The sequence below is a fragment of the Podarcis muralis genome, chromosome 4 (assembly GCF_964188315.1).
Source record: "Podarcis muralis chromosome 4, rPodMur119.hap1.1, whole genome shotgun sequence".
In the NCBI taxonomy this organism is placed as follows: Eukaryota; Metazoa; Chordata; class Lepidosauria; order Squamata; family Lacertidae; genus Podarcis; species Podarcis muralis.
The window spans coordinates 69,660,015-69,732,103 of NC_135658.1; the positions used below are offsets into that span (position 1 = coordinate 69,660,015).

A 72,089-nucleotide genomic window follows, 5' to 3' on the forward strand; every position below is an offset into this window, starting at 1 on the left:
TTTGATATTTCAAATGCTTAACTGCAGTTAAGGGCTCACATGATGGTTGAAACCAGGAACGGGGAGCCTAGCCCGTCCCAATGATCCATGGTGCCATCTTGTTTATGTAAACTATGCCCACCTGTCACCCAGAAGACATCACATAATGCCACCTGTCAATAACCACGGAGACCCCCTGTGGAACTTGATGTTCTGCAACTTACTGCAGAACTTACCAGGCTACTTCACCCCTAGTTTAAACACTTGTCTCTGTCATTTAGCATTCTATGTGGAGAATGAATGAATATATATATATATATATATATCTGCATGCAGTGCTTTTTTCGGGGGGGACGACGACGCAGGGATCTGCATACCCCTAAACATTTTGTGAATCAAAGTTTGGCCTCATTAAGGGGCAGTATTTCAATATGAGTAGGAAAATCAGAGTACCCCTAAACATTTTTTTTATAGAAAAAAGCACTGTATATACGCATTCTGTCATGTGAGGCCCTACCACCAACTTTTACACCTGCCAATAACTGTTATATGTGAGGAATTAGAAGCAGTGGAAAGCTTCAATTGCTGGGTCCCCCCCCCCCATGTTAAAACTGTGTTGAAAACACAGGAGCAAGTGAGGCCTTTTTTGTTTTCTGTTTTCTGGCCACCTGCAGCCAGACATAGCTTTCCTGCTTCATCCGTGATACCAAGCCTCCAGTATTACTTGTTCTTGTGCTGCACCATTCCTCTCAAAGGTTCCCAGGGTGGCTAACTATCGAAACAAAAGTACAGTCTTAAAAAGTAACTGTTAAAAACCCGGATCTACGATAAAATACAACTGGACAGCCAGAAGCAAAGTAGCACCACTCTCCCTAGGTCCCAAACATCTGTGAAAACAGATAAGTGGATGTAACCGCTTGGTTGGCTGCATAGGATCATGTCAAGCGGTGAGGAGAATTTGACCACACAGTTGGACACAAAGTGAGGGAAGAAAGTGATAAGGTTCTCTCCACACTGGTCTTCAGCCAGTACTTGGCGGTCTTTGTTATTAAGTCAATGCTTTCTTCACAGCCCTGATTTTAAAACATGAACCACAACGTCATTTGTGATGGAACAATAATTAGGAATGGAATAACAAAACAATGGGGGGGGAATCAATCGACCTTGGCTTTGTTTTTGTGGCGATCAGAGCCATTTCCCTCTCTCAAAGAGTTCCATGTCCCTTAAGAGCTCTTTTGTTCACGTATGTTGTACGTACACTGGTTCATTTAAACGCTTTTGCTTTATTGAAAATGTAGGCTTTAATTAGAAATTAAAACTGTACTCAGCCCTAATACTGATCATTCTTGTTGTCTCAGGGCACAGTGTTCACCCTGTGCCACCACTGGGATCCTGGCACATAAATATATTCCTTTCTGCCTCAGGACATCCAGACTTCAGCTGTGAGGGTCTTTCTGTATCTTTCTGTTTCTATCTTCCTTCCCTCCTTGTTGCCTGTAGGCTCTAGCATACCAAATCAGCATTTAAAAACACTTACATCTAATCAGAATCTGAGAGGAGATAGGAGCTTTCCCCAGGGTTTTAATTTGTCTGTTAAATAACAACATGCTTGGCAGCAGAAATGTACCCTTTTAATCTAAGTTTCCCTTGGTACCATGGGAAGTGTTAAAATTAGATTTTTTACATTTACAAAGCCAACAGGCCTTGACTTCAAACTTGCGAATAAGTGGTAATTAGCATGACGCCTAGCTGAATTCCTGGGAGGATGCTATTATTTTAATTCACTGTTCTAATTTTAAAGTTATTATTTGAACTCCCATATCAAGTCGCTGTAAACAATTAATTTGGAAACTTGCCTTTCAACTACAATGGTACCTTGGTTTACGAACTTAATCCATTCTGGAAGTCCATTCTTAAAGCACAGCATTCTTAAACCAAAGCGTACTTTCCTATAGCAGCTGGGGACTCAATTTACAAATGGAACACACTCAACATGTTCTGCTTCCAAGGCAAAGTTGACAAATGAAAACATCAACTTCTGGGTTTGCAGCATTCTTAATCCAAGTTGTTCATAAACTAAGCTGTTCTTAAACCAAGGTACCACTGTACTTGACTGGTGCTCATGTGCAGACTGTATCTGTATTTCATAGAATCATCGAATTGTAGAGTTGGAAGGTATGTGTGGGTCATCTAGTCCAACCCCCTGCAATGCAGGAATCCTGGCCATAGTCGTCCCTGGCTGGGCTCGAACCACCAACCTCCTGGTTAACAGCCAGACACACTCCCAGCCCTATCTGGTATGAGCTGGCCTTCTTCAGGCAGAAGTTTCTGGGCATCATTAAAGTGCAATAAATTGTCAATTGCTGTCAATGATTGAGTAAGTTATTATAGAGTATCTTAACCCACCATGGAGGTGAAATTTGATTTTTTTCTCTCCAGGCCCCAAAGTATTTTGGGCTGTCATACTAAAAGTATTTGATTTCATGAAACGTAATTACATAACATTGTGCTAAAAGTTTAATACAGCAGGCAACTCCCCCAAGACGTGCTTGTGGGATGCAGAAACATTTGCATCTGTTTTTTCTTCACCTCTCCAGGCTCATGCAGACCCCCAAAATCTGCTCCACAGGGTCTTCTCCCAACACTCAGGTTTTAGGTTTAAGTTGCACACTTGCACTACGTTGGACGGCACAAGGAGAGTGTAAGAAACTTCCTGGAAAGATGTTTGGAAATAACGCCAGTAAATATTGAACTACAAGAGAGAATATATTTCAGGTAAAAGGCAATGTCATAAACTTTGGCAGGTAAACTGTAAGAGCAAACAGCGGCTGGATGCTCAGAGATGACAAAGAAAACAGTAAAAGCACTTCCAAAAATGATGGGGAAGTAAGATAAATTTAACCTGTGTCAAGAGAACCAGCCATCATGGGGAAAAGAATAGAGTTGTAAATGTGCTGCATGAATGCTGAGGAACACATGAGTATAATGTTGTTCTAATCCTATGGCTCTGCTAACCTGGCAGGTGCTATGCCACAGGTACATCAGAGTTTTGTAGTCACACAAACCCAGCAAAGTTTTTTTTTTTTTTAAAAAAAAAATGGGATAGGAATATAGTAGTTGAAACAAGAGCTAATGTAACAGCATCATGCTAACTGTGCCACCGCCTGCCAATTACATAATTGTGCATAATTATTAATAAATAAATAAATTAAATTTGTATACCACCCTCCATCCAAAGATCCTAGGGCAGTTCACAACAGAAAAAATGCAACATGAGAATACAAAACACATAATAAAATAAAAAAACGAAAACAAACCAATAAACCCCCTCCCACAAGCACATTTTAAAAGCCATAGAGTGTTAATCAGCCTGGTTGAAGAGAAACGTTTTTACCTGGTGCCTAAAGATATGTAACAGAAGCACCAGGCGAGCCTCCCTAGGGAGAGCATTCCACAAATGGGGAGCCACCACAGAAAAGGCCCGTTCTTGTGTAGCTCCTCCAGGCCTCTCGTGGAGGAGGCAGATGAAGAAGGGCCTCAGCTGATGAGTGCAGGGTCTGGGTCAGTTCATTTGGAGAGAGGTGGTCCTTGAGGTATTGCAGTCCTGAGATCAAAACCAGCAGTTTGAATTGGGCCTGGAAACTACCCACCCCTCAGACAGCCGCTCCAGACGGATAATGGTGGATGGTATTGAAAGCCACTGAGAGGTCAAGGAGAATTAGCAGGGAAATCTCCTGGGTGCTGCCCATTTGACCTCCTAGGCAATTGACCAGGTCTAGGTTCAATCAGCTTCCACTCATAATAGGTTAAGGTAGGATGTGTCATTCAGGAATGCCTGAAATGGCATGGCCACCACCTTTCAAGGAAAGGAAGAATATAGGTCTAAAGTTGTCATCTTTACCATGATCTGAAGTTGCAAACAAGGCTTTTTCCATATTCTCTTTGGGCTCATCCAGGCTCGCCCTTCTCTTACTGCTTTCCCCCTCAAAACCCAATCTTTACTGCTGAATCAGTGCAAATGTCAATTGGATTTTCTCTAGATTGACATTTGCTCAGATTTATCACCAAAGAGTGGGTTTTGAGAGAGAAAGCAGTGAGACAAGGGCAAAACTGCTTGGACCCCATGTCTAGAAAGTGTGGGACAACTGCCTGAACTCCTGCTTTCTAGCCACAGGACAAGCACAAATCTGGATGAGCCTGTCCATGCAGAAGAATGATTGGCGCAAATAATTAGAGAATACCCAGTGCAGTTTTTCTAGAAAAAGAGGTGCTGGAACTCACCCTGAGCATGTCCCTCGTTCTCTTATAATGGCAATGGCCACCCCCGAGAAGTGCTGGGTTCCTGTGAGTTCCACCTGAAAAAACGCCCAGGAAATATCAATACACAAAGCCGTCTCTAATTTGCAGAGGATAGTATGGGCTTCATTTGTGTAGAGCTCTAAATTGAGAGTAGAGCCCCTGTATCCAGCGCCTGACTCACTGTAACTGTCTTGCCCAAGCAAAAAGAACCTAGTTAACTACATTTTTAAAGAAAAATATTCTTTCAGATATTGTAAGCTGGAAGAAAATGCCTTGTTACCATCTAGAGCCAGGTGGATTAAGTGGTCTGAAAAACAATCCATCATCTTTTGCCATAAGCTTATTGTTATACTATCTCATTACCTGCCATCCTGATACTGAAACAGTGGAATAATACTGAGATGGTTTTGCTGCTTAGTTGCTTGTGAAACCTCAAAGGTGAAACCTGATCTAAAAATACTTCTCTCCCTGTAAACACACATTAAAATGTCAAAGGCCTTCCAGTATAATCTGCCATTTTATAGCAGTTTTTAAGTGCGGGAAACGATGCTCGGCTACTTTTGGCAGACATTTGCATTAAGTTCATGGGACCTAAATAAGCTTAGTGCTGTAATATTTGGCCGCCAAAAGCAATGCCAAGCAGATTTTTTTATTCCAACTTAATTCCCAAGCTCTCATTCCTGCCAGGAAGTGTTAACTATAGAAACTAGGAGTGAAATAATGGCACTGTAAAATATACCATATGTGCAGACACTAAGCTCTACTGTTTGAATTATGAAAATATTTCTGTGCTGACAAGTATGGAAGGCATAAAATGAGTAGCAGTAAAATCCCATAAATAAATAAAAGCAATCAAATCCTTATTTTACAATGGCTTACCTCTCCAAAAGGGTATGGGAGAATGTGATGCTAATGGCCAATACAGTGGTGCCCCGCAAGACGAACGCCTCGCAAGACGAAAAACCCGCTAGACGAAAGGGTTTTCCGTTTTTGAGTTGCTTCGCAAGACGATTTTCCCTATGGGCTTGCTTCGCAAGACGAAAACATCTTGCGAGTCTTGCGATTTCCCCCCGCTTCCCCCCCCTTTTTCTAAGCCGCTAATAGCCTTTTAGCCGCTAAGCCGCTAAACCACTAATAGCGCTAATCTGCTAAGCCGCTGATAGGGTTGCTTCGCAAGACGAAAAAACTGCTAGACGAAGAGACTCACGGAACGGATTATTTTCGTCTTGCGAGGCACCACTGTACCAAGGTAAAGGTTTGAAAGGCTTGCGTGTTGAGCACTCTGGTTTATGGAAGTGAATCATGAACAACTTATACCTGCCAGGAGTGACACCTCCATGTCTTCCACATGCATAGCATCAGGAAGATTTGAGGCATCACATGGCAGGACAGAGTCTCAAACAAAGATGTGCTCTCCCAAGCCCACATCTCCAGCATGTTCACAATCCTGTCTCAGCGATGTTTACACTGGCTTGGTCATGTTCGCAGAATGGGAGATGGCAGGATACCCAAGGATGCGCTGGACAGGGAGCTGGCTTCAAGCACCAGGCCCTTTGGCCACCTTTTTATTTTAAAGTTGCTGAACTAGTAATGGGAGAAATTCTTTCATTTCAGAACATAGGCTGGAGGCCACACGTAGAAAGCGTGACGAACCATAGCAGCAGATTCAGAGGAAACCTGAAATTCAGACCCAACTACCTTCCAACCTTCCCTGTCACAAAGCAGATTAAAACATTGGTTTCGCATTTCGGAGACCGAGAAGGCAGCGTATTGCCAAGTGGGAACTGTGCTTTGACAGATCTACCATGTGCTAGATCAATGTGATGGTGATGATGATTTAAATTCAGTTACTTGGCCAGGATCATTAGATTTGTTAGAATTGTACAAAGGTGCCCGGTGGTTTAGCTAAATAAGTAGTAAATTATGATGCCTTAAATCTCGAGACTGTTGGCTCCATTTTGGGCCTTGTTAGCGATGCCTTAAGAACAAATTGTGACTGACACTAATAGGCACTTGCTGTGTACAAGACCAAGGCATATTGGCACTAGATCTCTTTTTTTCTATATTTCTTGTCAGTCAAATACAAAAAACAATAAGGAGCAGGACCCTCAAACTTCCACCTTTCCTACACATAACACAGTAGTAAATCCCACTTCCCACAGTTTTGATAGTATTGCCACATCTTTTAGGACTGCCTTCAAACGATGTTTGGCCGGCAGAAATCTTATATATGATGAGTCCCCTATATTGTGTTTCCCTGAGGAAGTTCCCATGTTGAACGGAGCCCGGGTTTTTTGGAGGGTAGGGAGAGAGGCAAGCCAAGGTTAAGAAAAAATAATGTAATATTCTCTTTAGCATCTGTGCAGTATATTTAAAATGGCAAAATACGCATTCCCAACTATATTGTTTATGCTGCTCACGGGAATAGTTTAGTTTTGCTTTTGTAGTTTATGATTTTTAAAGTGGTACATTCTGCTCCTGAGCAATTACCTGGAAGTAAACACCATTGTGGGTAATAGCTTTAGAGCCTCTGAGGTGCATGCAGTCCTTTACACACTTACCTAGTAGGAAGTCCCACTGAACTCCAGAGCACTTCTGAGTAGACCTGTCTAGATTGTACTGCATGTGGATCCTAATATTTGTGGCTGCTCAGGTGTGAAGCTGTCTATGTGGAGCTTTTTTTTTCCTTTCAGAGGAAGCGATCCAAGAATAAATTGAGATGGATTTTAACTTTGGTCACCTCCAAGGAAGGTTGGGATACAAATGTGATAATTCCCATTCACCTCCTCCCAATGGGTGGGCGGAGTTTGCGACGCTGTGCGGGGCTTGCCTGGCTGGGTGCCACCCACCTGGGAACAGGGTGTAATTGGCCCGCCAATGGGCTGCAGGCAGGGGTGTGGCCTGGGACAGGTACTGGGGCCGATCCTTCGGCCAATGCTCATTCTTCTTCCTTCTTTTTCAGGATCACCCACCCAACCCTCCCTAAATAATAAATTTGGCTTTCTTGTCACCATTTTCTTCTTTTGCAGCTTAACCTTTTGAGTTCCAGGTCAGCGGGCGGTGCTATGGTCGTAAGATGGTTGCTGTATTCAGAACTGGGAAGGAATTTTCCCTGCATTGGCAGGTTTTGCCTTCCTCGTAGCAATTCGTCACAACTTTGGTGGTTTTTTTGGGCCTTGTTAAGTATCCTTTAGTCCAGTGTTTCCCAACCTTGTGCCTCCAGCTGTTTTTGGCCTACAATTCCCATCATCCCTTGCCACTGGTCTTGCTAGTCAGGGATGATGGGAGTTGTAGGCCAAAAACATCTGGAGGCACAAGGTTGGGAAACACTGCTTTAGTCTATCTTTGAGTTTGGGGTAGAGAACATCTCATGCACCCCTATGCAGTGGCATCTGCAGGGCCCGTTAAAGGGTGATTGCGGGAGTCACTGGCCCTAGAGCGGTGGCAAGTAGGTCAAACTCCCAACTTAGGTGCAGTGAGTGGGCATGCTGTGTAAGTTCATGCTTTGCAGTTCCCTCACATGGCACCTGTTTGACCCTGTACATCCTCAGCCCCAGTGGGCTGAGAGGGAAACCTTCCAAGGCCAAGGTCAAGTTTCCTACATCTGAAGTTCAATAAAGTTGTGGCCTAATTTGAACCCATACCTTGGTGTCTAGTCTCTTTCTTTGGGGAGGGGAGGCTCCAAGGACAGGGTTTAGTGCATGGGCTCGCAAATAAAATGTATAGCTATAGCAGATGAGGCAAGTGGATGCAGAAAGATGCTGAAACACATCCCAATAAAATCCCACAAAAGTGCCTGTTAATAAACATACAAGTAATGCCATCTATCAGGATTCAAAATCATTAAAATCAGCTACCTTTTATCAATGACATGTACTTGCAAATTAATGCCAGCATATCTGTGTGCATACATACCTATCTTCAGGATACTAGTATATGGATTACGATAGACTGTGTTCACCTAAATAAAATCAAATAGTATTGGGTATTTCTTATAAGAATTCTTTGTTTATGCACAGAAAAATATTCTATTCTTATTCCGTATGCTATGATAACATTTAGGGCCATTGCAGGTGTGTATGCAATACACTGTAAAAATACTAGACGGTAAAAGGTCTGTGGCAAAACATTGTACAATAGCCCAACACAGAATACAGGCTGCAGTTTTGGGGGTAAAGAAAGCCTGTTTGCTAAGAAGCAAATTTAGCAATTTGTTGCAGCTTCAAGATTGTTGATTTAAAAAACAAAACCCAAAAGAGTTGCCTGATTGCTTTGCTATTTTTTATTTGGTGTTCTAGGGTATTCATGACCTGTCTTGCTGCATGAATAGGTCTCACACGTTCAGAATGCATGGTTGATAATGGATATGGCGATAGGTGTCTAGGCAAGGCAATGCAATCAATAACAAAACACCCAAGGCACCATGTGATGGAAGATGAGATGGAAGGTATTCAGTGAACACTGATGAAAAAGTGTGTCACTTAAAAAACAAAACTGGGATGCCCAACTTTTTAAGGACCATGGATTTTTGAGCAAGTTCCATGGTTGCCACCTCCTCTGCTCAGTTCCCTCTCCCTTGTTCTGAATCAGCACTCCTTCCCATCCATGTGGACACGAAAACTTTGATCTCATCTCCAGTAGAGTTAATATGTGCCATGAAAAGTGCATAGAGTTGAAAGTGAGAAGGACTGTCACTCTTTCAACTTCTTCCTTAGTCTGTGTACTTTTCAAGGCAGAAAAAGAGAACCACATCATGATCAGCAAAAGGGTGGGGTCACAAGTTTTGTGGGCACCAGGGAAATAGTTGGCAGCCCCACAGAGGGAGAGTTAAACAAAACAAGTGCCTCGGAATTCTTCTCCCCCGCCCCCACAAAAAGTCCTTTATTTGAAATATTGCTTCAGTCTTATCAGGCATATTTGCAGCATTTTGTATTTTAATGGCTCTGTCACGCACAGCCCTACTTGGAAGTCAGTCCCAATCAGTTCAGTTAGATTTCCAGCACAATCGTATGCATGTCTACTCAGAAGAGAGTCTCCTTGATTCACTCCAGTTATATTTGAGTGGGATGGGATTCTGCACTGGATTGGACTGTAGGGCTTTGATCCTATACAAACTTATCTTGCAGTAAATCTAACTGAATTCTATAAACCTTACTTCTGAAGGGCTTTAATTTTCTTTTGTATCTGCAAATTCTTTGGGTTTCCTCTAAGCTTCTTTTCTTTGTCTTTCAGTTGTTCCAAAATTTTATCTTTTCCCCCATTCTGTGTCTTTTTCCTAACTGAATTTTGTTGAATGAGGAATCCTCTCATTACTGCTTTGCTGGCATCCCAAATAACCCTAGTTTCCATTCCCTGGTTGACATTAAGTTCAAAATAATCCTTCAGGGCCTTTGGGGCTTTTGGGGCTTTATTTTCAATTGGAGTACTCCTCAACAAATCGTCATTCATTCTCCATCTGAAAGAACTCTGTAAGAACATTTTCAGTTCCACAAAAACTGCATTATGTTCCAAGCAAGTTTTAGGGCAAATTTCAGTTTTTAGCACTGTCTCTGGATATCCATAGGTGGTCCAGATTCTCAAAAGTGATTGGCTTGCCTCTGAGAAAAAAGTAAAGTTTTTTTCAGTTGGATTTCTAACTCTCCATATGTCTGACAAATCGAATTTGTCAGTTATATATATATAAAAACCTTAGGTAATATAAACCTTACTTCTGAATAGATATGTATAGGATTCCAGCCTATTTCCCCACCACCACCTGCAACTTGATTTCCACCCCCAGCCACATTTCATATTTTATTCAATTACCCTAGCCTAGGTGTTAATTGACTCTTTCATGTAAATTCTATGGAAGAAGAAAAAAAGCTGGCTCAATATGCCGGATGGGTGGTATTGAGTAACCTGTGTGGGTCATGCTTAGTTTTAAACGGTTATGCAATTGTCTTGTATTTTTAGAACTTCTTCAGAGTATGCTGAAGGCAAGAAAATTAGTCTCAATAGGTTTATGAGAAGAGCTTATGTTTTAATGCATCAACGGAGTGGAAATTCAGGTCTTTGAAGGAAAGCTGTTGGCAGGATCTTATCAATGCTTGCCAACTTTTTCTTTTTGCTGTTTCCTAGATGTTCCTTGAAATTGATCACTATTTGGAAATCCTGGAATGTTGTCCCGATGCTGTTTACTGAACATTTTTCTTCTCAATAGACAATAGCTAGCTTTTTGTGTGTGCTCAAGGTGTTTCAAATACATAATCATCTTGCAATCATAGAATCATAGAATTGTGGAATTGGAAGGTACCTCAAGGGTTATCTAATCCAGCTCCCTGCAATGCAGGAATCTTAACTAAAGCATCCATGACAGATGACCAGTCAACCTCTACTTAAAAACCTTCAAGGACAGAGAGTCCACAAACTTCTGAGGGAGACCGCTCCACTGTCGAACAACTCTGACTGTCAGAAAGTTCTTCCTAATGTTTAGTGCAAATCTCCTGACTAAATATCAGAACAATCCTAAGTAAAGAACAATCTGCCACTTCCAAAACCTTCCTAGTATGGGAGGCCAGGTTCCCCCCTCCCCCCACACCTCTCACCTTTTAAAGAAAGTTTACGTTGGCTTCAGGCTGGCACACTCAAGGAGCCCAGTACAGTTGAGGAGCAAAGGTTTGATGGATCCAGCAAACTCTAGAATGTTCCAGATTTGGCTGTGCCATGGAAGCACTGGTGGAACTATATTTTTTCCCACAGAGCTTTCATGAGAGTATTTGGAGCCTTCAGAATGACTGCTCCCTGCTGGTGGAGATGTCCCTTTGCTTCTTCATAGCTCCCCTCAGCCGACATTTGGCATGGATAGGATTGCTCTGAAAGAAAATGGTCTTGTTTAGAAATGGTGTTTTGCCAGGCAATATTGTGCTTTTCGCTGCCCCGAGTCACAGTTCAAGAGAAGTCTGCCGTTGTGGTCAAGTGATCTTTGACCTTTCTTACTCAAAAATATTTTGTTTGACTAACTGCTCTGACTGAATTCATTGGCGGAAGCTGCACTCTAGACAAGTAAATAAATATCTTTTTGAAGATGGGAATTCTCTCTTTGATGGGTATTGCAAGGAAACAAAATTAGTCCTGATCTTTGTGTTTCTGTTTTTTGTTTCATTTCGTTTATTACCTTTCATTTTGCCATGATTTACTAAGTAAATGTTGCAGTAAATCCATCCTGGTGCATCCAAGGACAGATGGTGGACATAGTTTCTGGATTTATGATGATTTGTATGATCAAAGTATTTAGCTTCCATTTTCTAAACAAGAGCTTGAGATGCTTACTAGGAAGCAAAGGGTATTCAAATACTGGACTTGTTGGATTAGATGAAAAACCTTCAGATTCAAATGTTTCAGTTTCTCTTTCAAGTCCAATGTTCTATTTTATGTTGAAGCTGTTTTTTAATTTTATTTACGGTAATTTTATTCAATAAATGTGAGCGTACTGCAGTACCGCAGAGTTGTTGTCAGATGTCTACATTAGTTTTCAGTTTTCTTTATTAAAATATTCTGACAGTTTGAATTCCGCCCCCACTGCACCCCCTGTATCAATGAGCTTAAAATTTATATTTCGGTACCTTGTCAAAATATTGAAGATATCAGCCAGGGTACTTCTGGAGTGAATACAGACTGACAGAATGAAATTTTGTCTTGATTAATCTTTTTAAAAAATTGTTCTTTGCTACATTTTTGCAACAAACTGTGGCCTAGTTCACACATCACACTAAACTGTGATTTAACATTATGAGGACAAGATGTGGTTATACAAATTAAAAGCGAAATGAAAATGAACTGAAACTCTGAAGCCACTACAATCCTGATTAAGGTTGCTGCTCTTGGTTCCTCTTTTCCAGGACACCCCTGCCCCACAATATGAGCACAAAGAGGTCCTTGGAAACTTTCACTTCCAATTTAGACTAATAGAAGCTTATTATAGCATTTCAAGTGGGGGTTTATATTAGCAAGGGCTGGTGAAAACTAGTCAGCTTCATTAGCTATGGTTTGATCTTGGGTTGCTTCCACCAGCCATAGTTAAGACTAACTGCAGTTTTTCTGGATCTAGATATCCCAACAAGCTGCAGTTAGTCTTAAAAGTAAACAAAAGCTTCCAAGCTCTGCTAGAGTAGAAGGCAGTATGGCTGCCTTTGGTTTGCTGCGGATTGGTCCTGTAATGCTAAACCATGGTTTTACCATTACATGCAACTGCAGTATCCATATACAAGTCTTAGGCTTGCTGCGGCTCATCCCTTTAGCAAGAAAACAAGAGTGGATAAATGTTTTCAGCTTGAGGGCTACATTCCATTCTAGGAGGTCACATGCCAGAGTCTGAGGACACATTCAAGCTAGGCACAAACACTCAAGGAGGGTACAGAACCCTTATGTACATTTTTAGATGTATGGTCCTTCTTTGGAATGAATAAGCACACATGTATTGTATTTCGTACATTGTAAATTTGCTGTTACAGTGGTACCTCGGGTTAAGAACTTAATTTGTTCTGGAGGTCCGTTCTTAACCTGAAACTGTTCTTAACCTGAGGTACCACTTTAGCTAATGGGGCTTCCTGCTGGCACCACGCTGCTGCTGTGCGATTTCTATTCTCATCCTGAAGCAAAGTTCTTAACCCGAGGTACTTTTTCTGGGTTAGCGGAGTCTGTAACCTGAAGCGTCTGTAACCTGAAGTGTCTGTAACCCGAGGTACCACTGTATTTTTATTGATTATAATTTAGTAATGATTTATTGTAATGGTTGAAAGTGAATTTCTGTTAAATTATTATTTGCTGTTGTTTTGAGAGTTAATTTAATTGTGTACTATTATATTCTAATGGACTATTGAATATTATTTTATTTGATATAAGTAGTTTATTTAAGTTGTATTTTATTATTATCACTTATCTGTACTGGATTGGATTGTTGTAAGATGATTTACTTTTCTTGTATATTCTGTTGTTTCTTCACCTATACACAAATTGTCTTCGGTATAGCATTTTCAATTCCACAGTTCTATGATTCTTTTATTATAGAAAGGTGGTATACAAATTAAAAGCGAAATGAAAATGAACTGAAACTCTGAAGCCACTACAATCCTGATTAAGGTTGCTGCTCTTGGTTCCTCTTTTCCAGGACACCACAAAAGTATTCTCAATATTTCACTTTGCAGTGGAGAGAAAGACTATTGTAGGGACATGGTTGTATCCAGCAAAGCTACCTTGTTGTTATAGGGACTTTTGCCTGCAGAACTGGGCTTCCTCTCTTTGCATGTCCTCCCCCATTCTCCCCCTGAATTGCTCCAGAGGGTTGAGGGAACCCCAGAACAGATTCTTTTGAGGGGAACAGGGAGGTGCATGAGGAGAGGGAGAGGAGAGGGCAAGGGAGCCTCCTACAGGCAAAAATTATTGCGCTAATGGGATGACTGTTGGACACAGCTCTATGTCCCCACCATGGCATTTCCCTCAGCTGTAACGTGAGAGAACCAGAATAGGTTTGTGTTGTCCTGTAAAAGCAGGCAGAAGAATCTGCACTCTCAGTCAGGACAGCAGTGGCTTCAGATGTGTGTTTATCCACCCCGAGGCAGGACTGTACAGCTAAAAATATAATGTACAAACTGAACCTTATTGACAGGTTAGCCTTTGGATATTTTTCTTGGTCTTTTTCTAACTATGGTCCGATTTACTCAGTTTGTCCGTTGACAATTCCTTTTATCTTCATAGCTTAATAGGCTGCAGTTCGCATGCAGAGCACATGAAGTTTTAATTTGTTCCCTGTGATATTTCTGCAGTCTTTGTTTTTTTGTTTTAAAATAGGCATTTCCAATTCCTTTTTTTGGGGTCTTCTTTCGTTCCCCCCTTCTGTCCACATAAAATATTCATATTATTCCATTACCTCTCTCTTACATGTTGCTTTACTTGCTTGTTACATGGTTAATTTAGTCTGCAGTCTGTCTCAAGAATCATGCCTATTAACTTAAAAATTATAATTTCATAAGTGTTGCTTTTTGCCCTGACTGAATATACTGCTGTTAAACATGAGGGGTGGGGGTGGGGTGGGCAGGAGGTGATGGACTCTTATCATTTCAAACTGCAGGTGGAGGAAATGAATGTTTGCATCTTCCAATTCACCACATTTTCTAAAGAAATGGTACAGCCCAGCAACAGACACTTTTTTGCATGGGGACTGACTACTTGGCTGGGTTTAATTCTAGATTTCCATAGTGCTTTATTGTACAACTCTGCTTAGAAAAGAGCATGCTTCCAAGTAATTGTAACTAATTAATGTCATATAAATATTTCATCTTAATTAGGCTAGGAAAATGGTGGAAACAAGCAGTGGTATTTTCTGCTCCCTGATCTCAACTGTGTTTACATGGAAGAGAGTAATGGTTCGTTTCCTTTTGGAAGCTGATCTTTCTTGGGTTCTTTTACAAAAATAATAAGCGATATCAGCATTCCTTTTTTCAAAAAAAATCAACATCTGTGCTTATTTACAATGTTGCAATTTTTTTTGGAAGGGTATGCTTGCTCATTACTTCAAGATGAAGTGTTTCCTGTGAATTTGGGGCACATTTTATTCTTTTGATTGCTTGATTAACATTTATACGCTGCCTTCTTTCTGTAATGGAACCCAAGGCAGAGTACCTAGAATCATAGAATCATAGAGTTGGAATAGACCACAAGGGCCATTGAGTCCAACCCCCTGCCAAGCAGGAAACACCATCAGAGCACTCCTGACATATGGTTGTCAAGCCTCTGCTTAAAGACCTCCAAAGAAGGAGACTCCACTCCAGCTCTTACTGTCAGGAAGTTCTTCCTAATGTTTAGGTGGAATCTTCTTTCTTGTAGTTTGGATCCATTGCTCCGTGTCCGCTTCTCTGGAGCAGCAGAAAACAACCTTTCTCCCTCCTCTATGTGACATCCTTTTATATATTTGAACATGGCTATCATATCACCCCTTAACCTCCTCTTCTCCAGGCTAAACATGCCCAGCTCCCTTAGCCGTTCCTCATAAGGCATCGTTTCCAGGCCTTTGACCATTTTGGTTGCCCTCCTCTGGACACGTTCCAGTTTGTCACTGTCCTTCTTGAACTGTGGTGCCCAGAACTGGACACAGTACTCCAGGTGAGGTCTGACCAGAGCAGAATACAGTGGCACTATTACTTCCCTTGATCTAGATGCTATACTCCTATTGATGCAGCCCAGAATTACATTGGCTTTTTTAGCTGCAGCGTCACACTGTTGGCTCATGTCAAGTTTGTGGTCAACCAAGACTCCTAGATCCTTTTCACATGTACTGCTCTCAAGCCAGGTGTCCCCCATCTTGTATTTGTGCCTCTCATTTTTTTTGCCCAAGTGCAATACTTTACATTTCTCCCTGTTAAAGTTCATCTTGTTTGTTTTGGCCCAGTTCTCTAATCTGTCAAGATCGTTTTGAAGTGTGATCCTGTCCTCTGGGGTGTTAGCCACCCCTCCCAGTTTGGTGTCATCTGCAAATTTGATCTGAAGGTGCTTTCGATGGTTGTCAGCCATGCAGACAATGACCAGACCCGGACCCTTAGCTTCAGCTAGGTGTTAGCTTTGTTAGTTTCTGTTTGCCACTGAGCAGCTGCTTAGAGTCACAGGACTCTGTTTACATTCCAGAGGCAGTCCAGGCTGTTGGAAGTCTCATGGGAGAAGGGAGACGGATGTGACGTTAGTGGGTTTCCTGTTCCTTTGTTGCTCAGTTGCTCTCGGCTTTCATAGAGAGAGGATGTATATTTCTTTGCTGTCTGCGTAGTAAGAAATAAAGCATAGCGATGTAGCCATAAATCTCATCACTTCTGCTGCTTTGAAACTCTGCTGAATGGGGGAACATGCCTGAGGCCTTATCAGAGGCTCAGGTCTCTAATTATTCGTCGGAGGGCGATTCTGAAGGACCCGGCCGGAAGATGAGCTTTATCAGCTTGGCCGAGTGGAGATTCCGACAATCTTCACATACCCTCAGATCCAGATATCATATAGAATGTAATGGATCATGTCAGGATAAAGTCTGTAGGTTCGGACTCTTTGGGCTCCCCCCCTTTAAATGCCTTAGCCCCATCTGTACCCTTTTAACAGAGCTGCTGGCAAAGCTTGCCTCTCTTGGGCCTGGACATCAGCTTTGGGGTCTTAAGCCTAAGCATTGCTGAAGTTAAACAGGTCTAGTCTGGTCAATGCCTGGATGAAAGGCTGCCTGGGAACCACATAGGCAACCCCCACAGGATTCCAGGTTGGAAGAAAGGTGGGCTACAAGATGTACGAAATAAATAAATAAATAAATAAATAAATAAATAAATAAATAAATAAATGGAATTGTGATTCCCCAACCTGGAGTACTGTGTCTAGTTCACAGCTTAAGAAGGATGTTGACAAGCTGGAACGTATGCCGAGGATGGTGACCAAGATGATGAACAGTCTGGAAACCAAGCCTTATGAGGAATGGTTGAGGGAGTTAGGGGTGTTTATCCTGGAGAAGACACGACTGAAAGCCATCTTCAAATATCTGAAGGGTGGCCACACAGAAGAGAGAGCAAGCTTGTTTTCTGCTGCTCCAGAGGGTAGGACCCAAACCAATAGATTCAAATTACAAGAAAGGAGATTCCAAATAAACATCAGGATGGTAAGATGGTAAGAGCTGGACAACCTTGGAAGGTGATGGAGTCTCCTTCATTGGAAGTTTTTAAACAGAAGTTGGACGGCCATTTGCCAGGGATTCCTACATTCATCACCATTGCCTTTGACTTTATTTATGCTGGTGAGACTTGGAGAGTCATGATGTGGTTGAGCACCCATGCTTGCCTAATGTTGTTAGTGTAATTCCAGACAATTAATCTTGAAAACACAATGCAGCCCAAAATGATTAATTTCTGCATTTGTTTTATATTACTTTTGGATTGGAAAAAAAATGTGCAGAAGACAGAGCGGTAAGTGGATTACATCGGGAAAATTATATATTTTTAAAAGCTTATTATTCTAGTGGATTTTGGTAATACAAGCAGCAGCTTTCGCTACAGGAAATATAAAGATATACTTAATTAGATTTACATATCTTTTGTAGACTGCTATATTCTCTGAGCTAATGGTATCTGGAGACTTAGAGAGAAGCGTAAACCAAACCCTGCCTCCCTCTCCCCCTCCCTCCCCTCTCCCATCACAGTTTATATTTTTTGCCTTAATCCAAGTTTCTTTGCTGGTAATTTGAACTCACATGAATTAGAATAGGGAATGCCAACCTTTTCATCCATCTTTTTAATCTAATGAAAAAGTACATCTGCACCAGTTTTTTTATACTGTAAGTTTATGTTGAGAAACATCTATGGGAATAGGGCAGTATACAAATTTAATTAATTAATTAATAGCAATAGTAATAGTACTGCAAGCAAATATAGATGCTCCAACAACCTAATACTGCATATTCCTAATTCTGGAATATGCAATGACTTTATGGAGACCTACAATACTTTTGCTCAGACATTTCAGGAAATTTTCACATTTTTTGATGAATGTGTTGTTTTTGAACTTTCTGCTATTTTGAGTTTATCTGACCCCGCCCCCCACAAAATACTCCATTTCTAGCTCTTTCTGGCCAGCCATTCAATTTTTGTTCTAAGCTAAAGTAGCGGATCTTGTGCCTTAATGAAGGCCATTCTGTGACTCCTCCTCTTATCCTAATATTTTCTGATGTGAAATGCATGATGCTTTGTCATTGCACAAATAAGTTTCCCCACTGCCACTCCACATAATTTGCTGTCCCATCTTGTTGGGTGGAAATTGAAATATGACAGCGTAACATCACACGGTTTGTATTGGTAATCACTATCAGTAGGAAGAGAGAGGTACTTCTGGTGGCTGCCAAAAGTCTCCTTCCAGCCTGTGACTTCATTTTATTTGCTGTGATCCAACTAATGTTGACTATATGTTGGCTGCTTTTCATTCTTATGAATGGACAGCCAGTACCTGCACACATGGACATTTCACTATTGACACAGCTGAAAAGGTTAGATGTTCCATGCTGCAATGAAAATGTGAATCAAGCCTCAAATCTAGATCAGCCTTCTCAATCTGGAACCATAAAGATAAAATTCTCATCAACCCCAGAGTTAATGGCCACTGCATATGGAGGGCACCATATTGGGGAAGGCTGATGGAGCTGGTATATAAAATGCAGAAACCCTAAGCTGCCTCTCAGAGATCAATACATAAAGATAGAAGTGAACCTCATTGTCTTCAGATAAATCTCACTAAGCTCACTAGGACTTGCTTCTGAGTAAACATGCTTAGTGTCTCACTGCACTGCCAGTTATGCAATATTTAGCAGCAAGTGGGATCAGTTTTAATTGATTCTTCCAACTCAGCATGTCTGATTTCTTTATTAGATGAAGGTTCCGATCTTTCTAGATGGAAGTTGTTAGAAACCCTTATGTTACCATATTATCATTTTGTTGTCATACTGACAGAGACTAGAATTTTTGTGTCTTCCAGTTAATCTAAATAAGAAAACATTCATTATAATTTTGTACAAGATGCTGATGGTAGCATTTTTTAATTCAAATAAACATTATCATGAAAATAGGGCCATGGGTGAGAAGCTACATCTCTCTATAGATTTGACATTCAGCCCCCTAATATGTTTGGATTTGATTTGATATCCCACCTTTCACTCCCCTTAAGGAGTCTCAAAGCGGCTAACATTCTCTTTTCCCTTCCTCCCCCACAACAAACACTCTGTGAGGTGAGTGGGGCTGAGAGACTTCAGAGAAGTGTGACTAGCCCAAGGTCACCCAGCAGCTGCATGTGGAGGAGCGGAGATGCGAACCCGGTTCCCCAGATTACGAGACTACCGCTCTTAACCACTACACCACACTGGCTCTTTATACAATATGTATCTTTACTTGGAAGTAAGTCCCATTGCATTCCATGGGGCTTCCAGGAAATTTTATGTGCGATTGCAGCTTTAGTTGTTCAATATAAATGCTTAAAAGGAATTGAATGACCAGCTGAATTACTGGAGTAGCTAGGGATTGTAAGCATTTTAGCCAGCACCAATCGTTCCGAAATATTTTGGGTAATGACTGCAAGTATTTACATATTTATTTATTTTTTTGTTTAAGACACCTGCTTGAATAAGCAGCTAAGTGGTTGAAGGTATGAGTAAGAACTGGTTTAAGTCTTACAGTAGAATATGAAAGTAAATTGTCAGAGTGAATTTTAAAGATAGAAAATAAAGTTACAGTTAGAGAAGTAGAAAAAAAATGTAACACTTTGTTAAATTGTATTTCAAAGCACCTCTGACAAGAGCCTCAAAGGTATTAATGCAAGTTTCCAATTATTTTTGGAAGCTGAACTTAATTGTATCTTTTAAAGATGAAAAATGTCCTGATGAGTCTAAGCCTTATGTCACACATCAGAGTGGAAAATTCTTTTTTTTTTGGGGGGGTGTGTGAAAAATCTTTCACAATCCTTTCTAAACTTTCTTTCCAGAGCAAAAATGAATCTCCTCAGCTTGTTCTTTGCAGCTTGTGGGTTTCTAGAGATATACCACTTGGGGGCAGCATATGCTCTTTCCAAACATGGCAAGAAATTACTGGAGGTTGTGAAGGTCTTTGCAGGAGCTTCTTCAGAATCTGTGACTGCCACTGTTCTTTTAACAGTGCCCGAAAATATAGAGGTAATTGAAAAAGAACCTGCAAATCTTTAAAAGATAGCTTAAATCTACTCATTTGGGATGCTATCAACTGAAATCATAATAATATGACCAGTATCTTGCGCACCTACAGTGCAGCTACATGCTTTTGCTAGCATATTCCAAATTAAACATTTTGGAGCAGTGATAGATTTATGAAACATACTCTTATCTTTTACTGTCACCCTTTTGCCTATATTGTGTGTTGCAAGATTATATGTGGGGAAATGGGCAGTGACGGTGAATAATTTTTTTTTTGACCTGTACAATTACTTTTCTAATTCTTACTTGGTTACTTTGTAGTATGTATGTAGAAGTAAGTATTTGTGACAATGGACAATGTAGGCGCAATCTGTTTGTAAAAATAATGAAAACATTATTAGTAATTAGTAATTGTAATTGCTTATTCCTGGTAATTAATGATTTGTCGTTTTCAGCTTTCCTAATTGGTAGCTAGAGATAACTAAGAAAGCAAAGCTATCTATGACATATATCTTTTGATGATGATGAATATATATATATATATATATATATATATATATATATATATATAATCATCATCATCATCATCATCAAAAGATCTCAGGGCGGATCACAGATCTTCACAGTGGTGTGAAGGTACTCATAGAAGCCAGGAAGATTAGAAGCAGGAATGTGTAAAACCTCTCACGTTGTTTCTGAAGATTCTTCTCATTTTCTGCCCCACAACCTTGCATATACAGTGGTACTTCGGGTTAAGAACTTAATTTGTTCTGGAGGTCCGTTCTTAACCCGAAACTGTTCTTAACCTGAAGCGCCACTTTAGCTAATGGGGCCTCCCGCTGCAGCAGCAGCGCCACCGCCGCACAATTTCTGTTCTCATCCTGAAGCAAAGTTCTTAACCCGAGGTCCTTTCTTTGGGTTAGTGGAGTCTGTAACCTGAAGTGTCTGTAACCTGAAGCGTCTGTAACCTGAGGTACCACTGTACTTGGAAGCCAGCAGGGATGGAGATCCTGTGGCCCATCCAATATTGTTGGATTGTGGCTCCTCTTGGGTCTGATGGGAGATGTAGTTCAACCACATCTTTAGAACCTAAGGTGCCCCACTCCTGCTCTAGTGTGAGCCACCAGCTGGTCCTGCAAACTGATGGAGATGATGGAGAGCAATCAACCTGCAACTGTATGGATGATGCCAGTGATCGTAGCTAGCGAACTGCTTGCTTGCACACTGTGGTGTTCCATTGACCACCACACAATGCTTGTAGTAAGGGCAGACGTTTTCCTCCTCGCTCAAATGCTCCGTAGCTAAGCTGCTTAACAAACTGCCCCTTGTGTATATCTTTCCCTTAAAGAACTGCGGGAAATTGCATTTAGGCATGCCAACATGGACTCTGCCTGATAAGCTCAATGGGACGCACATCTGAAGGAACATTTCGATTCACATCCTGATAATGCGACTTCTCAGTGTAAATCTACACTAGCAATCCACCAGCCCCTGGAACAGAATATAAATCTGAATGAATCTGACACGAAGTGGGTTCATGATAATTATCTGCACTAGTGGAACTTCAGTATCTGCTTCAGAAATCAGAACTGCTAAACACAGCATCTATAATTAGAAGTGTATTTTTTAACAACACAGCAATTCAGTGACTCTGTGGAACGTGCTGCTTGTAGTACGTGCTAACAATGTTTGTGACTCCGCAGTTCAAGGCAAATGCCATTTTCTTTAAATCGCAGTACAACGAAGTTTCTGTTCTTCTCTTTCAGTTATCTCAGTGCTACTGCTGCTGGTTCTCGCTGAAGCCCAACAGCAGTTTATATCTGATCAGGAGTCATCTGTTGAACCTGCCATGTGATCTGAAAAACACACTACCACCCTTGGTTCTCTGTATCATATTTTCCCCAGGCCATTGCCACTACCCTTGGTCACACCCTTTCAAAGGCTTTTGCAAGTGGTGGGAAGTCACTGCTGTTTAACTAATTTTCTCTTAAATTTCCACTGCCGTGGGTATTGCCCATATGCTACCTGCAGCTGTTTAAGCTGTTTTTGCATTTTAATGAGCATTCATCTTAGTAAATTACAACTCCTAGTCTGTGGCATTAAAAATAACTGAAAATTGTCACCCACAGCTTTCTGTGATTTAAATCTGCATGATTCTTTCAGTCTATTCAACGATGTTCTTTGCTTGTGAAGGATCCGATAAGAATTTCCCATTCAGTACATGGTCTTTTGGCTGACTAGAATTTCAGGTGTCACTAAACATTTTATTAAAACAAAGGTAGTGATTTGTAGGTAAGCAGAAATGAAATTGTGTGTGTTTTCAGATTAATTTGATCACGTCCTAAGAAATGTGGATTCAATGGTAATAAAAACAAATACAAAAACTGCCTAATCTTTCCCACTCAACTAGCTTATTATGCTCATTATGGAACAAATGTTTTTATTTCAGAAATATGTTTTGTAGGGTTTTTAAGAAATGAATAGAAAAATAGCATTGTACATAACTATATTTTTTATGAGGGAGGGGTCTTTTTCAGGAGTGTACCAAAAATACCTATGAATTTGCAGAAGATCCTAGAAAACTACACTTTGGACCAGTAACACCGAGCTATGACAAAACTTAGGTGGGTATTTCTTTTTACAAACGTCCTCTTAAATTTGGTTTCATGTAAAGCCCCAGAGAAATGCTGCTGAGAGGATTCTGTGTGGATGGCGTCTTGTAATAACTGTGGAGAAACAGCGCTTTCCATCCTTCCTAAATTATTTAGATGGTGTTTAATTATTAAGGCTGACTAATGTTTATCATTCTATTTTTCTGTAGGGGCTGCATTGATTCAATTCTTCCTCCTAATGCTCATGAGATAGCAGAAAATCGGCTCTTTGTATCAGTCACTAGTGCTAAAAATGGAAAAAAATCATTTGCTTTCAGATTTTGCCTCCAGGGAGGATCTTGTTAAGGTAGGAGAGCTGCAGATCACGTCTATAAATGGAAATGAACGACTGTCTCCAGGGTCTATGTGTTTGGTTTTTTATTAACTGTGTCCTGAGAACTCGTCATTCAGTTCAGTTGAGTAACTATGTTGCTTCAAGAAGGACTGCTGACCTGTTTAAAGTAAGAACTGTGTGATCTAATGCTTCTGCAATGCTCACAATTGGCCCTATTTTATTTCCTTTAAAAATAATGATTCCCCCTGTGATTTTGTAAGTGCGTAAAAGAACTGGTTCTTATGTCAGAACAAAATGCTAACAAAAGGCCAAGACAGGGCTTGATAATCATTCCAAGAAAGTAAGAGACATCTACCGTATGTTTCGCTCTATAAGACGCACCAGACCATAAGACGCACCTAGTTTTTGGAGGAGGAAAACAAGAAAAAATATATTCTGAATCTCAGAAGCCAGAACAACAAGAGGGATCGCTGCACAACCCTCTTGCTGTTCTGGCTTCTGGGATAGCTGCGCAGCCTGCATTCACTCCATAAGACGCACACACATTTCCCCTCACTTTTTAGGAGGGGGAAAAGTGAGTCTTATAGAGCAAAAAATACGGTATATGTATCACAATGCTCATCCAGCTTGTAGGACGTTCCTATTTTCATCAAAGAAATGTTGGAGGGCATGGAATAGGATGTCCTCACTGCTATTTTTCTAGAAAAAGAGATGCCGGAACTCACCATGAACATCACCCTCTTTCTCTTAGAATAGCAATGACACCTACCTGAGAGGTGCCAGAACTGAGTTCTGGTGATTTCCCACTGAAAAAAGGCCCTGGATGTCCCTATTTTTGCCGGAGAAATGCTGAAGAGAATGGAATAGGATGTTCCTGTTATCATTGGACAAATGTTGGAGGGTATTAAAAAAATTGTCCAGTAGCACCTTAGAGACCAACTAAGTTTGTTCTGGGTATAAGCTTTCGTGTGCATGCACACGTCTTCAGATACATTGAAACAGAGGTCACCAGACCCTTATATGCGTCAGACCAACATAGCTACCTACCTGAATCTAGAATTGTTGGAAGGTATGTTCTTCTTCCCAATTTAGTTAGGAAAAATATATAGACTACTTAATCAGAAGAGATGCCCCTTTAGCCACAGCATAACTCTTGACACCCCTGTAGCTAACCTGGCCTGCTAATCTTCAGATACGAATGGTATTTTTAAAGTGGGATTTTGTCGCAATGGTTCTCTGCAAGGCTGGAGTGCTCTGCTGAATGATGGTTTAGAGGATGAGAAAGACAGACCTTTATTCATTTACCCATCCGCTTATACTTTGTGTGGTTGATGAAGCAACACCGGGCCCTCTAAAATGAATGAGCGCAGCATAGTTACATAGATTTAGATACCTGAATTTACTTGCAGGTATATATTCCATTAAGCTTAGTCTTCATGCTTCATGTGCCTCTTTTAAGTGGATTTTAACTACACCCTATTTCACAATATCGCTCCTGCTTGTAATATATGTGTGTGGATTACGAGAAATAATGTCTCAAAATCCAATAGCCTATGAATTATTAAGGAGTGCGTTTGAGGGTCTGGTGCAGCAAGAGAAAGCAGAGTAAATGTTATTTCTGGGGGGGATGAGAGAACATCTTAAATGGAGAGCTAAGCTATCCCTGCTACTGTTGCTGCCACAGGTAGGGAGTTTTGAAACACCCAAGGCTGCTTTTCCCTTCTTGGGGGGTCACCCTGTCTAGCTTCAGCTGGATCCCTGCTAGCCCATTAATGCTCACCATCCCTTCCTGAATACTTCTCCTCCTGCAGCTTTGGATCTTTAAACCTGCAGGAGGACTCCTTTCTCATTCCGCTCTGGAAGTTTTGTCCTTGATCACATGGATGTCAAGAATCCACAGATTGTAAACAAAGAGAAGAGGCATTGGGGAGTTGTTAAGCAATCCTGATGTAGGAGATTCTGCCATTCAGCTTAGCTTACGGTGATGTGTGTGGGATAGACTGTTGCTTGTCTTGCTTATATACTGCTCCACTTAAGGGTATCTATCGAACTTTAAAGTCAAAATAACAATAAAATAAATATAAATACGACCACCATCTCTGGGCTCTGACCTCTGATTTGGACCTTTCTGTCAGTTCTAATTTTTGGCCGCCTAGGAAGTCAGTTATCTTGCTAAACTCATTATGCTTTATTGGCACTGTTGGCAACCAAATCATAAAAGCTCTTGTTACGCTCTGATGGCTTCCAGTGAATCATTCACACAGCTTGCAGCACTCAATAGGTAATAAACACTTTCAGGGGCACCTTAAGAATGGCGTTGAGAGGATGGAGAAGGGAAAGTGGGGTAAAGAAGCAAAGTGTTCTTCACACAAAAAAAGGTTCATTTGGAAGTGCAGCAAAATCTTGCATCTGATTAGCATCTCCAAAGGGAAATTTTGAAGTTTAGTGACAGCAGATCCTAAATTCATGTAATTTCAAATAAACAGTTGACTGCATGGCATGCACTTGGATGATAGATCAACAGAAGACAAGCACAAGTAGAATAATGAGACAGAGGTTGATAGAATGTATCTGGATGGTTTTTGTTTCCCACTTCAATCAATCTGGCCCTGCCCCTCTGCTTTTTTGTTTTGTTCTTGGCATGTGTGCAAGTATTCCTCTGCCTAGAGAGGCACACTTCTTTAGAAGATCCTGGAAATGTGCAATAATGAATGTTATCATTCTCAGTTATCATCATGCTTTTCAGGTGGGGGAGATGGGCATCATGGAATATCCATTTCAATTATTCCCATTTTTTTCTTTCACTTTTTTTTAAAATACTGAGATATTGTGCAAGAGTGATATCTATCTATCTGATTAAGGCTTGCACAAGAGGGATGGAGAGGTCTTCACAAGACCTCTGTATCAAAATACTTTTTGAGCCCCATGCATGTATTTTGATTGGTGTCTTAGGTAATCCCTCACTTCTACTATGTGAAGCTCTTAAGAGCACAGCTCCGCCTAACTGGATTGCTGAAATTAGAATGTGCCTTAGCAAGTTGCCATTGGCGGAAATAGACATGTTTGTATTGTTTGGGCTGCAAGAAACAAAATGGCTGCAGGGAGTTTGGGTGGAAGTAGGAGTGTAGTATAAAACACCACCCACTGGAAATATCATTATACGAAGACAATGTGCTAATGAGCTTCCACCCCAACACTGACCTCAGATTTTATAACAGGTTATTTTTACTTACTGAATTTTCTGCAAGAAGGGAAATCTGGATTTTTTTTAATGTTTATGCTGGCATTTTGATGTTGTGGTGGTGTTGTCACTGCAAAAAACAAGAGGCAGTACCAGTTCTACCTTATTATTATTGTTTTATTTATTAGATTTGTATACAAAAAAACTTGCATACGTGAGGCAGTACTGATTCTACCATGAACTTCCATCTGGAAGCCCCTTTAGTCACTCACATGCTGGCACAAGGAAGATGCAAGGCTTGGTGTGTGGTGTTCTGAACTGTCTATATACACAGAACTGAAGTGAAATAACCCCAAAGGGTACCTAAAGCCATGAGCTGGATCCAAAAACATCAAGAGTTTGGGCAGAAAACAATGTCTTCATCTTTGAAATATTATTGCTATATTTGCACTCTGTATGTTCATGGCATTACAAATTTGATGTTAATTTGAAGCCAAGACGTTGCACTCACTCAAAACAACACCAGTGATTAAGGGCTGACTTTGTCTTATTAGGAACAGACTGTTCTGATTAGAAATAACAGCGACAATTAAAAAACCTAAGAGTCTAGTTATATTATAATGAAGGTTTGCCAGTATGGTACCTATGATGCTGCTAATCTTCTGAGTCCCTGCCCACCTCACTGCTCCTTTTGTTATTAGGTGGCAAGGATGGTTAGGATTTTTTTATCCCCCCTTTGAAAAGTACATAGAGCTGAAAGAGACACTCAGAAGACTGATTATGTTTCCTACTTCCTCTTTCAACTCAGTGTGCTTTTCAAGGCTCAGACTGGGACCTGAGCTGCTAAATTGACAGCAGAGAGTTGGGGGGGGGGGAGAGACGCAATCTGAGATGCTGTAGGAAGGGAAATGGTGTGACTTTGGGGAGGAAGGAAGAGGAAAGAATGACCCCACCAGTCAGGAGAAAGAATGGAATACCAGATAGATAGATAGATAGATAGATAGATAGATAGATAGATAGATAGATGATAGATAGATGATAGATAGATAGATAGATAGATAGATAGATAGATAGATAGATGATAGATAGATGATAGATAGATAGATAGATAGATAGATAGATAGATGATAGATAGATAGATAGATAGATAGATGATAGATAGATAGATAGATAGATGATAGATAGATGATAGATAGACAGATAGATGATAGATAGATGATAGATAGATAGATAGATAGATAGATAGATAGATAGATAGATGATAGATAGATAGATAGATAGATGATAGATAGATAGATGATAGATAGATGATAGATGATAGATAGATAGATAGATAGATAGATAGATAGATAGATGATAGATAGATAGATATAGATAGATAGAAAGACAGATGAGAGATAGATAGATGATAGATAGATAGATAGATGATGATAGATGATAGATAGATGATAGATAGATGATAGATAGATGATAGATAGATAGATGATAGATATAGATAGATAGGAGAGAGAGAGAGAGAGAGAGAGAGAGAGAGAGATTAAATCCATTAAAATGTGTGGGTTGGCTTTTTTGTTTTTGTTTTTGAAATTGCATCTTTTTGCACAGATTTCACCTGCTCATCCATCATCAAATCACAGATCACATCTGCCCCCATTGACATTACTCTAAAAAGTGTAGAACTGGTGCTTTCTACCAGTGCCATAGTGTAAAAACATGGATGTGAGACATGGACCTTTATAAATCAGAATTTTTATGTAGGACCTCCTGAAAACAGTCATCAGATTATAGTTCACTTCTGTGTCCACATTTGTATTCTTGGTGGTTTTGTTGTCCTCCTATGCAAAAATCGTGATATATGAAGATCAGGGTTTGGGTTTTTTTGGTGCTGACAAGAAGCACACCTGTGGCATTTTCTTGTACTGTGTACCAGTGTAAGCTTTGATTTTATGGTGGAGAACTCTTTCTAAAATCATGCAAATTTAAGAGGATCCATTTTAATCCACCAGACCCAGCTTTTACCAAAATTCTCACCAACTGCCGCTGCCCGTCTGGAACCATGATTGGCCAAACCGACTCGCCTACGCGACGCAAGCTGAACGTCACGGTGCTCATTGAAGGAGCTCCATGTGACATGGAGATTGACACTGTGTCTGCCCTGTCCATCGTGTCTTGGAGCACCATCAAAAGACTGGTACCCAGAGTGTCCAAAAGGCAACTCGACTCTCACCGCGTACACCTGAGAGACTACCAGGGAAACGACATTCCCGTGGTAGGCGTTGGCCGGTTCCGGATTGCCTTCAAGGATTTTTCGGGCCTGCTCCGACTGGTGGTGGTCGAAGGTCAGCGGCCAAGCCTCCTAGGGCTAGACTGGTTTGACAGTGGTCAAGCAAATTGTGTGTTGCAAGGTGGGGGTGGGACTGAAGGGGAAGAAGTGGCCAGGGAGAGGGGCCTAAGAACCAACCAGAGGGGGCGGTTCTCATGGCATTCTCTTAAACATCACAAATCTTCCCATGGGCCCCTAAAGGTTAGAAATCCAGGTCCAGATTCGTTTACAGTCATGACACTGGCGGATACTGATCAATTCATTCATGAGCAGGCAATTGAGACTGTTCTGCTTTGGTGATCACACATTGTCAGGGATCAGGCTGGGGAGTACTATTCTGATGAGGAGTGGTAGGAACCCCTCTCTCTCCCTGCTCAGAACCAGGATCCTGGGGCTCCACTTGAGCAGGGGAGCAGTACTGACCTGGTCACAGTTCGGAAAACGGGAGTTGGACAGACTCGGGAGGCGAACAACAAGAAAAGACAGAACAGGAGGAGAGAGAGTTAGCTGAATCTCCCTCACTGGAAAGTATACAGCCTCTTAGTCCCAGGGCTAGAAGGTTGGATAAGGTAACTTCTCAGAAGGCTAATTGTCTGAGAGATTGGGTAATATCTGGTCCTTCTTCCAAGTAGCTCAAGTCATGGCAAATGGGCTTTATCACATATTTCCCTCTAAAAGTAAAGTGGGTGACCATAGTAACAGCATGGCAGTAAAATCAGGCCATCCAGAAAGATCGGGGTGGTTTCAACTTTAAGGATTGTATACTACGGATGTTGGTTATCATTAAAAAAAAAATAATCCACCTAAAATTAGAAGACCAAGGGCTGTGAATTTACAACTGCCCTCATCCAACCATAGAAGCTTGGAAGCACTTATGGACACACCATTACGACCATGTTCATGGATGGGCATATGGTCCGCTGCTGCCTCCCACTTCTCTCTAGTCACTTCTGTCTTCCCGTCTCCTATAATGATAATAAAACAGTAAGTGTTGGATACCACCCTTCACGAAAACTTACTATAGTTAAGGATATGTTACCTCAAAGGAAAACTAGCCCAAACAAAAGAAATGGTCCCGATCCTTCATTTGTCTTTTTCTTTAGAGAACTTTGCAAGACTCCACCAGGCTCTTTTCCCACCAAGCCAGGAGAAGATGGTATCGCTATACCAGGAAGGATATGATGATGCCATACATTTTTTTTTTACTAAAGGAAAATTGGTTTGAATAGATTATGTGTGTCGGAAATTAACAAAGTCTGATGGCTGTCAGAGCAAAGCTACAAACACTCCAACAGAGCCCAAGGGATTGCTGTCACAATTTCTGTTTATCTAAAATGAATGCCATAGGAATTGCATCTGTCGCTGTCAAACAAGTGTTTATATATAGGTGTATTGGATGGAATTTGTAAACAGGTTTGGATGCAATGGAATTGTGCTTGCATAGTAAGAGAATCTGTTTAATAGGGCAGTAAGAAAGAAAGAAAATCAAAGGGTTTTTATTTTTCTTGCCATGGAAATGCTCAAAAATGATTTGCTGACATTAATTAGATTTTAAATATATGTTCAGTTTGTGGCTGGAAAATATACCCTTTCTACACAGAGTTGCAAACTCACGTTCTTTGCAAGTAATCCTGTTTGTGTGCCCATTAATTGACTTAATCATTTTCATTTTTATTGTTTTTTCCCCTGTGTACTCTGAAGCATGAACTCTAATTATAAAGAGGCAGTGGGATACAAAACAGCTTAATTGCATATCTTTTAATTGTTATGCATATGGATTTTGCTATTAGTACATCTTGTTCTTCAAATAAACTGCATAACTTTCTACATTTGGATTTGCGTAGTGCAGTGCTTCAAATGACTAATTCTTGCATTCTGTCACGTATAATTCTTTGCAGAAAAAAAGGTGGCAGTTAAATTTATTTATATTTGCTGACAAAGTTCCCCCAAAGGAGGGAATTTGCCCAAATTGAAGTAGGAGTCATGCAGGGCTTAAGTTTCCAGTGGCAATTGTTCTCCTGGTATAATGTCTGAAGACCCGGCTTCCTGTGGTTAGCAGGGAGGGAGCCAATCAGCCTTCTTGGTTGAGTGAGGCTGCCATTTTGTGACCCAGGTAGTCCTCAGGACCTGTCTCAGTGTGTTCATTGCTTCTGACCATCACATCTTTGGGGCACAAAAGGAATGATTTTGCTCAGATTATATAATTTAATGGATTATGAATACGTTTCCAAGCACAATTCAAAGTGTTGGTGCTGACCTTTAAAGCCCTAAACGACCTCGGTCCAGTATACCTGAAGGAGCATCTCAACCCCCATCATTCAGCCCTGACACTGAGGTCCAGCTCTGAGGGCCTTCTGGCGGTTCCCTCGCTGTGAGAAGCCAAGTTACAGGGGACCAGACAGAGGGCCTTCTCGGTAGTGGCACCTGCCCTGTGGAATGCCCTCCCACCAGATGTCAAAGAGAAAACAACTACCAGACTTGTGGAAGACATCTGAAGGCAGCCCTGTTTAGGGAAGCTTTTAATGTTTGATGCATCGCTGTATTTTAATATTTTGTTGGAAGCTGCCCAGAGTGGCCGGGGAAACCTGGCCAGATTGTGCTCTGTCAATCATTCAGTTGTTTCCAATAGCTGGTTTGAACTTAAAGAACTCAATACAAAGATGCTCTGTGTACACACATAGGAGAATAATGTGTACAGCCAATGAGTAGAGCTGTGGACTGTTTTTCACTTTACATTGTAGTTTGGGTCCAGGGTTGTCCCCCCCCCCTCTCTCTCACACACGCACACACTAGAGAGAGAGAGATTTCTTTTATAAATATGTATGTTAATTTCCCCCACAATTTAGCATTTTGGGAATGATAGAAATGGGACTTACTTTAGGAATATTTCATTCTTTTCATCTCCCTGTTGTTTGCTCTGCTTCTCTTGAATGCTCGTTTAACCAGGAGAATTTCTAAAATTAATTCTAGAATTGATGCATGCATTTTTATTTTTTATTTTTGCTTAAGCTTCACCTCTTTCTTCCTGTTCAAAATTCTTTGGGGTAGTGTTTTACTCAAGTTGTCATGTACTGATAAAACACCACACAAAATCTTATCATCAGATTTGGTGCAGTGTTTTAACCATGCATGCAAGGGCACATGCACAAAAAAATATACTGATGCAAGCACCCATAGAAGGATTGATGAAACATTGTAAAACAGCAGTGTGCGTTGATGATTAAGAGAAAAGGAGATAGACTAAGCTAGAGCAATTTCTATAGTAAGAGCATTCAGCCCCATCCCCCTAAAAAAAAAGATAAGGCAAGTTTTTTGGGGGAGGGATATTTAAAGTTATTGTTGTAAGTGGTGAATTGTTTCCATGGTAGCTTTTCCCACTCCCCACACACCATTTTTTTGTAGTAACTGCTAAACTGACTGCAGGTTTCCCCTGAATGCCACCTTGACCTGGAGTGACACTGCATTAAGAAGTGGCATCGTTCTTGGGGCAGGAAGGCCCCAAACTCTTATCACTTTGGTTGTCGCTTTTTCCTCTGCCTTTTCCAGATCTGTGCTATATATGTTTGAAATGAAACGACCCGTGCTGTATCTTGCATTGTTAAAACGGCTGAAATGAAAACTGGTATGAAGAGAATTTGATTTGATGTAAAGGGCAAATTTACGAAATGGACTTTCTGAGGTGTGGCAGCGGTGATGTATAAAACTATGACAACTTGTGTTGAATAAGCAGTCAATAATGCCTCATGCTGCTTTGTTCTTCCAGATTTCTGTTATGTAGCTGATAGTTCCATAGTTTCTAAAGAATAGTCCTAATGTGGTAGGTCATGACTTCAGTGCAAGACATTCCTTTTAAGCAGCTTGGCCTCCTTTTTAAAAAGGCTGTAAAGACCTTGATTTTGACCTGATCTTCAATAGGCAGATAGCAGTGTAGGAAGATCATTGAGGTCATGCATCCTCAGTGACCTCTATTACTGAAAAGGTGACTACTGCAGTCCGAAAACAATGGTCTTCCAAGACTAGGGCATTCGTTTCAAGATGGACTGCATGGAAACGCTCACACCTGATTATTCACTGTCAAACTGCATGCAGTCTCTCATTGCTGAGAACTGATCTCATCAGGCTTTTTGTGTGCATTACCAAATTCACTTGAAAGAGTAAATAACAGATGGCTATTAACTGATTTTTTTAAAAAAATAATAATAATAATAATCCACCAGTGATTTTATACATTTGGTGCAATACCTGCTCAGTACAAAGCTTCCTGAATCCTTTCTTTTCTAGGCTGAAAAATTCCAGTTCTTTCAGCCACCTCTTTGAATTGCAGCTGCATTTTAAGTAATCACAAGAAAAGTCCTGCTGGATCAGACCAAATGCCTGTTTTTGTCCAGTTTCACACAATAACCAACCAGATGCCCCTTTTCAGGAGCTCACAAGCAGGGTGCTAATTAACTTTGTGCATACAATTTGTACATGCTTACCTGAAAGTAACATACCCTCCAACATTTCTCTGTTGAAAATAGTCATGTCCCATTCTATCATCCTCATCCTCATCACCATCACCATCATCATATTTATACCCTGCCCAGCTGATTGGGATGCCCCAGACAATTTGGGTGGCTTCCAGCATATATGAAAACATAATAAAACATTAAACATTTAAAAACTTCCCTATACAGAGCTGGCTTCAGTTGTCTTCCAAAGGTTGTATATTCTCTTATCTCCTTGGCTCCATACGCTTACCGCCTCTTTAGCTGGTAAGGGAGAAGACATTCACAACTTGTCTATAAATGGAATTGCCCATGACATGCAAAAACCTTTTCATGTAATGAAACCTCTTAGTGTAATGAACCCCATTTTTGGTTCAGTAACTGAACAGAATTTCAGTCCGTTTCACAAAGAAACCACTTAACAACAGTCTTAGAAATAAAAACAAGAGGACGGATTTCCCTGACTACTTCATGTAAAGAATATTGTTTCTCAGCTTGCTGTGGTTCCTAAGAGCTAAGAGGTGGATGGGGGTATTTCTCCACTTCTGAAATAGATGACTTGTTTATTTCATAATGAGAACAATGCAGCCACCTCTTTCTCATTGAAGCATTTTGAGATATCAGGAAGAACACACATGAAATTCCAGTTTGTTTTGTGACAAGAATGAGGAGCAAACAAAATTTGTAAAAATGCACGCAACTTATAGAGAAGATGGAGAATTGCAGATGCATTTTCAGAAGAACATCTATGCCCTGTTCCCGGTGACAAATCAGTTGAAATGTGATTGTAAAACATCTGTGAATCAGTTTAAATAACTGATGGAAGCACATTTAAAACCACTGTCTTTCACACATGCACACCAGCCATGAGATTGTGGCTTCACATATTTCCCCCTTTTCTTCCTAATGTAACACTAATGTCTCAACAAATGAAACTGATCTGTAGAAAACGTAACTTGAAAAAGAGAGAGATTGCACATACTTTTGTAAACCAAGAAATCTTTAATAAAAAATATTTAAACAACAACAATGCTGTAAGTGGCATGTGTGAGATCAGTCTTGCTCTATTTGATGAGACAGGTCAAAATCCAAAGAGACGACAAGCAAATCTAGTGGCAGCTTGGATGAAACGTTTTGAACTCATTCAAGATTGGCAGTCAATTGGAGCATCAAATTTAGCTTTTGTACAAAGCATAATGTTGCATTTATGCATCATTTTGGCAATAAATCAGATAGTTAAACTAAAATACGGCAAGTAATCTCTTGCTCTCGAATTGCAGGCTCTCTAATGTGTATTGTTTGCCAGAGTAGGGAGAATATAGTTATGGAGGTGGAAAAATAGAAAACAAAAACATGTTCTTAATTTGTTTCCTCTAGCTGGTTTTGCTGAAATCCTGACACTTTTACTGGGAAATTAAATTGCATAGATATTTCCCCCCTCAATGTGCAAATAGGCCTGGATCAAATGTATAGAAAAGCATATTCCCCGAATAAACAGCCAAATCACAATCTATTTTTTCCATGAATCATGTGCTTTTAGGCCCATTCGGGGGATGTGTTCATGCAACCTTATTGGAAGATAAATTGTGTGAACATTTTTGTTGACTCTGAATCTGCAATCTTGCAAAAAATGAAGAATTAAAAAAACCCCATTTTTTCAAAAAGCATCTCTACCTGACCCATTTCAATTTTACTGTCTTATTCTTTATAAGACATTCAAATTCCTATAAACAAACAAAGCAGTTGGAGAGACTGATCCATAGGTGCTACTGTTTTAGACAATTGAGTGCCATGTTTGAAAGGATCTGGGTCTGCTGTCCTCCAGCGATTGCCTGCCTACCCTGGTGTGCCCTACAAAGCTTACCAGGAGGTAGACACCAATGAGTGGCAGCAGGAAGCAGTGGAGATTGCCAATAAATTGGCTTACACAGTTGCAGCCAGTACAACTAAATATCTAAAGGACTGTTACATGGAGGATGGAACAAGTTGCTTTCTCCTGCTCCGGAGGCTACGGCCCAAACCATTGGATTCAAGTTAAAAGAAAGGAGATTTTGACTAAACATCAGGAATAACTTTCTGACAGTAAGAGCTGTTTGACAGTGGAATGGACTTCCTCAGTAGGTGGTAGATTCTCCTTAATGGAGATTTTCAGCAGAGGTTTGATGGCCATCTCTCATGTATGATCTCCTAATGAGTTTCCTGGCTAGTTACCTTCCACTTGCTACTTCAACAGAGACCAGAACAATCTTGGGAACCATGTGCAGTTTCTGAGTCACAGGAAACTCATAGGTTTTTAAGGAAGCTCTGCTTTAAAAATAATAATTAAGCAGGATGAATAAATATTTGATTTTACATCCCTTTCTTTGATGAGCATTTAAAACCCTGTGTGTCACCTTTCATCTTCCAGTCATTAATCAAGGAAGAATGTTACTTGTTGCCAGCATGATTTCTTGTCCTGAAGGAAGATGTATGCTAGCATTTTGCATAAACATATCTGAGTCTGACTCAGCAAGATGTTGGCCTCACATGCAAACAAAATCTTTAAAAAGAAAAGCAAAAACAGTAACGAGGTAAATGACATATACCGCTTATGAGGAGAAGTGTCAGGCAAATTGAAAGCTTTCTGGCCAAGTTTCAGGCCTCGTCACTATCTCCTGTCAGGTTGAACCTTCCTGCTTTGAAGTGCAAAATATATTTTCTGTCACCATTTTCTGTTGTCAGAAGCTTCAGAACTCACAGTAAGGTTCCTTCCCCAAGCTTCCAGAAGGCCTCTTTCATGTAGCATAGTAGGTGACCAGCCATGTTTGTCTTGTCAAATTTGTGGATGAGACACTTGGAATATTAATGAGTGTCTTGCAGAACAAAATTAACCTCCCTCAGTTTGTGAGTATATAGCTATAAAGCAAAACTGGCAAATAATTTTCCTTCATGCCAGATGTACTTAAGCTATTGTCAGTCAACTGAAGCCAAGCACAAATGATTCACAACCTAGGAACCAACTAGAGAGTTGAGGTCCATTTAAAGTTCAAGGATGGATTTGAATGAAATGCCGCTGAAATTACTCCAGGCTCAATCTCAATATTTGCTTTGACATGAAACACAACCTTCAGATGGAGTTATTCCTGTGCAAAAGGATAACAGTGTTGTTACTTGTTGCTTTGTATGAAAATTATGTCAGTGCTGCAGATATACACTGTAGCATGAATCTTTAGGGCCTAATGGCTAACCTACACCTGCAGTAGAAAAATAGGATTTTCCTGGACTGTGTTGTTCAGTCTACAGATGGGGCAGAGGTATAATGTTTCTGAATACCCCTTCACACACACACACACACAGAGAGAGAGAGAGAGAGAGAGAGAGAGAGAGAGATTTACTGCATATACTAGCCTGCATATACTAGCCTGCTTTGACAGAAAACTCCGAAAGACCAGAGTCTGGTGATGCGGTGCAATGGGATTCCACCAGAGTAGCAGAGGTTGTAAAGTGCTGAGCTGGAAAGCTCACTCTGATTAGATAGAGCAGGTGGAGACAGCACTTTGGGAGTGAAAAGAAAAGCAGTGGAGAGTCTAGGTTAGGGTTGCCATATTTCCAAAATTGTTGAGTTTTTTAAAGACAAAGTTGTTGAACCACGATTTTTCAATTGACCTGCCTAAGATCCAGGACAAAGCACCGCTTTTCTGAAATCCCTCCCCCCCAGTCATCAATTCCACCTTTGAAATTCCGGAAATATCCAGGAAAATCTGGACATATGGCAGGTTCTTTGTGTTCAGCTGGATAGGGATATAGCTCCTGAGTGCTGTGCACTTTGAGGGAAATATCTGTAGCCAGAGAAGGAAGTCTCTGAGCTTAGTTTGAAAGACAGTGATTAGTGTCTTTTGGGAGTCAGCGCCATAGCTAGCAGTTTGGGTGCTCTGGGTGGCGCAAATGCCCTGAACCCGGGAGTGGGGCAAGCCACCCACAAGGCAGGGCAAGGGGGGAAGACACACTGTGTGGAACCCCAATGGAGTCCGCAAGCCCCACGTTGCTGTTTTGGGCAGCGCGGAGCCTGCAGGTGCCCGAGCCACCACATCACTCACCAGGAAAGATGTGTGGCTCAAGTGCACTGCAGGCCCGGCCCTGTGGTCACACCCCCTCAGTGATGACACCCTGGGTGACCCGCACCAACCGCACCCCCATTTGTATGCCACCATGGGGAGTACAGTGGTACCTTGGTTTAAGAACAGCTTAGTTTATGAACAACTTGGATTAAGAACTCTGCAAACCCGAAAGTAGGTGTTTTGGTTTGTGAACTTTGCCTTGGAAGCAGAACATGTTCCACTTCCTGTTGAGTGTGTTCCATTTGTAAATTGAGTCCCCCACTGCTATGGGAAAGCACACCTTGGTTTAAGAACACTTTGGTTTAAGAACGGACTTCCAGAACGGATTAAGTTCGTAAACCAAGCTACCACTGTATAAAGAGAAAAACCGGAAAGCTAAATTGGAGACAGGAGAAGTAGAGTTCTTTGGTAATACTCTACTTGGGTATCAGTTCAGTAAGGAGGGGATAGAACAAAAAGAAGAATCCCAAACCAGTTGGAGGGGTGTGGTGATCCCCTGGTCTGATATCTGTAACATCCACTAAATTGTGTGTGTATACATTTTATTTACACACACACACACACACACACACACACAGAGAGAGAGAGAGAGAGAGAGAGAGTTTCTTGAAAGTTTTCTATCTCCTGACACATCTTTTGTTTTACCAACTTTGTTCTGTAAATTAAAACCTTTTTCCCCCTGTTTAACTTCCTTAAGTCTCCAAGTAACAGAGCTTTCTTTAGAAAAAGCAAAAAAATAAAAAAGTTTTAAAAAGTCAGTAGTTAAGAGGAGGCACCATCTCACCTCCATATACTAGCCAGAGAGCTATATAGCCTAGAATCCTTCTCCCCAAGATTCTAGGAATCCAGTATGACTGCTTTGTTTAAGTGTGTCTTGAAAGTGAAAGATTTGTGCAAAGGTGAGAAGTATGGCTAGTAAATAGCCATCTCATTTGAAGCAACAAGATCAGTTTTAAAGCAGCAGTAACATTTAAAATGACAGTAGCAGATGTAAAGTAATAGCAATCTAATTAGTAGGGTGATGCAGAGGATCTCCAATCTCATCTGAGGCCCAATTCATCTCTGCCTGCATTAAAGTCCTTAGGAAAACCTCATTGTTTGCATCCTTCATAAATTGTTCTGTATTTGTCGAAGCATAACATTAATTAATATACAGCAAGAAATGAAAAAAAAAATCAAGTGTTTGAGAAGCAAAAGCATATTAAGTGCCTCTGTGTGTGTGTTTGTCCATCACTCTGCACAGAATTAGAGAAAATTGGAAAAATATTTCTAAATATGCAGCTGTAACTTAACTTATCTTGAATAACTTAACACAGGGTTATCAGGCTGGATAATTTATCATATGAATTTTGAATTGCCCAATAAAGGAGACAGAATAACAGTCAACATCATTTTTTCCTCATCTTGGAGATTTCTCTTTCCTATCCCTTATGAAAATAACCATATTTCTCTGTTAGCCTAAGGCTTCTTTTCGCATACACAGACCATTTCTCTTTTTACCACCGGCAAGCTGATGAAGAACATCTTCATTCTTTCTATTAAAAGAGGAACAGATGAAACATTTTTTTAAAAAAAATAAAATACAAATTAAATTGCATCTAAAAACCCTTATGTGTGTCTCCAAGGCTCTATAATTCTTTCAATCAACATAACATTTCAAGTACTGGCCCAATTTCTAAAAATTGTTACAATAACTTGTGACTGATTTATAAACAGAAATAGTGATTCACTTGATGAAAAGTGGGGGAAAGGGATGAAACTTAGAAGGAGGAATCTTGGTGTTTTAAATAGGGTTCTTTCCCTGCTCCTGCCATGCCTGGGGGAAATGGCAGGGAGGGCATAGCTTTAGTGGTGTTAACCTGTCACCTTTCTTCTGCACTAAATTCAGCTTATCATAAATGAGGCCTTGAAAACTAGTATCATCCTTTCATGCATTCAACTCTATAAATATGTCCTCAGCTACAAAATCACAGATGTTCAGGAGTACCAATTGAATATCTAGTTTCTCTCTGTGTAAGGAAGCCAAGAGGAAGCTAAGAAACAGATGGTCCAGAAGCGAATGTAATTCAGATTCTTTAACATGTGTGTCAGAGTTAAGTAAATTGCAAATAGCTTGGCTCTCTCTTTTTCCTTGAGTGTATATAAGCCCATGTAAACAGCAAACTTGTTGCAATTGTTTAGTCACAGGAGTAATGCATTGGTTTTCTCGCCGTCACTAAATTAATTCTGTTTCAAGCGCACCAGACTCATGTGAATTTGTTACCAGAGTCCTTCAGCGATGCAAAAGCTGAGCTGGATTGCATGAGAGCGTGGTTTTAAATGTTTAAATGCAAATGAAACCTACACAACTAACAAAGGAGTATTTATTGCAGCAATTCAAGGTTTAAAATTATCTCCAACGACTGCTTCAGAACTGCAGTGACCCAGAACTGGATTCAAATATCGCCTGAGCAGAATTCAAAGATGCAATGGAGGAAGGTGTAATCCTACGGTGGGTAATGTGTGATTCATCCTGTTATTTTGTGCAGGTACGATATATTGTCAGCTGAATCCATGATGCTGCCCAGGTGCCGCCATGGAAATCTGGACCTCTTATGGAGCTGTTCATGACCAAGCAAATGAATATCAACCTATACTCTTACTTTGCTTCAAACTTTCACTTCCCTGGTATCACAATTCCTTTTGTTTATCTTTTACGGATACTGTTACTTTATCTACTATCTCCTCTTCACGCATATTTTCTATTGTAGCGCTGTGTGGCAGAGACACCTTTGTATTGTCATTCCTCAAAGGATTCCCATTGCAGCATCAAAAGATGGACATGTCAGAGTAATACGTTGGCCAAGTGACTGCAGTGGTACCTCGGGTTAAGAACTTAATTCGTTCTGGAGGTCTGTTCTTAACCTGAAACTGTTCTTAACCTGAAGCACCACTTTAGCTAATGAGGCCTCCCGCTGCTGCTGCGCCACCGCTGCACAATTTCTGTTCTCATCCTGAAGCAAAGTTCTTAACCCGAGGTAATATTTCTGGGTTAGCGGAGTCTGTAACCTGAAGCGTATGTAACCTGAAGTGTATGTAACCTGAGGTACCACTGTATTTGGTACTTTATTGAACCCCAAGGGAATTATTTTCATTGACAAACCAGTGGTCTTTGTTTTGCATCATAGGATAAGTTGTTTTCTCAGAAAACAGAGGTTTTTAATGTATATTTTATAATAAAATACCTCTTTAATAATCTAATCCAAAGGACCACCTTAGACTTCTACACAGGTGTAGCTTTTTTGTTTTCTCAGTTCTGGTTTCTGTAGTATCTTCAGACCACATGTCTTAATGTGGCAACAGATGACTTGAACATACATTATGCAGTATAGAGATTTATTCTCTCCCCTCCCCCACACTTCTACCTTTAGAAAAGTCTCCGGTTTCTTGAGTTAATGAGGAGTAGCCCGGTGAAATGCAAGGTCTTCTGCAATAGTGAATGAAAAGGAGATTTCCATTCATTGCACCCAAAATGATGCACCTGACCAGTGATGACACCTGGCATAATGATGCATCAGCAGTTTAATACTCCCAAGTGAATATCCCCAAAGGGTGGCAGATGGTGCCTAAACTAGCTGTCAGATTCCAGTAAATAGAGGTCAGAACAACATCTGCCTTGGCTACTATTATCTCGTTGACACACAATGAAGATCATTTAGGTTTTCTGTTCATTCTGTAAGATGCTGTCTTGTGATGCAGATCAAAATCATTCATTGCGAGTGACTACTTCCTCGCCCAAATTGTGATTGTCATTGAGCATATGGCTTTTAAATGATAGAGTTGTGAATGCTGTTGGGATGTGGCGTGTCAAATAATCCAGTGCTTTCCTGTTGGTTTTCCTTAGCATCAGCAGGGCTTATTTTCCAGGGGTATCTCATAGGAACTCAGTTTTGGCACCTCTCAGGTGGGCACCATTATAAGAGAACAAGTGTGACATCCATGCTGAGTTCCGGCACCCCTTTTTCTAGAAAACTAGCACTGAGCATCACAAAGGAAATTCCAAAATGGTGTTAATAACCAATGGATTTTTTTCTTATGTATAGAAGAGCCAAGATATCCAGTAGATGTGTCAGCCAATGAAAACTTTTACAAATCATTATATAATTACTGTTATAGTCCAGCACAGATACAAAGAGTGTAGGGACATAGAAAGCTATATTATATTGCGTCAGAATGGTGATCCATCTTGCTTCCCTAGTTAACAGCAGCTTTCCAAGATTTCCCTCAGGAGTCTTTTCTGGCCCTGCCTGGAGATACTGGGACTTAACATGGGACCTTTAGCATTTAAATCATGTGCCGTTGCACTAAATACATGTAACTGGAGAATTAAGACTGGGCTAAGACATTTTGCTCACTGGAAGGACAGATCCTGAAGCTGAGGCTCCAATACTTTGGCCACCTCATGAGAAGAGAAACCTCTCTGGAAAAAAACTCTGGTATTGGGTAAGATTGAGGGCACAAGGAGAAGGGAATGATAGAGGACAAGATGGTTGGGCAGTGTTATAGACGCGACCAACATGAATTTGATGAAACTCTGGGAGGCAGTGGAAGACAGGAGTGCCTGGCGTGCTCTGGTCCATGGGGTCACAAAGAGTCGGACACGACTAATCAACTAAACAACAACAAGAAGACGTTTTGGGCCAGAGGCAGATGAAATGCCCTCCCTGCAATTCCACAGACAGAAGAAAACCAGTAGAATTTTACTTTATGACTGTTAATGGCATGACAGCATCCTTCACTGCACCTGAGAGCAACACACTAGCACAGAGAGAGAGTAAGGGAGGCCATTTGGCCCTTCAACATCTCACCAGTGCTCCCTGCTCTCCAGTATCTGTCATTGAGGCAGCCACCTCACTTTGCAGAATGATATGGTCAGCCCTGCTAGGGAGCAGCTTCACACAAATGCAGTGCTCACAGAGTTCATTTTTCTGGCAGCTACCATGGCACTCAAGCTATGAACTGGGCTTTAAAGTGGTGTTGTCTAAGCTGGCGGACACCTCAATATAATTTCCAGTAGATGGGCACTTGGCACCCATTTTATGTGAACACATGGCAACTGGTGTCTTTCCTCTATAGCAGCAATTAATCAACCTCCAAAGTATTAAATGAGCAGCCATTTTATTCACTAATTGAATGTTTTGAACAATTTCCCCTGCCCAGAAGTGACACAATATCATTATATTTTTCTTCATTGTAAAATGCTTTTCAGCCATGGAAAGCACCGAGCATCTGTTTCTGTGGGAAAGTTTCATACTAATCTCCAGTTAATTGCACATCAAATATTTATTTCTCATCCAATAAATTAATGAAGCAGGCTTGCAGTGAGGAGGGAAAAGTCATTGGCAAACACCTATAAATATATATTGGCGTGTATAACATTTTTTTGGCAGGAATCCTTTAAGGCAGAATTGTAGCGTTTCACTGGGGATAGCGTAATTCTTTAATTGCAACTTTATTTTGGGTTTCTTGATTATAATAAAGAAAACAATCACTTTTCTCTAATTATTTTCATGACATGTCATGGGTGAAATATAACTTTCAAGGATTAAAGAGATTTTGGAATGCAGTCAGTGGGCCAGTGGGGTTAGGAATGATCTGTGGTGCAAATAGTATATTGGATGGATTTGATTTTTGCTTTGAACCTAACAAAAAATTATCTTGGGAAGGCTTAAGAACAGTCTGTTTCTTTCTTCATACTAAGCTGCCCAACTGATTGCTATGGCAGGAATGTGCTTGTGTGGTCCTATCAGTCATTTGCCTTCTTTTGTTTCACAATTATGTGTATCTCCGGAAAATATATTTGGGCTGAACTAGATGTTATCCTCTCATCTCTTACTTATATGTCAATAGGCCAGTCACATAAACAAGTATGGCTGCCCCAACTTGTCTTGAATGCCTCTTGGTAGAACAAAAGGCTATGGACATAAGACCCATTTGCTCTATAAAACAGTAATGTGCCATTTTGAACAGTCAAAACCAAAACTGTCAAAACCCCAGACCCAAAATTCTGGGAACAGTAGTTTGCTAAGGGTGCTGAGTTGTTGGGAGACGCATTTTCACCTGAGAGCTAAAATTTCCAGAGTGGTTTAACAGATGATCCCTCTTCCTCTGCCTGCCTTGCATCTAGTATGGAAATGCTGCTCATGTCAATATCTTCCCTGAGACTCTGTGTATTCTTCAGCCAATAAAACCTTTCTTTCTTTTTTTTTAAAAAAGCAAGCTGCACTGATTTAATATCTGAACAGTAGCCATGAGGCTAGAAATATGAATTTTCCTGCAAAGGGACAGATGATTTTCAGTTTCCCATTGTAACATATGACATGTGTCCTGACTTCTAAGAGGGAGAAAACGCTTAAGCTTATCAGGCTTTTAGAGGTTTGGAACTTTTATGTTGAAAGGGTACCCCCAGGTCATCTTTGGCAGTCTATTAGTTTTCATTTTTCTTTTCCTGTACAGGAGAGATAATGGTAAGTAAAGCGTTTGGCATTACTCACCAAAGTAGGCCTAATATAATGGTCTCAATAAAAACCTGAGGCATGTAGCTGTGGCTTCCCTAACTGAATATTATAACTGTCCTAAAGCTACCTCAGTGAAGCCTGCAGAATACAGAAAAAGCCTACAGGAAGAAAAATGCATGCGGAATGGAGAGCACAAATATATCGCAGGCTGTTAGTATCTGTATACGGAATGCACAGAGCAACTCTGTTTCTCCTTAGCTGAAGAGAGGTTAATATGTGAATCCTTTTCAGAGATGCTTTCCCTGAACCTTGCTTCCTTTGTAGTCCGTTGTCATGGTGATGTACTTATGAGATCTGTGCCTAATCTTACTCAGATACATGAAAACTCACTCTCGTAAAGCAGGCATTCAAGGGAACATAAAGGATATAAAGAGCAAATCAAGGCAGGCAAATAATTATATCATTACCTTTAGAAACAAAAGTGGTAGAAATCCGTGAAGTACAGAAATGTTTTCATTTTAAGAGAGTTTCTGTTTTTAATCCGAAAGCGGTTTGGCGCATTTCTCTAGGATTTATTTGCCTTTCTGTTTTAAAAAAACATTCTGTTTGGTACAGCACCTATCTTTTTAAGGACGGCCTTGTTTGTTTATTTGAATGGAGAAATGAAAGCTCTAATTGTAGAATGTATTTTCAGAAGCTTTTGAAAATATTTTAAATTTATATTTAATATTTAATAAATATTAAAAATATTCTGGACAGAAGCAAGAGTAATAAGCTCATATAAGACAGTATAGGAAACTTTCTATCCTTAACCATACAAGTCCTTGTCAGTGGCAGATTTAGGGCAGTGCGAGTGGTGTAGCAGCAGTGGGTGAGCAGCTATGAAGGCACCTTCTCAAAGCCCACTATGTAATTGCCTGGCTTCTGGAAGGAGACATGAGGGCTCTGACAGGGTGCTAAAGTCCTCCTCTCTGCTTCCCAAAGCTGGGCAAGAGCTTACCAAGCTTTGAGAAGGAGTAGGGAGGGCTCCAGGACCCTGTCAAAGCCTTGCACCTCCTCCCCAAAGCTCAACAAGTTTTTTACAAGGCTTAAGCCGGCACTGCGAGGGCTGTGGGGAGGGTGTCAAAGTTGGCCTTGCCCAACATTTCTCCCTATTCCTTGTGTCTGGCCTCCTCTAAGACAGTGGAAACCGAACCATTAAGATGAATAGAACACCAACCTCAGCCACCCTCCCACTTCTCTTCCTTCTTACTTTCATCCAGTCCTGGGGGTGGAATTGGCTGTCACCTTCCTCCTTCTTAGCATTAGTGTTGCCACCGTACGACTCTACAGGGAGGAGAATGGGGTCAAAATGAGAATGATTTGAGCGTTTCTGTCACTAGCTCTGGCACCCCGCACTTTTGACCTCCCTCTCTTCTGCCCTACAATTCCCAGTTGTACTGGGCAGCACTGTGTTGTGGGCCAAACTACAACGTATATTAAATGTATGATGTGTGAGAGAAGTGGGATGGGGTTAATTCTTCTCACCATGCAATAGCCTTGATAAAAATCCCCCCACTGGATCCAGGTTCTTGCTACCAACCTATGATTTTAAAATCTCACAAAAAGGGGGTTCAGATTAACCCCTTCATACATTTCAAGTAGGTGTATGGGGGCTGTGGGGCTATGTGAGCAAGCCTCCATCCCCTGCTGGTGGCATGTCCATTGACCCTGTCACCCACCAATTGTAAATTTGACTAGTGGTGCATGCTCTAGTTATCTCTTGCTTGGACTACTGCAATGCGCTCTATGTGGGGCTACCTTTGAAGGTGACCCGGAAACTACAACTAATCCAGAACGCGGCAGCTAGACTGGTGACTGGGAGCAGCCGCCGAGACCATATAACACCGGTCTTGAAAGACCTACACTGGCTCCCAGTACGTTTCCAAGCACAATTCAAAGTGTTGGTGCTGACCTTTAAAGCCCTAAACGGCCTCAGCCCTGTATACCTGAAGGAGCATCTCCACTTCCATTGTTCTGCCCAGACACTGAGGTCCAGTGCCAAGGGCCTTCTGGCGGTTCCCTCGCTGTGAGAAGCCAAGTTACAGGGAACCAGGCAGAGGGTCTTCTCGGTAGTGGCACCCGCCCTGTGGAATGCCCTCCCACCAGATGTCAAAGAGAAAAATAACTACCAAACTTTTAGAAGACATCTGAAGGCAGCCCTGTTTAGGGAAGCTTTTAATATTTAATAGGTTATTGTATTTTAGTGTTTTGTTGGAAGCCGCCCAGAGTGCGGAAACCCAGCCAGATGGGCGGGGTATAAATTATTATTATTATTATTATTATTATTATTATTATTATTATTATTATTTGACTAGTGTGATAAGGGACCCCATGAACATACTGCATGCATGTTGATGTACACATGTAGAGCTCTTTCACATGAAGAGAATCCTGGGCCAATCTGGATCCCGTTCATGAAGAAGAGGTCTCTATCTATATATGTTGGTATGAGCATAGGGACTCTTCTCATGCTTGCTGAACACACCTGGTTGTAACAGGGGCACAGCTAATGTACAGTAATAGAGGTTGGGGCTGATGTGCTTCCCCTTGCAATGCACATGGGTTTTTTCTTTGAGCAGCCATAAATAAGGCAAGGAGTTAAATAAAGCCACCAGACATGTAGCTTGAGTGAATCCTGCTATTAGAGCAATAGTAAATGCTGTAAGAAGAAAATGGGATACTTGAATATCATTTTATATGGAAATTTGGTGCAAAGAAGAGAGGTTGAATTTTAAAGCCCAATTTAAAATGGAAGCAATCTGGATTAGCAAGAACAATGTAAACTTTCCCCTTATTTATTCTATGGTTTTGCATGCCTGGAAGAATCTATGCACTGAAATTTATCAGCTCACGCTTAGCCTATTCTCCCCACTTGTTGATAGTGAAGAATGAAAGAAAATGGAAGTTTTCAGGTTTCACAGAGCTCTTCAGGCAGTAGACAAATTTAGGAATAAAAAACAACAACAGAAGATTCAGCCCCCTAACTAAAAAGCACCCAGACCACACACAACCAATGAAATAACCTCAAACATGCTTCTGTTTCCTTACTCGTAGCATGCATAACAATAGCAACAGTGCAGACAACAGAGAACAAGAATCTGAGCTAGCAGTGATGTGTATTACATGGAGATTAGATGTAGCAAAACAGCAGATATGATCCTTGTCAGAAAGGTTGCACTTGGAACCAAAACCGTAGCCCTCTTCAGGCATTCCCTGTCACAGGGACATGCTCCCTGGCCCCACCACTCTGTGACATTGCAGTTCCACCCCCCATTGTATTCTGCATGTTGAGGACTGGACTTATTTTCTACATGTGTAGGCTGTTTCTAAATCATGCAGTGAAGCCTACATGGGTACAGCAACATCTCCAGGGCAAGCATTCACTCCCAATGGGTGGAGAGCTGTGGGGCCACAGAGTTCACCCCCCCATGTGGAACATTGTTCGGGGAACAATGTCTGGATAAGGCTCTTCCTTTTTTTGGGGGGGGGGGAGGATCTGCAAAACTAGGAACCTGCAGTTCACTATGCCAAACTAATTTATATTTAATGTGCACGCCCAGGATGATAAACTGTAAAAGAAGACAGGGCATTACTTCATTGATTGGTCCTTTTCTTCTTTGACGGCTGAATTCCCCTGCTTTGTTGTACCAATCTGTGGATGCCCAACCCTTCCGCCACCTTCTTTTGTTACATGAGTTGGCGTTCTGTTTACAGTTACATAACTAGAAAGGGGATGGAGGTGAATGCACCACTCCTGATAATGCGGAATCTCAAAGTTCGGGAACATTACATTGTGTTTTGAAACAAACGCGAGAAAGCAGAGAGCTTTCCACTACAAAGGAGAATCACAGGTGGCTAATACTGGGCTTTTTCCAGGCAAAATCAATCACTTTGAAGTCCCATTGATTTTAATTGAAGAGCTTTAAGCACATGCTTAACTCTCTCTACTAAAATCAATGGGACTTGAAATTGCTTAACTTTGCCGAAGATCATATGCACTCAAGATTGCTTCCATAGCTGTGCAGGAGTCTCCAGCCCTATCCATGTCTATTCAGAAGAAAGTTCAATTAAGATAAGTGGGACTTACTTTGGAGCATACATGATCAATCTGGAAGTGGGAAAACAGTGTCACAGAAATGGGAACAAATGGGATTCGAAAATGGAAATGGGTCTTGGTTGCTAGTAGCTGAGAACTACTCCAATCTCCATTTCATTGTTAAAAGTATTGCTTTAAGATTGATGTTTTAAATCAGGGCTGGGGAGCCTCAGTCCCAGAACCAATTGTAGCCCTCTGGACTCTCTATCTACCCCTTTGGATTCTCCCCTTTGGTGCTTCAAACTCTCCTCAGATGTTTTTGCCTGGCTGCAATGTGTCCTCAGACTCTCAGAATGCCTGGAGGGAGGATAAAGCAGGGTGTGTTTGTAGAAACTAGCCTATTGTACAAAAGTGAAATTTAGCTTCATTGCTCCATCCACTTTTGCCTTGGCCCCACCCAACACTGACATGTGTTGTCCCCCCCCTCCCAAAGATTGTCCAGAAAGGAATGGGATTGTTGGACTGAAAAAAGGCAAGCTCAAGATTGTGGATATTGGGGGGGAAAGCTTATAATGAATATCCTGGAGCTTGCTCATACATGCTGATTCACTTGGAACAAATTGCACGAGAACACACTGCGCTGATCTGTAATCACTCTAGGCAGCATGAATCATCATAAAGGAACTATGGCATGGAATATTATCTGATACCCCCTTCTGCTAACATGCAATGACACCTGACTTTATTGCAGGCTGTCTTTTATCCTAACTTCTGTTGTGGCACTCACTGAATTTTGCCCCGGGAAAAGCCCCGGCCGAAAAAGGGAACACTAAGTAGAGCTACAGGAGTGTAGATTTCTGAAACCAGCACTGGGCAAAATTTCCACATATAATGACTCTGCAAGAGATAGGCATAGGCAGTGCTTTTTTTCCTTAAAAAACTGTTTAGGATGCTCTCATTTTGACTCAAGAAAATCACCATTTTATAGTACACATTGGGAAAAATAAATACAGTAAATTGACAAAAATACAAAGATTCATAAAATGTTTAGGGTATGCATCCCCTTCATCTCCCCCCAGGAAAAAACAACACTGGGCATAGGGCAGTGCATTGCAACCAGAACTCATTTTAATTCAGATATCACTGACACAAAAGCAAACAAACCATTTGAGAACATAAGAGCTGACCTTAAATTAGACTGGGAGTTGTCATTTTTACACACACACCCCTTTAGAAAGTCATGCTAATTTTATGTATGAAAACAGAGCAGAAGAAATCATGCATAATATACCCTTGCATTAAAATCTTTATTTAAAATTCACACAGATATATTTCTGCTCCCTGAATCATCTACCATGTAAGGACCCATCTTGCTCTAGAGAACAATGTGGATTACAGAGGGAATTAATAAAAGACCCTCTGTTAATAATAGTTTTACACTAATATAATAAATTCACTGGGCCAAATCATGCTCTCAGTTGCACAGTATAGTATAAAGCCATGAAAATGAAATGTGCAGTTAAAACAGCAGCAAAGGGTCTTACTATGGTCTTACTATATAATATATCAAAGAGAAATTCTTTTTTACACTATATAATGCATTCTGAATACTAGAGATACTGGTAAGTAGAAGAACCAGCAAAAGTGAGCACACTGTTCAGGGATCACAAGCAGGCAAACTTAAGCCTGGAGAGCAATCTTGGCCTCTCCCTTTCCCTGCTCCAAGGGCCAGGAACTTAGCCAGAAAGGAAGGGAAATAGTGGGCATGCTGCGGTTTCCAGTAGTGTTCCATTTTTTTGCATTGCCCTTGGACTATGTGTCATTTCTACCAGGAAGAAGGCCCTTGGAGAGCCTCCTTCTTGGGAGAAATGATGTGCATAGTTGCCAGCTTTCTGCTGAGGATCTCCATCCCAGTGGCAGTAAAGATCCAAGACTTGGATACACCTCTTGCCTTCCTTTACCCTGCCCAAGGTGTGTTTCTCAGCCTTGGGGAAATGGGAAGGCCCCAGCAATGGCCCGCTTTACAAGCGCTCAGTGTGATCTTGCTAAGCCTTCATTTGGAATGCTCACAAAGGCTCACAGACCATTGGGGGTCAAACAGTAGGATGCTTATGCATTCTTATTAGGAGCTTAGAGCTACGGCATAACCACTGGTGTGTTGCTGTAAAAGAAAATCTGTTTGTTGATGTTTTTAGCATCTCCTCCTTTCCTCCACAAGTCCCCAGGCCACTGGCAATTACCATAGTATGCATTCATCATGGCAACTTTCTTTATAGTGAGGGGAGAGGAGACTGAGGGCTGTATTCAGTTGTATTCACCAAGGTTACAATCCTATACACACTTATCTTCGAGTAAGTTCTATTGAATTCAATAACACTTCTGTGTAGATATATGCCTTCTTTCTTCTTCTTTTTTGGCTATTACTTGTAGCCGAGTAAGATTGTGTTCCATAAACACGGTTTTAACAATGAGTTCATAAGTGACTGTGGAGACCACTTCTGGATCCACACATCCTTCCACAGTGGGGACATTGGTTTCTGGGCAGGAGTTGATCACACTGTGGATTTGCCAAGCATGCCTTCCTCTTAGAATGTTTCTCCTTTGCATCCTGAGTTTGAGTGTCTTCAAAGATCATGTTACAGATAGGTAGCCGTGTTGGTCTGCCATAGTAAAAAAAAATAAAAAAATCCTTCCAGTAGCACCTTAAAGACCAACTAAGTTAGTTCTTGGTATGAGCTTTCGTGTGCATGCACACTTCTTCAGATACACTGTGTATCTGAAGAAGTGTGCATGCACACGAAAGCTCATACCAAGAACTAACTTAGTTGGTCTTTAAGGTGCTACTGGAAGGAATTTTTTTTTTTTGTTTCAAAGATCATGACACCTTTGGTAAAGGCTGTTCTCCAACTGGAGAGCTTGCAGGCCAGTGTTTCCCAGTTGTCAGTATTTATACTGACCCAAGGTTACCCAGTGATATATGCACACACACCACATTTCCAGTAGCTTAAAAATCAATGGGGAATTGCCTATTTAGTCATAAGCAAGAGAAGCACCTACACATTGTTTCCAAGAACCATGTTTGTGTGTATTCGGGATGTTGAAATATAAGAACTGTAGATGCTTAATAAGCACATGGGTAGTGTAGACACAGCCAGTGTGGTGTGGTGGTTCAAATGTTGGACTAGAACATGGGAGACCAGAGTTCAAATCCCCAACCAGTCAGGAAACACACTGGGTCAGTCACTCTCAGCCTAGCTTTTGCACTACAGAGTTGTTGTGAGGATAAAATGGAGAGGAGGGGAAGCATGTATACCACCTTGGAGGAGAGGTGGGATATAAATGTAATTAAGAATTGTTTTTTATGTTTTACTAACTTAAGCATTAGGGACGCGGGTGGCGCTGTGGGTTAAACCACAGAGCCTAGGGCTTGCTGATCAGAAGGTCAGCGGATCGAATCCCCGCGACGGGGTGAGCTCCCGTTGCTCGGTCCCTGCTCCTGCCAACATAGCAGTTTGAAAGCACATCAAAGTGCAAGTAGATAAATAGATACTGCTCCGGCGGGAAGGTAAACAGCGTTTCCGTGCGCTGCTCTGGTTTGCCAGAAGGCTTAGTCATGCTGGCCACATGACCCGGAAGCTGTACGCCGGCTCCCTCGGCCAGTAAAGCGAGATGAGCACCGCAACCCCAGAGTCTGCCACGACTGGACCTAATGGTCAGGGGTCCCTTTATCTTTACCTTACCTTAAGCATTATAGGGATGGTAGTGCTCTTAAATCCACCCAGAGTCAGGAAAAGTATTACATAGGCCGAGCTGGACCCACCAAATGAGTGGATGTTGGAAGGTGGTGGTGAGTTACCAGCTGCCACTGATGATTTAAACAAGAACATTCCCTGTTCTAAAACCAACAAACAAAAACCCCTCTCATTCTTGAAATGGAAACTGCCTTGTGAGAAATGAAAAGGCATGGTTTTTACAAAAGCTAGAGCAAATTTTGTAAAATCGGTGCTCCGGCTTGGGTCTTGGCACTCATGGCCCAACCCTGACACAGCCTTAGGGAATATGGAAGAAAGATAACTGCATTCAGCCTCCAGTTTTTCCAACTAGACCTCAGCCAAACCAACCCATTTCACACACACCCTGTATAATAATGGTTATGTTTGAACTACAAATTGTACTTCAATCTCTTATGCTTTTGTGCAGGATTTATTCGCAGAATAAAATATAATAGAAAATATATCTAATTCCTTGAGGAATCAGATCTATGTGCCCATTTTTAGCTCGCGAAAGATAAGGGAGATAATTTATTCCACACTGCTGCTTTTAACAATATTAATGGCTTTAATAATTCTGTCAAGCAGAAGAATTTGAAACTATATCTTGAAAATACAGAAAGTCACAGAGTTCTTTTTTCAAAAGTAAAGTAAAGACGTGTACTAGTAAAAACAGAAAACAGGCATCTGCTGATAATATATATTTGCGAGTGTGTTTGGGTGCTCTGAATTATCGGTAATCCTCATAGCAGAATTTTTCTTAATTAGGGATGTATCAGATTCTGGGAGTTTAAAATGAAGCACTTTCCAGTGAAAAAGGAGAAATAGCGGATAGTTCAGATTAATAAAGATGCCCTAAATATTTAAGTTGTTCTTTAGTCTACTGCCAGAGTGAAAAATGTTCTGTTGGATCTGACTTCACCATCTCGCTGGCCTCAATGGAAATGGGTTGTAACCTCCAACCTGTTCTTTTGATTTCCTGTTCTAGCTGCAGAGTGTTCAGGATGAAGTGTAAATAAATTGGTGCACCAGAGCAAAGTTATACCAGCATTGAAGGACATTATGATGGTATTGCACATACCTTTGCTAGTTGAAATGATTAAAATATAGGAGTATATGCATGTAGGATTATATGCAAGTTTAATTAAAACAATACCCGGTTATACAAAAAACCCCAACTCTTTGATTTCTTTTACTGGGAGTAAAAGAATAAAATAAATTACTGCAAGTAGATTTTTATATTGCACCAATTTTGTGCTTAACTTCAAGCCTGTGAATAACTGAACTGAACTATTCTTTATATATAAGAAGAGGCCATCATTAGAGCCAGTGGGGAATCAAGTTCACAAGTATTGAATGATAACTGTAGCAGCAGGTCTACCAGGCTTGCATGTTGAAAACACTGTTTTATGGAAGGGAGTCATGGGCAACTTACAACCACTGGAGTGATGCCTCAACACATTCCATCTGCTCTGCATCAAGGAAAACTTTGGGCATCACATGGCACGACATAGTTTCAAACAAAGCTGTGTTCTCCCAAGCCCACATTCCCAGCATATTCATACTTGTGTTTCAGCAACATCTACACTGGCTTTGTCATGTCCACAGAATAGAAGATGGCAAGATCCTCAAGGCCGTGTCTCTAGGGAGCTGGCTTCAGGCACCATGCAGACCAACTCTGAGTTACAAAGATGTCCGACGTGAAGGCTGGCAACATTAACCCTGCCACTTCGGAATCCTTTGCAGTGCCTGGAGACAGACAGTCAGGTTGTGTATTCATAGCAGTGACCAGAGGAGGAATGACTATGAGAGGAGCACAGAGAGAATAAATGATATGGTGCATCTGCAGCAACACAACCTTCATCTGCCCCAGCTGCAACAAAACATGTCTATCCCATATCGGTCTCTACAGCCACAGCAGATGCTGCAACTTTCTAACAGTTTGACCTCACCTCCAAAAGCACACTCTTCCAGGTGGATGCCAAAAACAATAACCTTTTTTCTCCATGGTTGTGTTTCCTGAGTCTTCTTTTGGTGTGTTTTTGTGAGAACATTTAAAAAATGCAAGATGAGAACTCTCAATATTGCTTATATGATATTTGTTGGGAAGAGATCTCATTCAGCTTGAAGTTGTGGAAATAAAAACTAGTTTGAGAGTTAACCTTCTCATGCATTATAAATATAACCATGGAAATGTGGTATTTTAATGTGTTGAGATGAGTTTTAGTTGCTGAAGTATTATGATCATCTTTTATGGTCTCTGAATGATGCCTTCATGATGGCTGAATCAATTTTTATGTACAGTATCTTTAACTGCCTTCATATACAAAAATGAATTACAATGTGTCAAAGACATCGTTTCAAACAGAAAAGCAAATAGAAAAGCACTCCTCTCAACTCCCCCAAGTAAGCAGTTCTATGCCCACCTATCAATCAAGATACCACATTTTATTTGTGTGGAGCTGGTTTCATGACATCAGGGATGGGGTGTGGGCAGCAGTCTGAGGAAGGCCAAGAAATGGGAACCAGGAACAAGCCAGAAGTCAGAATGTGGAAGAACAAGATAGGCTGAGTGAGAAAGCAAGCTGGAAATCAGGATCCAGATCAATGCCTGGTTGACAATCATGCCAGAAGTCAGGACTGAAGGTTGAACCAGGAGTCAGCATTTTGTTACTGTTGTTGTGGATGGAATGGGAGGATATGTAAATTGCTTCAAGATTACTCTTGAAATTTGAAGTGGCATACAAGTGTTGTTGCTGTTGCTGTTTTATTTTTTTTAAGCAGCCCATGAGTCAGAATCAAGGAGTAAGTCAAAAGTCAGAAACAAAGCACATACAGGGACATGCCTGAGCTCAGAGAGACCTCTGGGTATAGGGCAGTATATCAATTCAATAAATAATAATAATAATAATAATAATAATAATAATAATAATAATAATAATAAGCCCCTTATATTCTTTTCTGCACCAGTTTTTTTTAGAAGAGGAAATTTACCTGTTTAGAAACATTAGTGGGAAGTGCTAATTTATTCTCCATGGTAGCATTCCAAATTCCACAATTTTGACTGGTCCAGCTCCACTGAGAGACAAGACTTTAGGCAGATTATTTTAAATTTTTGAGAGGTTTTCTAAATTTCCAACAACACAACGGTATCTAATAATGTTTCCAAATGCCCCACATGTCTTCATCAATACAATAAAAGCCCACCCCACCCCCCAATCAGCAGGGAAGTATTCAGATAATTCAGACAATCAGACATTTGTATAAATGTGCACGTTATTCCTTTAGGGTTCCATTGATGTGAAGCTCCATGGGACTCTGTATGAAAAGTCAAGCAAGGATTTGGCTAACTGAGCTTTCTGACAATGAAGGCATATATATGTGGGCTTCTTACAGCTAGATTTAGAACTCGTGTCTTTCAGGAATATAAATAGCACTTGAGCCGGCATTTCCAGTTCTTCTGTGGAACTTGAAAAAAGGAATTAAAACGATTCTACATGTTTCAGTGAATCTCTTGATGCCTACAGGTCACAGCAGTAATCCTCCTGTCAGATTATGATGCACTAATTATTCTGCTTTCTAGGCTCTATTTATCATTGGGAAATAGCGCTCCAGGCACAGAAGACCATAAAATAGTCTTTTCAGCATGGCTTATAGATTAAATGTATCGCAAATGTTATTTCTAATGGCAGCTGCTGAACAACTCCATAGGGGAGGAGAAGTGCTGGGTTAAATTTATGCCAGAGGGTTAGCATGTAAATCCTAATGCTTCTGAGGACTGTGGCTTGAGCTTCTGTGTTGCTAATTGAACTGTGCAGCTCTGCCAGCAGATGAGTTTGCAAATATTTGCCCTTCTGGGCAGCAAGGCAAATTTTGCAGGTTGGGAGGGACAATGGCAGAGTTGCGTTCTTGTAGTGTGGAGCCATCATCTCATTTAAAAAGACACATCAGAGCAGAAAGCATTTAGACACCAACCATTTTAATCGCTTGGTTGATTATTCCTTTTTGGAGTGAACTAGAGGCCATTTGCCACTGTGGGTTAAACCACAGAGCCTAGAACTTGCTGATCAGAAGGTCGGCGGTTTGAATCCCTGCAATGGGGTGAGCTCCCGTTGCTCAGTCCCTGCTCCTGTCAACCTAACAGTTCGAAAGCACCTCAAAGTGCAAGTAGATAAATAGGTACCACTCCGGTGGGAAGGTAAACAGTGTTTCCGTGCGCTGCTCTGGTTCACCAGAAGCGGCTTAGTCATGCTGGCCACATGACCCAGAAGCTGTACGCCGGCTCCCTCGGCCAATAAAGTGAGATGAGCACCACAACCCCAGACGGCCACGACTGGACCTAATGGTCAGGGGTCCCTTTACCTTTACCTAAAGGCCATTTCACAATGAGGCCTTTTGCATATGCTAAGATGTTGGTGAAGTGCAGCGCACATTGCAGCAAATGCCTAGGAAAGTGTAATCTGATTACTTTTTCATGTACTCATTTATGTCATAAGCCTGGTAATCCAAGTACAGTACATAGTCCACTGATCATATATGCATCTAATCACATCACCAGTTGTAGTGTGGTTTTTTTTACGTGGGATATGTTAGGTAGGTAAAAGGTAAAGGGCCCCTGGATGGTTAAGTCCAGTCATAGGCAACTATGAGGTCTGGCACTCATCTCACTTTTCAGGCCAAGGGAGCTGGCGTTTGTCTACAAACAGCTTTCTGGGGCATGGCCAGCATGACTAAACCACTTCTTGTGCAACAGGACACCATGACGGAAGTCAGAGTGCATGGAAATGGCATTTACATTCCTGCCGCAGCAATACCTACTTGCACTGGTCTGCTTTCGAATTGCTAGGTTGACAGAAGCTGGGACAGAGCAACGGGAGTTCCCCTCATCGCATGGATTCGAACTGCCAACCTTCCGATTGGCAAGCCCAAGAAGCTCAGTAGTTTAGACCACAGTGCCACCCATTGTCAGGCTGCCAGAAAAGCCCTTCCATCTGTTGGTTCAACACGGTAAGCAGAAACAGGCATGGCTTAATAGTAATTAACTGTATTGCCCAGTAACCAAGGAGACAGCTCACAACACATCCATCACCTAGGCAAATCAGTTGCAGAAGCTAAACTTCCATCCTCTCTTGCCCCTTATTTATATCTCCCTCCATGCATTTTTTTAAAGCTGTGATTTAGCTTTCCCCTGCTCCTTGTCTGTCAGCGTCTGTGGCTACCTCAAGTCTCTCCCCTTCACCCTCACACTCTGCTGATGATTCCTTCCTGTCCCACCAGTCTGAACCTGGTTTAAAGTCCCCTTCCCCCCTAGGTCCCTTTCTCTCATTAAGCCATTCCCTGACACCCGTAGATCTCGAAGTGTAATCCTACCATAATGCTCAGAAATGCATACTCAGAGTCCATTACGTTTGTCCCAATAAGTAGTGAAAAAAGACAGCCATGTGTCCAGAAGTACCCCCAAGCTAAATTCCTGCTTCTTCAGAAGGAGTTTAACCCCATCAAGAGTAGGCAACCTCACATCCATCTGTTCTAGGGAACCACCCACTAACAGTGCCTCAGTCCTATCTGGCTTGAGCTTCAGTTTGTTGGCTCTCATCCAGTCCACCATTGAGGCAAGGCAACGGTCCAGCATTTCCACTGTTATACCTGCAGATGTAAGGAGGAGTAGAACTGCATGTCATCAGCATATTGCTGACAACAGTGTACTCCAAAACCTATATGGGTATGAGAAAATGTCCATATTGTTCAAGTCCTACACACCACAACTAAGGCTCACTTGCCATTATGAAAGAAATATATTTTGAACAGGGCTCCTACAGATGGAAAACAATATATTCTTAGGTGTGTTGATATGGAGAAAGATGTGAAAGAAAGTGAGATTTGCATTATTAATCTTTGCATTTATATTAATGTTCTAAATCAAGTTTGTTAATGGACTATACTTATGTGTTAGTATTCCTAAGGCAACCCACTTGTCCACGATTGTACTGATCAACTTCGTGTATCTCGTGTTTGTCAAACATTGTTGCCATTAAAGACTTCAACAGCTATGAACAAAATAATTAAACATTTTACCCTTCAGTTGGTTTTCAGTAACAAAATTGCGATACCCATAAATACGATAATAATCCAGAAATCCCTTGCTACAAATTAAGCTCAGCTGCTAATGAAAATCATTAGAGCAGTGCATTATTTGTGTTATGAGATGCTGAAAAATTAAGCCTACATTTCAGAGATATTTAAAAGCAATATGCTAATTTCTTAACTTAGTTTTGAAACTTGTTGCTAAAGAAACACACTTTCTGCATATAAAAGGATCAGATTCCACCAACCACTGCTACAAGTTGACATTAGATGGTCATGCACACTCCTTTGGTTTCATTCACATTTGTTTTTTACCCTAAGGGAGCACCATCTGTTACTCATGCCATACTGAAAAATAGCTAAATTAGTACTGCAATATAGGAATTTTACTGTGTATTCTATTGTACAATATCTCTCCATCTATCTTCACAATGACTCCTTGAAACTCACCTTCGTTATCAGTTACAGATGGGTAGCCGTGTTGGTCTGCCATAGTCAAAACAAAAAAAATTCCTTCCAGTGGCACCTTAAAGACCAACTAAGTTAGTTCTTGGTATGAGCTTTCGTGTGCATGCACACTTGTATCTGAAGAAGTGTGCATGCACACGAAAGCTCATACCAAGAACTAACTTAGTTGGTCTTTAAGGTGCCACTGGAAGGAATTTTCTTCGTTATCAGGTTTGTATTCCACAATTTTGTATGTGTATGCAGTGTTGCCTTTGTTAAGAATTATCTACCCCCAAGATTGGTCGATTTCAAAATTTGAAGTTACCAGTCTCTATGGCAAAAGAATGTGCCATGGAAGTGTTGGGGAAACATCAAATGTTCAGAATTTCAAAAAATCAGTGCTCTACATGCTTCTCTAGGTTGGTCCAGTCAATGCCCAGCTTAGCTAATTTCAGAAGACTCTTAAACATTATACAAATTTCCCTTTCCCCCAATACATGCATTTTTGTACACAGTTTTTGAGGGGGAGGGAGCTGGAGCAGCGTTCGAAACTCCCATTGTTCTAGGCGCATTTTGCGACAAGGAATTTCATTAGCATTTCTGAGCTCTGGACACGGTACTGCACCTAAGATTTCAGATTAAAACTGCAGAGTGGAATGGGAAGAGTACCTTTCTCTGCCTCCCCACTTCCAGCTGCTCTCCGAAGACTGGAGAAGAGACCCTATTAAGAATATCAGGGGGGTGGTCAGGGGGAGCATGACTTTGTTTTTCTGCAGTCTTCAGATGAGGACTAGACCATGTGAAAAATGAATATAAGATTTTAGCTGCAGTTCATTCATTTTCAGCTTTGTATTCTTGTTATTAAAAAAGTTTGCCTAGACATTCCATTGTTGCAGAACATAGCCTAGGTTTAAGGTGCCATTTAGCTCCTAGCTTTCATATCCCAGTTTCTAACACTGAGATGGAGAACTGGATTGCAAAATTCAGAGAAGGGCAAATTGTGACGGGTGGGTGCATTTTGGTTCACATATTGTTCCAGTACATGCAAACAAGGTAGGCTTACATTAAAATTCAAATTGAATTTCTCCTCCACCCCTATGCTATAAGGCATTAGAATAATAGAACTGTAGAATTGGAAGGGACTGTGAGGGTCATCTAATCCAACCCCCTGCAATGCACAAATGTTTTGCCCAATGTGGGGCTCAAACAGATGACTCTGAGCTTAAGAGCCTCATACTCTGCCAACTAAACTATCAGACAGGCTCTTCATAGTTAAAAGTGAAGCGTTGTCAACTTGTTCGTGAGTTTCCAGCTTTCAAGTTCATTGGTTTCAGGTTTTGTTAAGGACACGATGAAATCTGCTGAGTAAAAGGTTTCTATATGCAAAAAGCTGAACAATACCCCCTCCACACACACACACACACACACACACACACACACACACATGTTTTATTCTAAGTATTTATTAGAACTTATTTTCGACCTTGTATATAACCTTAGAATGCAACACAACTCACTCAATATTAAATCATAAATTGAATGGCTCTGAAACCCAAAGGATACATGCTGGGCATTTACACTGATATATGCATTAGTGATATAGCAGGAAAACTAGTGTTGAACTGATTCTGACACTCATCAGGGGAAATTACATTCAGTTAAAATACAGTCACAAAGTTGGGAGAGACATGTAAAATGTACGAAAGGTTCTGTGAATCAGCGAAAGAGCTGCTTACCCATAATTTTGCTCCTTCATCAATATTTATGAAGTGAGATTATAGTTATTCTCTAGTAACATAATTGTCATTTAAGACTAATCTCCTCTTTAAAGATGTAAAATATGTGTAACAGCCGAGATCGGCAGCATTTAATTGCACATAATGTGCTTAAATCAAGGAGAGTCGGGACAACTGGCCATTCACCTGCCTTCAAATTGGATTGTTTTTCAAAAATCACCTGCTGCTACTGGACCTGGCTAGAGATGGTTTGAAGTGCCTTGTTCACAAATGTTCTATTGACAGGGGAAAGTCCATTTCACAGGAACCCCTGAATCTCGGCTGTTGGCAATCGTTTGAAGTAGTACTTCATGTTCCGTACATGCTTAGACCAACTCTTTCAGGTGTAGGTAACCTTTGGTCCTCCAGATATTTGCTGAACTTCAACTCCCATCAGCCTCAGCAAGCATTGTACTTCAGCAACATTTGGAGGGTGCAAGGTCTCCCACACCTGAACTCTTCATGTGCCAGTTCATTCGTTCTTTTTTAAAAGGTTTGTTGCTGATGTGTTTCAGGAGTGTTGTTTTGTAGCTTATTCAAACAGAGGTTAGTGCTAATGGGACAGGAAGCAAACTCCTAGAAGTACATGAGTTGTCAGGTGATTGAATGATAATGATTTGTAATCACTGGCCAGTACAGACAGCTTGTTTGCTGTGCCCTCACTTTCCACCTCAAGGTCCTTAGCCACCTGGTCAGTAGTTAGTTAACCTCTCTGTTGAGAGATCTTTGCTGCCAACACGTTGAACAGAAAGCCTGGTTTTTATTTTGATTTAGAAGTATATGATTTTTAAATATTTTACTCATAATAATCTTCCATAAGAGTTATAAAAGCTTTGCAGAGTTTCTGATGCCTTTATGACAAGGATGGTTTTATTTAATATTGAGTTTCATTAGTAATATACATACAGTCAATTCAGGGCAAAGGTACAGTTTAAATACAGAAACACAGAAAAATGCTGAAAGTAGTTCTACTCTTGTGGCTTCATAACCTCCTATAAATCTGCCATTAGGTTGTTAAAGGAATAGGATGCACTGATGGTAAGGCACTGGTCCTAAAATAAAAATAAAAATAATTTAAAAGTTGGTGGGTCTCATGCATCATTGCATCAAGATTATTTTTGTAATTGGCATACTTGCTTTTGCACATTGGTTAAATACTACAAAAATCTGAAAATATTGGTAAAACACTACACCGGGAGTGGGAATCTTTTTCAAACCAAAAGCAATCTTCCCTTCTGGACAACCATTGGGGGATGGTAATGGTGGGTGGGGTTAAAGGCAAATATGAGTGGAACAATGAATGTGAATGCCATCTCTGTACAGTAGGCTAGTTTCTGCCCAGACTCACACATCCCTATATATCCTCCATCCAGGAAAACAAGCAGCATTATCAGAGTTCAAGGATGCACCCTGATCCAGTACAAACACACAAGGAGGTTACAAAGTAGGACAGTATCAGGAGCGATCCAACAGTAAATCACACAGAGTATGTGAAGTAGAAAAACAAGATCTTCTCAGGAGTGCCAGGGCCAATGAGTACAGCAACCCTTCTCAGTAGGTCTTGCTCCTATGAGACAGTTGTGGAGACCTTCCACAGTTGTCATAAGTCTTCTCTTCTCCTGGGTCCTTCCCAAGCAATCTGAGACTATGCTGGTGCAGCTATCTTTGCTCCTCCTGCTTCATCCCTCTTCTGGTTCTTGGAGATCAGTGGAGAGGAGAGTTGTCACAATAAGAGGGGAGAGACACTCTGGTTTCTTCACCAGCTGGACTCCCTCTTCTCCTGCTTCTGGAGGTGTGGCCTGAACCAGGTAGAGAAGGTTGCATTTGACCCGCGGCTTTTTTCCTGCTTGTGAGAGCAGGGTTTGGAGCACTGGCCAACTTGGTGAAATATTGCTTAAACTGTTGGAATCTTCCTTGGTTGTGTGTTGGGAACATCCAGCTAATGCAACGTATCCTTTCCTACCCCCAGCAACAGCAAAACTGAACAATGTTAGTTTTATCATCTTGATAAGAGGTTTTTTGAAAGCTTAGAATCTATTCCATGATATGTGTAAAGGGACATGATTAAAGGACCATTTGAATGCTGTGTTTTTGTTTACTTCAGCAAATTTTGCCTAATGTTTGCAAAAAATCCCCAACCCAACCAACAACCACAAACCTGTGGCAAGGGCTGGGGGTGGATAGGACTGTATTGCGCATAAATAAATGGGGACTCCCTTCAAAGTGCCTGAAATTGTTTTGTTTTGTTGCTTTGTTTTGTCTTGCTAGAAGGCACAATATGAACTTATGGCTGAACCCTATCATATAGAAATTGCTTTGAAATGCAGAAAAAAGCATACAGCCCAGAATATATCACTAAAACAAGAAATCGCTATTCATGTTGTTTGGAGGGGGGGGTTGGGTCTTTTTGTTTGTTTTGTTTTACAGGTGTGCTCTTTCTGTGCAAATAAAGCCATCAGATGTGAATGCCCGCATTTCTGGCCTCTTTTTTATTCTCTCAGTTACCTCTGTTGCTGTCATGCTATCATATCTTCATTGACATTGGTGACATTACATGCAATCTGTGCTTTGGTGTGTGAGAGAAATCAAGGACAGAATTGCAAATTAAAATCATTTCAAGGAAAACAAGTGTGGGGCGGTTTATGCTGGAAGTGGTCCATCTGCCGTACTTGCATGTTAAAAATAAACACACTGTGCTGCAGTTCAAAATAAACCAGGCTGCTAAAACATTTAATTGCAGAAAGATTCTGCATGTGAATGCTCAACCATCTGCGCTAATGTAGGTTACAACAGAAACTTGTTTAAGCAAATTTTCCCAAGGGGCCTTTTCAGGTTCTTTTGAAACCTTGTTTTCCTCCCTACTCTGCCAAATTTTAATTGTAGGAGACTAATCCCCCCCACACCTTTACATGTGCCTGATCTGTTGAGTTGCCTGTGCCTATTCTGGAGCTGATGAGCATGCAGTCAAAAGATCCCAAAATACGGAGAATCAGGGCTGACTAAATAGCAGAGCAGAGCATTGGTGTAAGGCAGGAATTGAGAAGCTGGGATTCTCCAGATGTCATTATACTCCAGCTTCCATCAACTGCAGTCAATGTAGCCAATTATCAGGGATAATCGGGATTGCAGTCCAGTAAGATCTGGGGGAATCAAAAGTTTCTCATCCTTAGCACCACTGGATAGCTCAGCTGGTTAGAGTATGGTGCTGATAATGCCAAAGTTGCAGGTTCGAACCCCATACAGGACCGCTATATATTCCTGCATTGCAGGGGGTTGGACTAGATGATCTGCAGTGTGCTTTTCAACTCTATGATTCTGTGGTATAAGGGAAGAGGGTTAGATTGTTGATGTTCAGCCTTTTCTTTGATTTGTCTTATGGTCTATGGGAGTCTGTCCATGGAAGGAGGGAAGGGGAAGCACTAGGAAGAAGTTTAAAAATATAGAATGCCACTTTAAAATTTAGAAAACTGCAAAGCATGGGGAAGGGGAAACTTAGTTTACTCATCACTCATGTGTCAACACACGGGTCAGGAAGTTAATCTTTAACGGAGCTGTCTGGGTGGTATAGTACTCTGTTAAATTGCTTTGTCACTTGCACAAGTTGCTGTACAGAGCCTGAAGAAAAGATTGAAAAATAGCATATAGAAAAGTTTCAGCACTTAGAGGCAACCAAATACCTGACTGTGAAGTAATGTTGCCAGGTTACAACCCGAGTTCCAGTATCAGGAGAATATTTTAACACAACAGCATTGCCACAGAAATGTCACAATGCTGGAAAGAATGTCAGCTGTTGGTTGAGCTCCACAAATTGTAACCTAACATCATAATTTAAAGGCATGAGGAGCTAAGGGAGCACATAAAAACAGTAGATGTCTTTATCCTCTCAGAAAGCTTGGACATGGCTATGACACATGAAACTTCAAAATTTACCACAGATGCTCTGCTAGTTCCAAGTGTCAAAATTGCACATGGCTTTTCAGACATCATGACTTTTCAGACATCGTGTGTTATGTAATGTGCTATTTCTTTCCCACTGCCCTATTCATGTCTTTGTGATTTTAATAGAAAGCATTTTTATTGTTGCTTTTTTATGGATAATGTAGACAAATAGTTAAGCTAGTCTCTGAATTGATGGACTAAGGACCATTTTATTAATCACCACCTAACTGCATATTTTCTATATGGCTTACTTGATGGAAGCTCAAAATTAAGTTATATCTAAAAATTAACTTTAGAAGTTTGTCTTGGAGGCTTGAGGTCCCACAATCCTAATCTAGATAGCATGTCATTCCAAGTTCATGTGGGGAAACCTCTGTAAGTGGATCCTCCATTGTTTTGCTCTAACATTGCAAAGGAACTAGACACTAACCTTGTCTCTGAAGGGATAGAAGAGACATAGGGACACCACCAGTTCTGGTGAAAGGCCAACTCCATCCTGGTCATCTGGCAGCAGCCTTTTCTGATGGCTATATAGCAGAGGGAGAAAACGGAAATCTCCAAAACAAACAAACCACTCAGACACTTTGTTTATTTGAAATTAATGGACATGAATTGCTGGTGTCTGAGAAAGAGAAATGCAATGCAATGTATTGAAGTCAATTAATAATTTCCTCCATAAAAGAAGAAAAGAAAAATGCCTCTTATTAACAGTCATTGAATGCTATCACTGTGCAGAACCAAACTAAGGGTTTCCAAAAGTAACCATTATGATCAAGAAATAATTGTTTCATTTTCTTTGGACGGAGTATCCTATTGTTTCAGCTTTAAAACAACAATGGTGCTTAATCTTGACTATTTGTACTTCTTTGTATTTATTTCTGAAGGTATAATCCCAGCATACAATGTATGCTTATTAAACAATTTGGATGTAGGTGGTGCTTTTCATTCACTTCCAGTTGAATGGGGATTTTGTCATATAAATGCAATCTCCCTTTCCCATACAGTTGTATCTTGGTTTTTGAACAGATTAGTTCACAAACAACTTGGAACTCGAACGCCGCAAACCCAAAAGTAGGTGTTCTGGTTTGCGAACTTTGCCTCAGAAGCCAAACGTCCAGCACGGCTTCCGCAGATTCTGATTGACTGCAGGATGTTCCTGCAGCCAATTGGAGCCCACACCTTGGTTTCTGAATGTTTCGGAAGTCCAACGAACTTCCGGAATGCATTCTGTTCAAAAACTAAGGTACAACTGTATAGGTTGTGTGAAAAGAATGGCCACAATTAATCTGATTCAAGTTACTTCTCATTTTATTTAAAGACATTAAGGAGTCCTGCTCTTTATTAGATTGCCTTAAAAAAGGTTGTAGTACATATGTTGGTGTATACTAGTACATGTGAGTAGGATAACAATTTGTATTTTGGAGGTAGAGTATGAGGCATGTTTTCAATTATTCTTATAGTTTTATTTCCTTAACCATTGTTCAATATAGCTAATGACAGCGTGTTTATTATTTATGTATTTTTAAAAAAACTTCATGTCCCCTACAAGAATAAAGTGTTTCATTGTCCAGTGACATATGAGAATTTAAGAAGCTTGGCAAAACAACAAAGAAGAGTCAGAAAGTAGTGATTTCATATATACAGTAATAGTTTCTTGTATGTCTATAGAAGTATTGGGTGTGCTGGACAGAATCTGATAAGTGGTCCCTGTAGAGTTCCTCTTTTGATAATCAAAGCATTTGAAAGGAACAGAAAATACCACAGAGTGCATTAAAACAGATCTCTCTAGAGACACAGACAGCCAAAGCCTGAAAGCTTCTAGGTGGTTCAGTTCTAACTTCTTTGAAGATGTACCACAAAGTCTTGGACTCTGCAGAAAGAGGTTATTACACCATGAAGCCTAAGTTGCTCCAGCTCCACAGCTCATACTTTTTTGCCATTATGTCCAGTTCAGATGCTTCCTACTTGTCCCACCCAACACACCTCCCTTCCTCAGTGCTTACATTCTGGTTTAATGAATCCCTGTTTAGCATCTGAAATGGAAAGCAGAACCTGGTTAGAAAACCAGAGCCCTCCTATGAAACAGACATATCAGTAAACCGTGGTTTAATAAAACCAGACTGAAGTGTTGAGGAAGTGGGGAGGTGAAAGGAGGAGTAAAGAAAGAGAATTCAGTTCTCTTTTGGAATATGATCTGCCTTCTCTGTGGCAATGGAATGCTTGTCATGGGTGAGAATTGGACCCTGAGGGAAAGTATTACAGTTGAGAAATTAAGATGACTTGTGCAGAAGGTCTTATTAAAAGTCATGAGTGCTGTCTTTTGGACAAAATAGCCTATATGTTGACACACAGTATATTTGTTGACTGAATTTGTTCTTCATAGTTTATGTCCATAATCTGTGTCCAGATAAGCATGGTTTAGGATTGATTTCCTGTAGCTCAAGCATAGCAAGTTTCATTCATAGCAAGTGAGATAAATTTGGACATGCTGCCATGCACCCAGGAGTGACCATTCCAACTGAGTGCTTTTGTGAAGCCTTTCATTGAGTAGTAAATGGTCTATTTCAAACCAAAGACCCCCTTTCTAAGCACTGAGAGTTCGTTTTCTCTCTTGGGCAATTTCTGTTCACATTATAAGCATACCCACGGAGCAACAATGTTGTAGACTAGATTGGCCTCTGAGTGCAGATATAGAATAGAGGGAAATCCAATGGCAAATAGTTACCGGTAGTTCTTTTGCATCAGCTTGAAGTGGGAGGAAGGGTATGTAATTTCACAGAACTGAGGACATTCATCCTATGTCTGGCAGATCATTTGATCTTGAACACTCAGATGTAATTGGCAGACCGATTGATCAGTTTTCAGTGCATTACAGAGCTGTAAACTTGGATTGAATGAATGTACAGTACATTTGAAAAAAGGGAGCTACAGCTCTCTAAAACATGTTTGCTTTCTTCACACGTTATATTTTTAGGTTTAAACATAAGCATGTAATGTGTGACTATAGGACCTCAGCTTGTCAGGTTAATATAAAAGATGGCCACCAGCTGGAATGCCAGAGTAATCTGACAGAAATTGCCAGAGTTCACTTATTCATCTCACACTCAGAATGGAAATCAATCTAGCAAATACGATCAGTATTCATTGTTGTTTACAGTACACAAATGATATGCAATCGATGATGCTTCCCCTTCCCATTTTCATTGTGTTTCCTTTGCATTGCATTACATGGTGTGGAGTAACATAATAAGAATTTAATTAATTATGTAAAAAAATCCACCTCAGCAGGCAGCAAGACAAATAGTCAGAAACCAAACTGCAGGAGCAGGGAAACCACTGCATGAAATGAACCTGGGTCCGAATGGAAATCGGTGTCTACTGACAATCCGAGGCACCAGTGATACTGTTCAGCGCTTTTGTCAAGTAAACCTGACCTCTGATACAGTGGTACCTCAGTTCTTGAACATCTCCATTGACTAACATTTTGGAGCCCAAACGCCAAAAACCCGGAAGTAAATCCTTCCGTTTTGGAACGCGCCTCAGAAGTCAAATGGCTTCTGCTGCTTGTTTTTCAATTTTCTCAATTGAATTTGCAGACATTGGTTTTTGAACGGTTCAGAACTCAAACAGTGTTCCGGAATGGATTACGTTCGAGAACCAAGGTACCACTGTATAGCAGTATTTCTCTCTCTCCCTATGAATTTTCATCAACCACTTCTTTACACATAGACTTTCTTAATGATCATACCTTTTTTATCGATAAGCATTTATTGTCCCGGCTTTCAGTTCCTGAAAGGCTTCCATGTCTGTGCTGGAGGGCATTCTTAACTTAGTGTAACCCATCTCATCAGGGTTGTTTAAGAATTTATCATCTTTGTAGATTTTGCTGGGGAAAGATCTGGTTCACATCTCCCAAACTAATGCGTGGATTGGAACTTAGTTTTTTCCACTAGCTTTTGCACCTCCCAAGTGTTCCAGCATTATTTTCTGCACAGACATAAATTCAGGATCTGTTTGAAAATGAATATTTTGACAGAAAACCCCCCATGTTTAGATGCAAATTTAAATGTGTGATTTTGTGAGTTAAAATGGCAGGACAATGCAAAAATGGGACAGAATGGACTTATGGGTGAAGTCATACAAAAATGATGCGGACCAGATATAGACTAAACCACCTCAATCAGAATGAGGGTGATTACGATTACAATCTGTGAGTGAACTGCATAGTAATAAATCAGACTATCAGCTTTGATTCATTTATTAGATTAGAGGCAAATGGTGGCGATATACCAGCACTGATTCCCCAGAAACAACACTGTTTATGTGCTGTACATGCACACAATTTCTGCTCCATAGATGATGATGGTGATAATAATAATAATAATAATAATAATAATAATAATAATAATAATGCATATTACTAAAATGACAATATGAAAGGGCCAGAATGCAATTTGCAAACGTACTCTGAGAAATTGTCCAAAGCCCTAATCCAGCTAAGGGCTAAAACGTAAGGAGAATCAGGCTCTAGTTTAACTGAAAGGGAAATCGCATGTGCTAATGGGTGTCACCCATAAGGTTCACCTTGCCAATTTAGCTGCTGGAGCTGTGCTTTTGCAGTCACATAATAAAAGCTGGATTCTCACAAATCACCTGAACAAGAGTTGAAGTGGATGCCTGGATTCAGTTCTGCACCCATCCTTCCCCAACTGTCTGCTGATCAGTGGGAAGCTACCTTCTTTTACTTGACTTTATCCACAGTGCCCTGTCTCTGCAGCTTAGGCCTTTAACAGGACCATTAAAACAGGACCACTGACCTTCAGGAACTGCTTTTTAATATCATGGTTCAAAATACTGGGGCAGTAGCTGTACTGTGGTGGTTAATGTGGACCTCATTTACAGGAGCCAGGAAGGATGAATGAAGGATAAATTGTTAGGATGCTTCCAAACACATTCCACCATTCCCACAGTTGTTGGCCTGTCTCTCCCTTAGTTTCCTCATGCTGTAGCTGAAAAAAGTATTGCTTTCCTTTTACACCTTTTGGGTGTTTCCCCATCAAATAACGTAGACACCATGTCAGAGATGTCAAAGTGGAGCAGTCCCAGTTTTACTGCAGAAAATACTTTTGATGCGTTATTTCCTGTCAAAGATGTATTGTAGGGCTTAAAATGGTTTCCTGAAGTCAGTGGCATAGATATGACAGTTAAGGCTCTGTCAATATGCACAAGTAACATCCTGTTTGCTGTACTCCATGCCAGAGATTAAGCAATATGGTCTTAGCAGGAAGCAACTAGATTAGATGATGTCTAGTATTATTGTTGTTATCATCATTATTTATTAGACTTATTAGTTGCTTGTTACACAAGGTCTCCAAGCAACAGACAGCATATTTATGAATATAAAAGAAACATGCCTTAGAAGAACAACAAATTCACACAAAACACATACATTTTTTTATTAAAGTAATTTTGTCCCCGAGAGGGGGCAATGACAATAAAGATATTATTATTATTATTATTATTATTATTATTATTATTATTATTAGAATACACAAAACACCCATCCATGCAACCCAAGAGCAGAAAGCTGTGGCAGCACACTAACAGCAAAACCTCATCATCATAGCCATCAAAAAGCCAGGGGGAAGAAAGCAAGTTTTTATCTATTGGCAAAAAGATGTCAGCAAAGGTGCCAGGCAATCAGAGACCATTCTGGAAAGAGGGAGCCACAACTGAAAAGGACCTCTCCTCTCCTTTCCTCTCCAAGAGTGATGCATGGTTAAAAATGGCTTTCCCATTGAAGAACTGAACTTATTCACTAACAACTCACATACCCATATATGTTCATGCATACAACCAAATCTGATCCTCAGTTCTCCAAAAAAATAGCTGTGTACAGTGGTACCTCAGGTTAAGTACTTAATTCGTTCCGGAGGTCTGTACTTAGCCTGAAACTGTTCTTAACCTGAAGCACCACTTTAGCTAATGGGGCCTCCTGCTGCCGCCACACCACCGGAGCACGATTTCTGTTCTCATCCTGAAGCAAAGTTCTTAACCTGAAGCACTATTTCTGGGTTAGCGGAGTCTGTAACCTGAAGCGTATATAACCTGAAGCGTATGTAACCTGAGGTACCACTGTATTTCAGGCCCTGAAATAATGACTAGCATTACACAGCAGATGTCTCATCTGGCTTTTGGCCCTACAACTCAATTTAGTTGAAGCATAAGGAGCATTTGTATCATTTTAGGATCACATCACCCCTGCCTGTCCCTGCCATTTACTTAATTAACAAAACAAGAAATGTAAAGGGGTGCAGAACTTTTTCAGTTTTGGTATCCCCCTTCTGGAAGTCCTGCTGTATGAGATGCCCAGTGATGCTTCCACGTACTTATTTGAGCAACCAATTAAAAGGCTTTTATTCAGGATGGCTTCCGGAAACCAGAAGTCAAATCTGATAGTTTGAGTTTGATTTTCAATGTGACTGTTAATACTACTGCTGTAATTGTTGTTTTATGTATTTATTTATGTACAATTTTATATCCCTCCCTATTAGCATAGATTTCAGGGCAGCTAAGGACCATAAACTCAGTTAATGTAATAAAACCTAAAATAAATAGCAGTACCCTAATTAAAACAATAGAATTAGAAAACCCAAAAAGTCTTTTTAAAAAAAAAACAACAACACATCACTACAAAGATGGTATTAAACTGTCAGTTTTAATTGTGTGTTTTACAACCAGTACATTCCTTTTAACATTTATTTAAGATAGATGGGTAGCAGCACTTGTTTTGCATACAAAATGTCTGATGTTTAGTCATCAGCATCTCTGGGTAGAGCTATGAAAGATGGAATTGGAATTGAGAGTGCTATATCACAGTGGTTCCGGTCCTACCTATGGGACTGAGTCCAGAGGGAACGCTTTTCAGACCCCTGGCAGTTACTGTGTGGGGTGCTGAAGGGCACTATTCTATCCTTGATGCTATTTAATAGCTACATGAAGCCACTGGGAGTGGTCATTAGGCATATTGGGGCAAGCTGCCATTAGTATGACGATGACACTCAGCTCCATTTCTCCATAACATCTGAATCAGGAGAAGTCATCTGGACCTTGGGTCAATGTTGAGACACAGTGGTGGGAGCATGAGGGAAAAGAAACTGATTGAGGCACTGTGAGCCAGTGGTGTCTGAGAAATTGGTCAATTGCCTGTCCTGGGTGGGGTTGTACACAGTGCTATTTTTCTAGAAAAAGAGGTGCCAGAACTCACCATGAACGCCTCCCTTGTTCTCTTATAATGGCAATGGCACCCACTGAGAGGTGCCGGAACTTAGTTCCAGCAAGTTGCAACTGAAAAACAAGCCCTGGTTGTACCTGAAGAAGCAGGTGTGCAATCCAAGGATGATTCTGCATCGAGGTTTGTCAGTGGTGACCTGGGTGGCTAGAAGCACTATTTATCAGCTACTGCTGGTACAACAGCTACATCTGTTCGTGGACTGCTAGAGCTAGACTACAGTAGTTCAGGAACTGGTGGCTTCAAGGTTGGTTCGCTGTAATGTACTCTATGCAGGGCTTCCCCTGTGCTTGATTTGGAAACTGCAGTTAGTGCAGAATGCTGCAACACGGTTGCTGATAGGAGTGAGATCCTGTCAGCATATCACATCCCCACTCAGAGATCTGCACTGGTTGACCATTTGCTACTAAGTCAAGTTCAAGGTGGTACTATTTGTATACAAAGCCCTTAACAATTTAGAACTAGTTCATTTGCAGGATTGTCTTACTCCCCATATGCTCAAGCACTTCAATATGCAGAACTCTCACTATTACAGGTGCCAGATAATATTAGTTCTGCACCTATAAGAAACCAATCTTTTAGCATGTTTGTTCTATTAAGCCTATCCAGACATGTAGAACTTGAAATGACTTCTTAACTGTTTTTTAGCTTTTTGTTAATTTTAATAATTTTGGAGATTTGAATTCCTGTTTTTAACTCTGTCTTTTATTGATAATTTTAATGTTGATATTTTTTCTTGTACCCTGCACAGAGGTTCTCGCTTCAATGAAGTGGTATGTGTATTTTGTTAAATAAATAAAAATAAAATAAATGATATAAAATAAGATATCAGAGCATTTACTCCTTTTCAGCTGAGCTACTATGGGGGCATCTGGTAGCCAATGTAGGATGATCTTCTGTGTATGGTTTGGGCATAGCCGGAGAAAATGGAAATGACAGATATGTGATAGGCAAACCAAAATGAGTTCAATTTGAAAGATAAATGGTTTCAGAGAAAGCCTGGTACTTCTGATTTTTCCTGGCACCTTCTGATTTAGTGCAGTACAAAGTAAAACCAACTATGGGAAAATATGCCATAACTTCTCAACCGCCTTTTCCTGTAAGTGCTTCCAAATAGGAGGTAATTGACCATTTCCCTAAGTAGCTGAGATGCTCACCCACAGAGGAACGTTACCTTATAAACATTTATACTAAGCAAA

At 40.8% G+C, this 72,089-nt stretch overlaps 1 protein-coding gene across 1 annotated transcript; it reads left to right on the forward strand.

Moving 5' to 3' along the window:
- The first annotated feature begins 19,798 nt into the window (after positions 1-19,798).
- PNPLA4 (patatin like domain 4, phospholipase and triacylglycerol lipase) lies at positions 19,799-29,654 on the forward strand. Its single transcript, XM_077927797.1, is given in 6 exon segments — positions 19,799-19,978; positions 22,513-22,643; positions 22,797-22,884; positions 22,886-22,933; positions 29,450-29,620; positions 29,622-29,654. Coding segments are annotated over 6 exon segments (651 nt in total).
- Positions 29,655-72,089: the final 42,435 nt, after the last annotated feature.